The 72,089-nt window shown below is 45.8% G+C and overlaps 1 protein-coding gene across 1 annotated transcript; it reads right to left on the bottom strand.

Annotated features, from left to right (window-relative positions):
• Nucleotides 1-32,354: 32,354 nt before the first annotated feature.
• LOC142574048 (acyl-CoA desaturase-like) lies at nt 32,355-54,603 on the bottom strand. Its single transcript, XM_075683228.1, has 4 exons — nt 54,504-54,603; nt 52,684-52,814; nt 37,814-38,019; nt 32,355-32,868 (listed from the first exon to the last, which is right to left on the bottom strand). Exons 1-4 carry the CDS (start codon nt 54,601-54,603, stop codon nt 32,355-32,357), a joined length of 951 nt encoding a protein of 316 aa, XP_075539343.1.
• Between the last annotated feature and the right edge of the window lie 17,486 nt (nt 54,604-72,089).

Genomic DNA, 72,089 nt, shown 5'->3' with positions numbered 1-72,089 from the left:
AGTCATTCAACCTACATTATCGGAGGACGCGCCCATTTTTTGTTTTTATGTTCTAAGGGTGTTCCACCGGTACTACATAGAACAAATTTTCTATATTCTGCTGAAACTAGAAAGGCATGCGCTGGTTTTGGTGTCTACCGTACGTGTACGCCTGTTTCAATTTTATGGTGCCGATAATGCTAACTTTATCAACGTTTCTCGTATTTCTGCATCTTGTATTAACCCATACACCTCTGTATGCGTTTAGACAGGAATTGAATTGAATTCTGGGGTTTCGTGTGCCAGAACAACGATTTGATTATGAGGCACGCCGTTGTGGGGGACTCTGAGGACTGATTAACTTTGACCACCGGGGATCTTTAACGTGCCCCCTTTACACGGGACATGTGCCTGCTCATGTGCATTGTTATTTGTTTCTAGACTCATAAACTGCAGTGACAACATGTCATGAGCGTTATACAATGTACAAATCGTATGCGAGAATTGTATACTAGATGTTATTGCGAAGGCTATAGAAAATTCATAAATATAGGGCACTCAAGATAAATGTGAATTTTTTTTTAAAGAAACAAGATTATCGGCAACTGGGGATATCAGGAAACAGGTCAAGTGGTCTAATTTTCTCGCTAAATAAATAACTTAAATAACTACACGAAAATCTATTTAACGAGCGCCGTTATGCGCCTGCTGACAATGTAAACTTTGTAGCCACTTACGAGGGGGTCTCGTATCAGGTAGCGCGAAAATTCCTCCTTGGCTTGGATGTACGAGAGAGTTTCTCATTTTTCTCGGTGGGAAACTGGGCGCTCGAGGAGTGCAGGAAAAACACGCGCACCAGAAATGGCAGCTGGTTACGTCGTCTTGCGTCTCTCGGTCGGCGCCATGGAAGCAGAACCATCTTTTTTTATTTCGGCGTGGTGGTTACGGCTTGTGGCATGCCCTTGACTTCATTCGAATGCACCGCAGAACTTTGGTCATCCCCTGTAATTGTCACGCTATACAAGTTAACTTAACCCGTCACGAAGGGCGCAATCATCGCTTTATCAGAAGCGGCAGGCACACGGCGAAAAAAGAAAGTAGAAACAAGAAGTTAATTTTTTCAAAAAGAAATTATGAAGAATCAACCGCGGCTGCTATCCAAGAATGCGTTTAGCATGTTTTGTGAGGTGGTTATTTGTGGAACTATATATGCGGAACACCATGTGCGATGGGTGGTGCTCGCCTCACCGCCGTGCCGCATGCAGTAACCAACCGGTACTTCGTCGAGGACCGTTTGGGAGCGTGGTGCAGCGTCGGCGACTGCCTCTGGCCGCAGAGGCACAGTGTCTCGAACGACATCGCCTTCGGCCAGTGGCGCGGCTTCTCAACGACTCGAAATGCTAGCTGCATGCCACGAGGGAAGAATGCGAGAAAGCCCCCCCTTACCACCGCGCAACCATGTGGTTTTACCACTGTAATTAACTGCACAATATTCGGGAACGGCCCACAAAAAGCGGTTATAGACAGTTACAAGAACTCACGCTTAGGTCCCAGTGAATAAATGCATAAAAATAAAAGAAAATACAAATTCCCGATACGGTACGCCGCCAAGCGAAGCTCTAGAGAAGCGTGGTGAAGAAGCTATAGATATATAGTGTGCTTAGCTTTCTTTTGGCGCATAAATGACGGGGTGAAGAAAAGCGTCCGCATCGAGCCGTAATCACCACGTCGAAATAAGGAAAATGGCTCCGCTTGCATGACGCAGATCCCGAGATGTCAGAAAACGTCAACAGCTAACGTTTCTTGCACAAGGGGTTCCTGGGCTACTTAAGCGCTCATGCAGTTGCAGTTAATTTCCAAATGAAAATGTGAGAAACGCCCTCGTTCTGCAGGGCCTAGGAGAAAGACTTTTTGGGTGATTCGGAACCTGGCATATCACCTGCCTAGCAGCTACAAACTTTGTATGGTTAGTAGCCGCATAACTGTGCTAATTAAATAGAATGATTAATCTAGTTACCTAGTTAGCGACAAAATTAGCACACATAATTTGATTCCTCCGCCGTTCACGATAATCAATATCATTGTTCAGGGGCGCTATAACGTAAAACTATTCCAAGCTTTTCTATTCCAATTCTGATATCAGCCCTTCACGATTGGTCAAAAACTTTTTTCGACCACCCCCACTTCACCTGTCGGTCACGCGACGTCACGAAAACCGCGATACCTCCCCATCTCATATGATGTGTACACACTGATTAAACATTATTTGACAGAAAAAAGAAACATAGTTATTTCTGATTCGACCCATTTTCGCCATTAGCCCTCGGCTATTGGTAATATGTTTTCGGGCTGCACCCACTTCACCTGCCAGTCACGCGACGTCACAAAACCGCAAGAACTCACCGCGTCAAAGTGACGTGTACGCGATAAAGATGCATTAATATGCCGAACAAAACTGAATTTTCAACGGAATAGCCGCAGGCTGCCCCGTTCCGAAAGGAATAAAAGATGGCTGCCGCCGATCGCTCAGACGCTGGCTACTCGCACCTGCCGGAGAGCATGGGTGTATTTGCGTATAATAAAACTTCTTGCGTGGCCGTGTAACGTTTTCTAGCACTTTCGGCACGTTTACCCCCTCATTCTGCCAACTCTTCTTTGCGGAAGGTCCGTTTGAGCGTCATTCCTGAGCTTCCGTTGCATGCCGCCGCGATTTTCCACCAGCCACCGCAAGCTAAATAAGGCAAAGCCGACCAATTGTAGACGCCGGCACCACCCTCTTCATCCGGTTATCGACTTTCAGTGCAGTGACTCGGCCCCATCGAATCCCCCTCCACATGAGCGTTCTCCTCGCTTCTTGTCAGCCAATTAGATACGACAAGCCGCACAGTGCAGGCAATGTTATTCGTTTTTCAAGCAAACAAAAGTGACCTCCTATGAACGAGGAGAGCGTTTGATTGGTCTGTTCAGACAACCCTGCGGGTGACCGCCCGGTGCTTGCTTTGTTGGTTACACAAATTTGACGTCAGGAGATTGGAATAGAAACATATTGGAATAGTTTTACGTTATAGGGCCTAAGGTGACCTCTGCTATTTAGGAATTTGAAGCAGTCTTCTCAAAAACACCCGGTATAGTGGAACCAAAGGAAACATGCTCAACCGAGTCCCAATAGCCCGAAGCTGCAAAAGACCCACACCGTTCCCCAGTGTAGGGTAGCTAACAGGATTTTCCGTTGTGGTATACCTCCCTGCCTTCTTCTTTCTTTTGTATCTCTTTCTCTCTCTTAATAATGTCTGCTGAGATACAGTGCTTGAAGGTCGAAACGATAAGCCTCTTCGGGCTTCCTTTATTAGCCAAAAGCGTTCTGCAGATGACCCACATTCTTCATTTCTAATCATCACCATCACTCTGTCACTAATTATAAACGCAGTGCAAGTTAGTAATATTCTCACGTTGTGTCCATTTCCTCTTCGTCATTGATACCTTTATTTCTGACATGCATTCTGTGGTTTTCAAGGAGTGGTATTTCGTATCAAGTGAATGGAAGGCAGAGTTTCAGGGTCATAATTTTACCAACTTTTCAAACCCTCGCTCGACATTTTATACTTCTCATTTCCAATCAGGTTCCCTCGAGAAAAGCGTTTTTGAAGCAGAACCATGCCATCATTTGATTAGTACCCTTAGTGCCTTATCGTGGTCTATACGCCATAGTTTCGACACTGTCTAATTCACGAAGATACCTTAATTTCTCGATTGGAGCTTGTAGTTTTTATTACTATAAGGGGGGGGGGGCGATATGCGACTATATTCTGTCATGGGAGAACCAGGACGAATGTATTTAAAATCTACGTGTGCCCCAGAAGCACACATTGCAAGCAGAGGGCAACAACTCTCTTGGTGGGGATTTTTGAATTTCTTGAAGAGGTAGCAAGGGGTGGCTGGTTTTTTCCTCGGCAATCAGTTCAGCCCAAACTCAGTTCTTCGTTTCTTTACGGGCAGCAATTGCCGCCACCAGAAAGCAGTTTATAAAAGTCTTAAAGTTATCTATGAAATGGATGATGATGACATGTTGATTTTTAGGGCGCAAGGGCCAGGTATGGCCAATGAGAGCCAACTATGAAATGGACACAAATATCTCGACAAAAACGTTACTGTATATATCTTCAGGGGTGCCGTCATCTGCTTCCTCGAAACCATTAAGTCGATTAAGAGACTGCTTCGTATTCACCAGACAACTCCCGTCTATTAAGTCACTGTTTCCTGCTATGGTAATGTTTGTAACTAAGAATGACAAAAACTATGTCACGTTACACAGTGTTTTCCTGTTGCTGTCCCCACTGCGTATGTTGCTGCAAGCCATTTCACACGCTGGCAGAGATTGCGAACATCAAGCGGAAAAGTGCCAGACAGAAAGCGCTACGCACGATCATATTTCAATTAGCTTAGTGTAGTCCCTTGGCAGGTGTAACAGGAATGGGGTGCATCTTTGATCTTATTTTTTTAGTCCTGTTTAAATTCTACGGTCTCTTCGATGAACAGTTTTTTGAAAATAATAAATTGCTCCTGCTTTCTTGGCACCGCGTCCGCGACCCATAATAGACCTTCTGGTAATGAAGTCGGCGTTATCTAAAAATGTCGTAGAACATCTTGATTTTGCGTGCACGTATTCACAAATGTCTTTTAATTTTTCATCGCCCTGATAAATATCCTATTATTACGAGAATCATTTTCTTTCTATAGCGGGCGCATGACTGTTGGCCAGCGAGGAAACACATTTGCGTAAGTGAAATTTTAAGACTGCGCCAATCGCCTTGCTTCAGTGCACAAAGAAAAACCACCCTGCACAACGCTGGAAAAGTTTGGCAATAACCAACCCCCTAACGTAAGAAATAATTCTTAGACTCTGGTTCCCGCCGATGTCAGCCTTGGTTGCTCTAAAAGCGCTAGTGAGACTTTTTAAAGCTTAGGGACTGTATGAAAAACTGTAGTCGTCAGTTCCATTCCTCGTGCTTCTTCGGACGCATATTCTTCCTATCTTTTTTTTTTTCATGTTTTCTACGCTTTCTCTTCCTCCCAGTGTGGGGTAGCCAATCATTTAGTTACTCTGGTTAACCTCTTAGCCTTTAATACATTATCTCTTCCTCTCCCTGTAAGAGCATGGACCCTGACTGGGCCCGTAATGGCAGGTACGATCGGCTCTCAAACCAATGAGAGTGTTTTTTTCCAACAGAGATGCTGTCGTAATATGAAAGCTTTCGTGAAGTACCGAAGTTGTCTGTCTTCATGAACTGTCTGTTCGCTGTTTAGCCGAGGAAAACCGGGTGCAAGAGGTACAGTTGAACGGGCTACCGCGATTCTCGCTTGTTGTGCGCGTGTCTGAGACGGTTTTGCTTTCCACTCAGGCCGTTGTATCGGGACGCCCTGCGGGGCCACAGGGGGTCCTTGAGCATGGCCGGTGGAAGACGCGATAGTTGATTGGGATCAGACGTGACCCGCCTGGAGGTTTAGCAGCGGCACGCGCCGAGCTCTTCTATGCATCCTTTTACAGCGACGTAGCCTGAATACAATATGCAGGGTGTTTTTTTTAGCTGCACCAAATTTTTGAAATTAGAAATATATACATCGCGGTAACGTTATGTTTACCATTCAAGTGTACGGGTAGGCAGCCTCTAGATACCGAGCAATTCCCGCAATTACGTGCGTAATTAGCGAAGTTACGCTAATTAACTGTCGAGTTATCGACAATAAGTGGCTACAGCAAACGAGTACTTTGTGGCTCGCCCTCGACACTACCTATCCCAACAATTAAATTTTGACTAGCGGATTTCATGTGTGAGCTACGAGAATAATTAGTTCCCCTTGGCGGGCTCATTGAAACCAAAACTGGCTGGAAAAAGAGCGTCTGTGTCGTCGAAGTCGTCGTCCCCCCCCCCTCCCCCCCCCCCCCGCCTTTCGTCGTCTCCGAGGTCACCGCCAGTCCGGCCCCACGAGCAGTTTGCGTTATCTCCTTGCTGTCTGCGGCATTGGCCTAGCGCTTCAATGCCGGCGGGCCGCCCCATTTATTTCGTCATTCCGTTATTATTTTAGTTTATTAGTGATGAAAAGTTAATTAGCGCAAATATGTTAATTATTTATGTAAGTATTTTGATTTCTCGTAGCAGTAATGGCCGCCTGATCGAGTAATATACATCAGGGATTAGAATTATGCTGTCTGCCACAGGCAATTTTGGTGCGGCTAAAAGAAAGATTACCCTGTATATATCGACGCCGAAATCGCCGAACATTCCCAGAAAGTGGCCGCGCTCTGCACTAATAACGAACATTTGAGGTGAGTTTAGAGGAAGCGCAAGCTCATAACAATAGTTACTGGCGATAAAAGAGGGCGAGAGCGTAGCCATCACGAGAATTCATGCCGAAGCGGGAGCCATGGGTCCTGCCATGTTGCACAACGCTATTTTTTAGCGTGCGCAAACATTACGAACGTTAAACTCGCCAAAATAACGAACGTTATCATAGCGCACGTAAGCAACAGAAACCCAATAACGTTCGGAGCAGGATGACAACTCTATTTCTTTACATATACGTAACGCGTTTACGTTTGGTTGCAAAGGCTATTCTAAAGCTGTCTAGTAGCTCACAGGTTTCACCGCTGCCAAGTGCCCTATATAGCAGCAGCACGTTATCGCCTCAGAGTTGATTAAGCTCCAAATGACACCTTCAAAACGACTCACGAAGCCTGAAAAGCAAGATTTTAACGTAGCAACTGCTTCATCACTGGCTGATTGAAGAATCATTTACACAAACAATGCATTTCAAAACTGGTGTAAAGACACTTTATATTTAAAGGTGTTATCTCAAACGCCACGCTGACCACACAGTGGACAGGTAGGTTTGGACGTTGTCCCTATTGAATGATGGAAACAGAAAATAAGACGTTGGCGCATGTTTTCAAAACTTGTTACACTGACAGTGAGGCAACCTCACCATAATAACAAACTAAAGAAACTGAAATAAACATGACGTACCAAGATCGTCTGGATAAAATGCATTCAGATAGCAAAATGTTGAACCACCTCGAATTTTTTTTACCATATATAGCCTTTGGCTAAACAGCGGGGAACAGAAGGTTCCATAGAGCTATACATTTGAGCTAAACAAATATAGCCGACTTAGACATAAGGACTCTGAGAGTGCAAAAGTCTGTCCATGTACAGTGCAGTCTATTGTTAAAAGGAACACATGAGTGTAGAGCACGTGCGAATTTTCCCACCTGACAAGTATATAATTCCCCGCCTTTGCAGCAGCGGACCTGTGGTTGGTGACGCTGGCACCTTCCTGCATACCAGTGCACTCGATTGATATAGCTTCAGCCGACACTTGTAGCTACAGCGCCAGAAGAGTGAGATCCACTCATTAGAGTGCTCCAGCTAGTAGTGGACTGCGTTGTACGTATCTCAAATTTCACAAAATGCATTATTACGCAATTCAAAAAAAGAGAAGAAAGAAAGAAAGTGTTCCGGACATGACAAGGAAGATAGACACAATTTATTTATTGAGACAACATTTTTTCTTTCTGAAATACAAAAGAACTTATGATAATCACTTAAATACTAAATTAAATATGACACTTCTTTATTTCTTACTTTAATAGATTACTTTATGACATCACTTACCCCAACCAACCGCCCTACAACCACTACCTTCTTGTCCATTCCCCCGAGGTGGGTGAGCGTCATTGTTCGAGGAAAAAGCGGGCAAACGAAAACAACATGGTGGTCTTCACTGTGGGCAAATGACTGCTTTCGCAGTAAATGAGCCGAGAACTGAAGGAATCGCTGAAATCTGTTACTTTTTTCTTTGTCCTGCGGTAACCTCGCGCAAACGTCCCGAAACAGGTTGTCACTTAATTAAGCGTCGCAAGTTTCTTGCAGATTGTCGTGATGTAGCTGCACATCGTCAAATTTCGTTCATTCTGCTTTACTAATGACACGCCACAGTCCGCACGGCCGGCCATCGAACGCGCGACATCGCGGCAGGCGCGCGCACCACGCACGCTCGGCCACTGCGTCAAAGGACTACGCGCGCAGTCGAGGAGCATCGAGGAACGATGGGCGCTACCACATCTCTAATGTGCGCTCAGTGGCGTCCGCAGTGGCTCACGTGTTGTTTGCGTTCCTTACTACCTGTCGCGATCGTAGTCGACCGTCGAGGCCATACCCTGCAGGTGATCAGTGACGGCGGCCTAATGGCTTACAAAGATGGAACGCTCCCAACAGGTGGAATGAGGCACTAAACTGTCGTAATGTGCACGCACGCCGAAGGACGTGCCTGCTTGATGGCCAATGGTTAGGGCGCGCGGATTTTGTGGGCCCTCGCTCCTAGCGCGAGAATAGCACGTGCAGAGGAAACGATGCGTCTTCTCTCAATATCTCTCTTCCTGCTGCTTCTGCTTCAGCGCCCTACTGGTTTCGAAGCAAGCAACATCAAAAGGAGGAAAATAGAAATACGGAGGACATGACGCGAGTTCGCTTGAAAACAAAGCCTCCTCTCGGTTAAGCCGATCTGTGCAAAGAGGAAAGAAGAGCGTTGTGCCTTGCCTTCCGTTTCGCACTTGTGGGCTAAGGTGGCAGTTAGCTACCGAATACGGGCATGCGCCTCTGTTCATTTTTTTTAAAATGAGAATATCATTCTTTATGGTATTCGCATTATGCTTTACTTCCGCCGTTTTGAGCCCGCCCGCCCACCCGTCTGCATATCCGTCCGTCCGTCTGTCCGTCCGTCCGTTCATCCATCCATTCATCCTCTTACGCCGACCTAGGAGCCTAAGTTGTCTTATAGTTTTTGCCACTGAGTATGCGCTTGCGGTCGTGATGCCGTCGTGGTCAATGCATGGCTGTCATTCCAACTTTGTCATTGAACACTCATCATGGCGTAGTCGTCACGCCATAGTCGTCATGCATTCGTTGTCACACCGCCATAGTGATGCCGTCGTGGTCCAATCATCGTTATTCCAGCATCGTGACCGGAATCTCGTCATTCTGTCTACGTCACGCTTTGTACTTCGACGCAGTGGTCCACGTTGTGTAACAGCGTGGAGGAGGAGTATATTTTAATGAAGAGAAAGGAAGAGAGGTAGGCCTGGAGAACGTGTCTCTAGCCTGCTACTCCTCACTGGGGTTACTAGGTATATGTGATTGGGATCACGATTCCGCCGTGGTCCTTGCATCATCGTCATTCCAGCTTCGTCATCAGACCCTAGCCATGTCATCATGCCATCGTCGTCACATACTCAGCATCATGCCGTCGTCGTGATGCTTTCGTTTCATCATGGCCATCACTTCAGAAATGTCATCCCACTGTCGCCACGCTGTCGTCGTTATACCATCATCATAATTTAAGAATCGATATTTCATTGTCGCCATTGTCATCGTCGCTATACGCCCTTGTTGTTCGATCGACATGATTCCTTCTTCCTCATTCCATCGTCACTGCGTCGGCCTCATACAATAGTCGTCATGCCTCTATGCTCATAGGCGACCTTGGCAAGCTAGTGCCACAGCAAAGTGGCACGATGTCGGAGTATGCAGCATATATCTGAAGCAACGAAAGTCTCAGAATTACCAATACACGAGTTCAATAAACGTGACTTGCTCGATTATTATTCGCATTGCTGTCTACAGTCATTGTGAGATACTTTCTGCCACAATTTTAATGTATTTAATCCTTTCCCATCTCAATTTTGAATTAATAAGCCGGGCTAGGAACAAAAGGCCCCCACTGTCTCGCCAATTTCTGTTCATTTATTTTTTGTTAGCTATCTCTAAGATCTTCGGCACCTGCGAGGTGGCGCCGGCTGTATTCGTCTTCTCTTACGTGCGAACCCCCCCAAAAAACGCTGCATATCTCGCGCAGAGAGAGGAACATTAGTGCTCGAGTTTGAAAAATGCAAGTGTTCCCGGGAAGGGTTGCAAACGAGGCCCTACGGGAGTGACACATTTCAAATGCTCACGACACTCGCGAACACAGGAAAATATCATGCACTCGATCGCCTCTGCGTGCGTATTATAATACGCACGCATGCAACATGTGAAGTGCTTTCTCATGCTATAGCATGAGAAAGCACTTTACATGTTGCATAAACTTAATCTCTGAAGCTATGTAGTCATAGATACACTCGTTCAGACCCAGGTAGGATACGTACGGATCCAGAAAAGAAAGAAGTATGTCCAAAAATGCTGTGTTTTACCGAAATGAGACGTACAATAGCGGGATCTTGTAGCATAAATCGCGCTTATGCGTGTTCAGCATATTGTTGCAGTTTTTTCTGATGGTCATGCACCCATGATTACGCCAAAATGTCGTCCTGCTATGGGCGAGGCACGAAGTTGTGCTGACGCTATCTCATGGTATAAGTTGTTAGTCTAAAATAAGGTACTCTATAGTGTTCTTCGATCTCTTCACATGAGCAGACAGCGCTCTCAACTTCTCATATTCTTAACAAGAAGTATTTATTTTAGGCCGTGACACGTCCAAATTTAGGAAGTGTTCCAACAGAGTGGCTGGTGTTAATTAATAAATTGAACTACATGTTTTGTTTTTCTTTGAATGCACTTCTTCTAAACAATGTTCATCACTCGTTACCAAAGGCGTAGCAGCAATAGTACAGCATATAATGCACCACGCGCGCCATGGCATCACCTTCAATGTTCCCTGTTACGTCACAATGACCTCATCACCAAGGCTATCGGCAGGGCACTTGCTCGACATTTCACGACACTGTGTCGGAGTTGACGCTTTTGAAAGGGCCGGCGGTTGCCGTAAAGGAGGTGTGTTCGGGCCGTCGCAGACGACATGCCTTTCGCTCTAGGAGGCTGCCAGCAGTCATAAGGCAGCCGCGAGGCGGCATCCGGTCTGCAAGTTGTGCGTTTAAATGCCGAGCCAGCACGACCAGCTCAAGAGCGATATATGGCTGGTGTAGCCGCGCTCACCTCATCCTAGACAATATAGGGCGCCTTCGAAGGGCGGAGAAAACACCGAGAGAATCGCGCTCAATTTGTTTCCTTCCTCGTAGGCGTTACGCGGGCACAGCAGCACACGTATGCGTCACAGTCCTTTCAGAGCACACAAATTTCAGCAGGCGACCGGGCGTGTCACTTTAGAGGCGAGCACAAAGGCCCGACGGGTGTAGAAGAAAGTTTGAGGAAGGGCGAGAGTGAGCCAAAGGCACGTCTGCGTCGGACAAGTCGCGACGTTGCTGTCTTTGCTTGTTGTCTTCACGGAAGCGAAAAAGTAATGACGCTTGGCGTCGGCCTTTCAACGGTCACAGACGACATTTAGCGGGTGTGTACACGCCTCGGGCCTAAAATAGTTTCACACGCCGTCGTGCTCGAGGTGCGAGTCGACCTTCACCGGCTACACCACTCTGGTGGGCCGGCCTGTTGCGCCACTGCGATCGGTTGCGGTACGCGAAGGACTTGTTCGATGGATGGATGGATGGATGGAATAACTTTAATGAAAGGACCTGGGTGCTACGGGGCGCAAAGCCTCATAGAGCGGGCTACTCCCCACGTTGGGACCGGGATCGAAAACAGTGCCGAACACGCACCGCTGATTACCCAACACATTGAAACATGCGCGGAAGCGACAGTGATGTCCTACTTTGTCTGCTTTATGCCAGAATGGTACTGAGACACTCCTCGGGATTATCGCATCGAAAAAGACAGACGAAAAAAAGAAAGAAAAAAATAGAGAAAGGAAAGAAACAAGCCGAATTTTGTGGAAGCTGGCTAGACGACGCATGGTCTCCTGTAAGATATGTCGAGCGTTTAGCATCGAGTTCACAGTTTACCCAAGTGGCACTGAAAGGGAAACTGAAAAACAACATTAAGTTAAGCAAGATCGAGCACCAACACATCTGAAATTGCAAATACGTCAGTCTTGCTGTGAGCAGTTGCCAGAGAGGTGCTGGAAATCGCCTGGGGCGCTCAAAACACGGGAAGGGAAGTGACGCCATATCTTGCAATTATATACAGCATATTCCTGTGGAATCACACATTTTTTATGCATGGTTCGTTTTGCTTATGAAAAATATGCGAAAACTCGGCCAAGTAACTTCTGTACGCACCTTTACCATGGAAAGAATAAAATAAAGTGAAATAATCCTAAAGAATCGAAACCAACATGAAATACATCACATAAGAACATTTTATAGACGCCGTACTTAGGGGGCAGAATTTCGAGAGGTAAGTGATCTAAGCAAACCATTTCTGAAGAAAAGCGGGCGGTTCTCGAAAAAAATAAACTAAAAATCTGCTCGTCTAGAGTGCATTTATTTTAGTGCCCCTAAAAGGGGGTCTGACTTCCTTAACCTGCTAAAATCTGTGACGAACGCGTTTATCGGGGCTAATGGCGCCTAGAACCCGAGCGAACGGTGGATTCTTTTCTGACCCTTGCCGGCTGTCGTGAAATTCAAGAGCTCATTTGCAGAACAAAAAGAGAAACGATAAAAATAATGCAGGTAAGTGACTGCTGACACCCTCAAGTGTACGCAATGGCCGCGAATGTCCCAACTGTAAGAATGTTTTTTTTTTTTAATAGAAAACAGCTGATCTGAAGTGAGCGTGCACTATATACCCTGGGTACATAAGAACACATGTCGAGTTTGGCTTTTCGCCACGTGCAGCGGCACTGGCACTAGTTCTTCGGTACGCTAAGCCGCTTGCGTCCGCTTCTCTTAAAATCTCCGGATGTCTCTCTCTTTCTCTACTTCCCTCCTTTGAGGAAAGATTTCCATTGTAGAGAGAGAAGGGAAGAAGGAAAGGCAGGGAGGTTAACCAGACTGAGTCCAGTTTGCTACCCTACACGTGGGAAGGGGAATGGGAAGTGAAAGAGAGAGAGAGAGAGAGAGAGAGAGAGAGAGAGAGAGAGAGAGAGAGAGAGAGAGAGAGAGAGAGAGAGAGAGAGAGAGAGAGAGAGAGAGATAAAACATGAGTCTATACCGCACTTGCACATGCACTAAGTTAGGTGCCGGATGTCTATAGTCGGGCACTCAAGTCTGTTGCCTTCAGGTAGTGCAGAAGCGCACGAACTGCTTTCTGGGCTAATGAACTGTGAGGCCAGGCTCCCAAGATCTTTGCTTCTGTAAATGGCCTGTCATCCAGTGTATTCAAGGCACACTGAAGAGTCTGACGTTGCTTATCAAAGCGAGAACAGTGGCACAGAAGATGACTGATGGTCTCTTCACACTCGCACTTAGCGCACATTGGTGAGTCCGCCATTTCGATACGATAGCTGCAGGAGTTGGTGAATGCTACTCCTACCCACAGCCGACACAGCAGTGCTGCATCCCGTCGTGAAATGTTGGCTGGTAATTTAAGTTTCAGTGATGGGTCGAGGCTGTACAAACGACACTTAGAGCTGTGTGGTGTATGCCAGAAACTTAACGTGATGGTACGAGCGATACTGCGAAGCTGTCTTGCAGCATCGACTCGCGATAAAGGTATAAGGAGTGTCGGTGCGCCATCCTGGGTACGTAGGGCCGCGTCATCGGCGAGGTGATTACCAACGATGCCACAATGTCCCGGCATCCATTGAAAGATGATATCATGTGCTCGTTCAGAAGCGCAATGGCCAGTTTCGTTGATTTTAGACACCAGCTGTTCATAATTGCAAAGTCGTAAACCTCGCAAGTTCTGGAGTGCTGCTTTGTAGTCCATTTATATTGTAGTCAGACACAGTAAAATAAGGGCAAACGATGCGATGAAAACATTGAAACAAATATGGATGTTTTTTTTTTCGTGAAGCTGTAAGAAGACACTGAGGTATACCTTCACTGGTGTTTAATGTACTAACAGATGTGCTCAAAATTTTTAATTTATGCATTAATGGTCCCTTAATGTGGCTTGGAAGAATTGACGCGCATTGTGTCTCCTTCTGAATCAAATATTTTCGGTTTTGTTAAGTAATGTTATAGAACAAAGTTAATTAGCAGGCAATATTTTTCCTTGACAAACGGTCGGCCAAGCGAGGTTGGAGGGCCAAGGAAAATCGGAAAAGAGTGGAGTGGCCAACACGGAGCTCTTCTTAGGTCTGCCGACAGTTCAATTAAAATTTGATGAAAGTTGGATGAATCAGAGTAGTGGGAAGATTTAGTTCCAGGTGAAAACGTAAGCAAGAGTGGAAGACAGTAAACTGTACAATGACATATACAACAGATCCAATCAACTGAATTTAATTGACGTCCAGCACACATAGATTCAACAGGTTTCTACTTGGTCTCGGTTATAGACGAACGTCCAAGTGCAAAAAGTAGAGGTGTGCAAATATTCGAAATTTCGAATACGAATCTGATAGTCTTTGCTATTCGGTTCGTATGCGATTCGAAAAGTCACTATTCGAAGTTGTCGAACGTTCGTTTTTGTTCGAATATTATAAGGGGCCATAGCAGTTCTTGCAATCTACAGGAAGGAAAAGCGATACAAGCAGAGACTCCTATGAATACTTCTGGTGCAGGAAAACCACAGTTGTCACGCGTATGATGAACAAAAGAAGGAGGTCACTTATGCGCAATAGTGACCAGCCACTGAGCAAGCATGCTTCGTCTTTAGCAGCATACGAATTGGCTGCCAAGATTTCGACAAAAATTGACTCGCCATCCCGTATTGCCGTTGATTTTTCCCTTTGCCGCTCCTCGTATTCACGCTGCTCCTCGGGAGTCCTAACTATGCATTGCCTACCCATAGCGGCGCTGCAACAACAATGAGATCAGTTGCTATGCTGGTTATTTTATATACGAAAGGCTAGTGACGTCACTCCCCACGTCGCAAGCTGCCGTCGCTGCGGCAGCTTGCGCAAGAGTAATTTTAACCGGAAAACGTATGTGGGGATCGCTACGCGCCTCGCATTGTTATCCGGAGCACCTTATCATCAATTAGGTGGTTCGGATGCTTGTTCTGTGCTGGTTGTTTATTAAAACGAAGGCTGTTCTGCATGTTGCATGCGTGATTCCAAAGAAGGTATGCACTTTTCGGCTTCAATTTGCTGGCTGCTGGAAGCTTGCTTCACCTACGCCGCGGGTCGGCCTGTTAATGTACTACCTCCAGGATCAGCCCACAATTTTATCCACGGACATGGACGCGAAAGACGCCGACCAATGATAGGCTGGAAGCTTCGCTGTAAAGAAATGCCCTATTTGTCATATGTCATGTTGTTTGGATCTCTTCAAAACGATGTGCGGCGCTGTAACATAGCTGGCGCTCTAATATAGCTCCTTCAGCGAGCACTACACTTTACCATAAGCCTCTGGGGGCATGTTGTTCGTGTTGTTTCATTAACTTCATTGTCATCGTGCACCACATATGATCGCACTTTCCTTTGCTTCTCATTTACAAGCTTGTCAGTCGGCCTGACATTCAATGGTCAACGTCATTATCAATCAATCAATCTTTTACTTTTTCATTCTGTCAAAGATACAGAAAGAAGGACTGTGACAAAAAGCTGTTTTTCAGAACAGCTTGACTAGGCCAGAGCCCCATGGAAAAATTTCGGAGCGGTAACAGCACTACCGTAAAATAAATCAAAGATTGAAACTTAACAGACAGCGTAGTACTATAGGGCACACACTAAGTAAAGGAAATGCTAAGGTAATACAGAAGGCAGTTTTTACAGTCGTCAAAAAATAAATACAAAACAGTTTCTTAGAAAAATAAATATCTGAAATGCTATCAAATTACAAATGTCTAGAATTAATACACTGAATGTACAGGAAAAAACAATATAGAAATCAATTTGTTACAAATAGTTACATACAACCAGATGAAACAATTCGATATGGTTATGGATTTGATAAACAAGACACAGTTTGTAGTATAACCAGTGTTAAGTAGTAGAAATATCAGAGCTATACATCACTGTGTATAACTTGCGGATATCCTCATATGAACAATCAAATAAGTCAAAATTGTTAAGGTCATAGTTATTGAGGAGGGACGGAAGAGTGTAAGACAAGCGCTCTTTTCCGGAGTTTAATCGTACTGTGTCTACTTCCCAATTTTCTCCATGACGCGTGGGATAATTTAAATGCCTAATTCTTAAATTGGCCAGAACACGCAAATTTGCTATGTTCTTACAAGTTTCTAATTTGAATTTTCTGCTTAACGTATAATTGTATGTCTGGTGTATTTTAACTATTCCTGAAGTGCAGAATAAAACATTAGTAGATGCCGCAAAAGGTGCATTGAAAATATGCCTAATACATTTTTTCTGAACCAAGTATATTTGATTTAGATTTGTGACCGTCGTTGTACCCCATACTAGTTGGCAATAATTTAAACGGGAGCTAAAGAGCGAATGATAGAGTAGAAGCTTGATTCCTTTTGGAAGTAAGTATCGAAGCCGACCAATTTTGTCACTCGTGTCAAATAACGGAAGCAAGCCTTCTATTGCCAACAGACTTTCATATAACTTTGCATTTCTATTTTTTAATAGAAATTCCGAATATTTCATATTCTATTCGCTTTTCGAACGTCGTGTTTCTTGAATGTTTCGAAAATTCATCAATTTAGCACCCATTGCAAGAGGGTAAGTAGGAGGACGTGTGCTGCGTGCTGCGCAGTCGTCTGCCCCAGGCGGAAGCCATCCACCAGTTCGAAGTGGGCGACGCAATGCACACGTGTTTGCTAAACGTCGGGTGGCCAAAGTTTTCTTTCTCGCAAAAAAGAAAAAAAAAAGAGTGGCAGAACTGCATGTGAATGAGCTTTTGTGATAACAAACGTCAATAAAAGAAATCGTTTAGTCTATTCGCTATCGTGCGACAGAAACATTCTCAGGTTGTTCCGCAAAGCAAAACAGCACAGCAGGCGCTCAGAATTTAATGCCTCTCTTCTCTCACTGCACGCCTTTTAACTTTGAGAGAACGGCACACCATACAACGCAGAAGCTTGCAAAAGAGGTTGTATCGCATAAGCGAAGCTGCATCTGAATGGACGAAGCCGGGCGCATTTTTCCCCTTCTTAAACAATTTTTATGTTATTGTTATTATTGCCACACAAATGATGCACATATTATACAGGCTTCGCTCCCTTAAGCACTCCATTTCAATTGAGTAGCTCACAATAGGCATGTCGCGAATTCGCGACAAACGGCAAGACGAGAACAAAAGAAACATTGCGGGTCTCAAACGAACTCCGTCTGTAGGCAAAACTAAAGAATTGAGTAGACCTCCCGAAGCTTGTGGAATTTATGCCTGAAAAATGGGGTTGTGCGATGAACAATTCGTACTGTATGTCGCATCCCTTTGTAGGAACCTTCGCGTTCTATTTACAACAAAGTATTCTCTGTCTAACAGCTCTGGGCCGTCCAGCAGGTCCAACAGGGGGCCGTTATAGGGGGTGGCTCGCTCGCTGAAATAAAATGCAATATCTGCGGCCTAACCGTTGTCTCGCAATACAATAAAATAAGTAAAATCAACGCAGACACGAGGGTCGCTGAGCTGCTGGTGAATGCAGGCCAGGCAATGCGGACAATAATCATGCTGTCGTGCTTCTCATTTCGGCGAGCACTTCATTGAAAAGGGCTCGTTATGGGAACGGGACTGTCGCATCCTTTCAGTTGTTTTTCCGGGTACCGGTCGGTTGACTATACTCCTTGGCTGATCAACGCCGAGGCACATAGCGCGCGTCTTCAGGCCGGCGCAAGTGGCTTACCTGAAGAGGCGGATATTGCCCGACAAATCACGCCACCCAAGTGTCTAAACAAAGAAGTTTAAACAATTAACGACAGAATTATGCCCTTTTTTCGCAGATGTTGCAATTAAAGCCGAGCAGCAATCAAGTCATGCCAGCTTAGCAATAAATGACAGGACTAGCATTACTTTCGAGACAGCCGTCCTGAACATGTGACGCAAAATACTTTTGCGTTCTAGTTAACAGTTTCCCGAAACACTCTCTCTAGAAGTTCGGCACTACATTGAACTGGGACGCCAATGGGCATTTATTTGTGATATTTAGGAGACGCGGATTCCTCGATAGGGGAGCTAGCCTGAAGATTTTTTTGGTAAGTATAAATGACTTCCCTCAGCTTCAATTTCGCAATTGCAACATGGGCCCAAAACTGAATAAATAAAAGAATGATTTAGTAAATATTTCAATTAGCTGCCTATTAATCACACAGGTAATTTCCGACTCTTTCAGAAATACCCATGTGATAAGGCGGAACGGCGTATCCAGATTGTACCAGACATATAAAAAATTAATCTGTTCGAGCCTTAAAAAAACGTGCGTGACATTTCTTTTTTCCTTCGAGTTAGGCGACTGCATTGCACGCTTGTTTGCACTCGCAACATTGCGCGCGCTTTCGAGCGTGCCGCGTGACAAGGTCAGAGGCGTTGCAGGCATGAAGGTAATGAATTACGTTCGCGACAGCGTACGCTGCGACAAGATTTCATGTCTGCGGCAGGGGGATAACACGTTCAGGCTATCTCGAAATGTGGCGAACAGACGGAAAATATTTTCTTTTCTCAATCCTTTCGCTTTTCACTCAAGGTCGGTTAAGCTGAAAACGGAAAACGAGAGTATCTCTTAATGCCGTATCACAATCCCTGGCCTCGCCCGGGAAGGCCGCGGCAATATTTTTTGTTTTCGGCGGAAGTAGACTGCAAAGAGTGAGGAAATGACGGAGGAAAAAAAAAAGAAAGAGAAACGCATTACGCACAATCAGCGCAACAACTGCTTAATGTGTGAACGTCACCTCCTCAGTTGCTTCCTGTATGTCGCTGAATTGTCGTACGTTTTGAAGCTGACGTATTGAACGTATACGGTCCTGCGGCCAGACCGTAGCTCTTAAATATTGTGGAATTTGTCACCACAGAACTACACAGTTGGTTAAGAGAGAGAACGCCGTAGTGGAGGACTCCGGAACAATTTCAACCACTTGGGTTCTTGAACGTGCATTCAAAGCACGACAAATGAGCGTGTTTTGTATTCCGCTTTCATCGGAATGTGGCTGACGAGGGCGGGAATCCAACGCGCGAGCTCGTGCTCGGCGGCAGGACGCCATAGCCACTGAGCTACGGGGGCGGCTATGCGGTGCTCTTAATGGTGGTCGTCAATGCGATTGAGATCCCTTCAAGCAAGATTATTATTGAATTCACCAAATGAACGATGACAAAGATGAACGAAGAACGATGAACGATGACTAACTACTACAACTATCAACACGGCCACTACTACGATCACTACAACTACAACAACAACAACAACAACAACAACTACTACTACTACTACTACTACTACTACTACTACTACTACTACTACTACTACTACTACTACTACTACTACTGCTACTACTACTGCTGCTGCTGCTGCTGCTGCTGCTGCTGCTAACTACCACCACCACTATAAAGAATGAAGGCAACAAAGTTATTCAGTCAGTTCTGAACATGTGACGCGCCAGCCATTATGCCCACTCACACGCACCAATCCATGTAGTTTATGTTGACAATAGCTTGCTTTTGTTTTTGAAATAGCTTGCTTACACATGGATCTGACGATATGCTTTTGCATCAACAAATGAAACACTGTTTACTTTGGAAGCGGCAAGTCATCCCACTGTGAAGCCATAAAGAGTCTGAGCAAACTCTAACTTTCGAATTCCCCAGTTCATGCTAGCAAACTGAAGATTTATCTTCCGGTTAACCTCTCTCTCTCTCTCTCTCTCTCTCTCTCTCTCTCTCTCTCTCTCTCTCTCTCTCTCTCTCTCTCTCTCTCTCTCTCTCTCTCTCATTTTATAAAGGGAAATCTGGCTGCACTTCCAAATAACTAGTGCCTTACATCCTATGCTGCTGCAGCAGCAAACGCAACGAGAAGGGCGACGGGGCGGAAGGGGGAGGGAGACAGTGGTATCCAAGCATTTGTCAACCCAACGCGGATTACGAGCAGGAGGCAGCGCAAGGTAATGCGAGACGCCGGCGCTGTATTTCCTCGCACATCACACAGCACCTTTGCGGCGGCCGGACGCGTACCGCGAACATATTCAGCTATGGCGGGGAACTTGGCGTACCATTTATGCGGAAACGTTTCGCGGCGTTTGATTTGTCTAGCCGCAGCATTCCGCCGCTGCATGAATGGAGCCATCAGATAAAATAGTCACGAACCGCGTGGCGGCAGCAGCACGGGCATATGGCGCATAATTTCTTGAGTACTTTGCCAAACTATCGAAGCACCTCCTTAGGCAAAGTATGCTGTCATTGCATTGGAAAGCTTGAAATACTTCTGCCGGTGCTTTCGATCACTGACCAATTATCGTTAAAATAAAGTACTTGTTTCGTTGCCGTCGCTATCTTTTCTGCCCATGAACCATTCTGAACCACATATATAATATAAAGGGGTTCCCCCGGTGTAGGGTAGCCAACCGGACGTTATTCTGGTTAACCTCCCTGCCTTCTACTTATCTCTTTCCTCCTCCTCCTATAGTTGCGGAACCGAACCAGAAGTCAGTCCTTTTCTTTGAAGCGTAAAGAAAAGCGTAACGAAAAACATCACCCTCTAGTTACAAGAGCAGGAACGTGGGCTTGTTGGTATGAAATCTTGATCAGAGTTTTTTTAGCGGGAATAGAGGTGTGCGTGTCCTGTGTGTCCTTTGTCCAGTCTTATATTCGCGCTAAAAAAAAGAGCTCAGATCAAAATGAAGTTACGAGCAACATTAATTTATACAGTGCGATGCTGATGCAGCTAAGTACAAAACTACGCAGCCATATTAACTAAATAGGGGGCTACCAAGTTAACTCACCGAGAAGCTAAGCAAACACATTTGATTTCTTTTCCAGAAAACAGTAGCCTGAAGCGTGCGTTACGTACAAAGCGTTACCTTATTTAAAGCCTCGACAATAAGCTTCCTCATGCATTAACTTCACATTTAATATATCTATACGACCAATTACGAATTAGAGCCTGTCATGACGATTGGGCGTACAGCGTCTCAAGCAAGTTTGCTCGCGGACTCAAGACAACACAGAGTGCGCCTTCCCGTACGTGGCTGCAAGAATAAATTTCAACTTTTCGGGAATCACCTACATGTTGAAGAAAACAAACAAAACGAAAAATTAAACGAGCCAGAAGGTAATGGGATATCGTGAAAGAACTGCAATGTCTTAAAGCCGTTGACAAGTAGATAAAAAGCCTGATATCATTCAAGTTTCAGAGAGGTACGCCGTCAGCTGAAGGATGATTGCCAGAACCTTTCACATAAATTTGGAGGCCCATTCATAGAAACGGAGTTGTAGGACATGGCATTAGGAATATTGATAGCGCACGGCTCCCTCACATGACGCATTTATACTGTTCATACGTATTGCAAGGCTACGAGGCCCTCGCTTTGTCTTCATTGCACAGATAAGGAAGTGTGCGTTAGATGTTTCGATTCTAATATCAGAATAACAGATCACAAATTCAATCTACTATAAGCTCGTTCATGTAATGAAACCCAGACAGTAGGTGGTTATAGAAAGAAGGTTTGGAACCTGTTCCACATCGCTGTCCAAGGTGACGCAGTTAAAAAGCGAGCAACGTGACCTTCCGGAACATTCTAGGAGGCCTACCATTTTCTTACTATTGTTCTCTCGAAATCCTTGTCCTATTTTGTGACGCTGTGGAGTACGCTATTTAGGTGCCAGACGCGTCATGTCATAAAGTTCAAGGAGCTGGCAGGAGCATGTCAAGGAGCTGGCAGCAGTTCTAATGCGATAAAAGAAAAATGAAGGACGCGTAGCGTGTTCCCGATAACAATAAGTGCAGTAGTGGTTACATGGGCACCGTCAGACCTGGAATGATTAAAAGAAAATAATGTAAGGCATGGAATACCCGCAATTTTAAGCGTATATTCGACGGAGCGCCAAGCGCACGTTCGTTTTACGCCCGGCAATGCTCTCTCTTGGATACGGCTGTCCAGTCCTACGCATTTTTCCTGGCAACGAACCAAGCTGACTGAAGAACGTATCCAGCAGACGCGCAACAGCACGGTTCCTCTCCCGCTCTATACCCTGGGACATTTTTCTTCGCGCCTAGCGATCCCAGCAGGAGTGCGGCTGCGCAGAGTCCCCCCGTATTCGGCAAGGCATGATTTTCATATCTGTCGAGCGTTAAATTTGGCCGGCGTCTTTACTCTGAAAGTAGCCCGAATGCACGCGCGGAGCTGTAGCTATGGGATCACCGTGCAAAATAAGTGATTGCTATCTTTATTTCTCTATGGCGTCAGTACCGGTGGCGCCTCCTGACGATACCAGTAAGCATGTCGCAAACCTGTGGGCGTAGGCCGGCTGCTTCTTTTTGTGACCGTACGCGTGGTTTGTTCGTTCTCAGCGGCCCAATGAAGCGATTCGAGACGTGGAACGCCTGGTAAGATCATTCTCACTTTTTCCTGGTTTCCGCATCGTCAAGTCTGGAACGCCATCTGTTACACCTTTCTTACGCACTGCAGCTGTAATGAAGTGTCCTTGTTACACTTGCACGCGCGAAGGGATACGTTGGCTTCGACGAAAAAATTTTACCTCAGCTTAGCAGAAGCACTCCCATGCTGCTCCAGGTGCAAGGCCAAAAGCGGGAGGACGTGCAACTCGGATATACAAATAACTGACAATAATATGGACCCGCACGTAAAACTACCACCCGAGTCGTATGCGCATGCTCTCTGCTGATTTTCCTGCCTGCACTACGCAATGAAACAACGCAGGAGCAACGTCCGCACACAACGCCCTGTCCGAAAGACAGTCAGCGATAAGACGAAGTCACTTCTATTGGCTGCTTTCGAAAGGAAGACGTGGCAAATAGTCTATGTACTGACCTGCCCCATGGAGTTCGAATCACTCTCTTTGGTGTAGGTCGCCTTCAGTGAATCGGTTTCATAAAATCGACTAGTCTGGTAAGTTTGGCAAAATACACGTCCTCATTGGGTAAGAGGCCAAGGATGCCATCTCAGCATCGCACTCAATGTGGCCTACACGTGCGGTGCGATAATTTTTAATTTTTATAGAATTAAAAAAAATTTATTATTGCAAATAACATAATTCTAGTCCTAGAGGTGGATTTTTCAGAGAAGCGAACATTATTGCTACGTGAAATCGAAACAAATATTGAAACAATTAACGAAAATGCACTAATTAACTTCCTAATTACTTTACGGCACCTAAAGCAATTTACGAATTGTAGCCGATATGTTTTTCAGGGGTATTCGCTGGGAAGGAATTTCCAGAATGACACCAGTTTGGAGAAATGCGCCATAAAACTCACCGTAAGAATGCAATGTTGGTCCACTTACTTTTTTCACAAAAGGCTCTTTTATCCATTGAAGCATAAAAGTAACTGAAACGCCCATATATTTCATTCCACATTTTTCAAAAGGTTTTCTCGAAACTGGTGTCCCCTTGGAAATTCAATTCAAGTGGATGCGTTGTGCTAACTCTCCGGATACAATTCGTAAAGTGCAGTATGTGCCGTATAAAGTACTTAAGAAGACAATTAGTAAATTTTGTTAATCAGCGGGATATGGGTTTCGATTTCTAACGCTAGTAATGTCCGCCTCTTCGAATAATCCAACTCACGGACAATAATTATGCTATCTGCCCCAGGCGATTTTTAAAAATTCCGTAAAATTTAAAGGTGATTGCCCTGTATATGCCGGATATATCCTGCTCAAATTCCTGCTGAGAAACTCGTTGTGCTCTACACTTGTCCGACGTACAGCATATTGTGTACATCTGCAGCCGCTACTTATCTCCGAGGTGCTCCACTCTCTGAAGGTTGTGCTGCATTTGCATCAGGGCTCGTTTGTCTTGCTGCGGTACGATCTTGGCCCGTGGATATGCACCATCTGCGCATTGCGTGCAACGAGCGCATGTGTATTCTTTTTTGAGAACTACTGAATTTAACGAAGTCAGCAACAAATATCATCACTGTGTCCGTGCGTTTATACGCCCTAGTGGTAGTTGCGTCATATCAGCTTTCATCATACAGCTTTGGTGCCATGCCATGGTCTAAACTGGGCCAGCATTTGCAGTTGCTCATTAAAGCCATCATTTCCTTCTAAAATCACACTAAAGAAGCCTAACCCGCCGTGGTTGCTCAGTGGCTATGGTTTTAGGCTGCTGAGCACGAGGTCGCGGGATCGAATCCCGGCCACGGCGGCCCCATTTCGATGGGGGCGAAATGCGAAATTACTTAGATTTAGGTGCAGTTAAATGGGAATGTGCTTAGATTTAGGTGCACGTTAAAGAACCCCAGGTGGTCAAAATTTCCGGAGTCCTCCACTACGGCGTGCCTGATAATCAGAAAGTGGTTTTGGCACGTAAAACCCCATAATTAAAAAAAAGAAGCGTACCGCGCGCCAAAGAATAATAATAAAACATAGCGGGTTTGTTCGATAAAAGCTTTTCCGTGTTTCGAGTATAGTAGCGTAGACTCAAGGCTCCGTTCCATTCATTAGGGCTACGACTTCGTCTGATCACATTGAGATATTACAAAACGGGCTCTGTCTGCCGCGATTCAATGTCTTCTTACGCGTGCATATACTGATCACCTTCGACGTTAAAAGAACCACGGTAGCTTGGCCATTAGCATTTTCATAGCGCCGCAATCGAAGAAGGTCTGTGCATTTCTTTTTCTCCTTCTTTCGAGAAAATCCGTGAAAAAAAAAAGCAGGAAACAGAGCTTCCCGTTTCTGTTTTCTTCTCATCGGCCACAAACAAAATAGAGGAGGAGGATGTGGATACGGATGCGAACAGGAGCTCGCATCTCACTCGGATCGGTAGCGAAATAAAAACATTCCTCCCCCCACCCGAGCAGGCCACCAGGCATCAAGCCACCCCCACTGACCTCTAAACTTTCACGCTCGGCGTCTGCTACCGCGCCGGGGCAAGTGGCAGCGTAGGCGACGTTCCCTTCGCCAATGGGGGGGTGCACTGCAGATCAGCCGGCAGATAAAGGCCACTGCACAAGCGTGCGTGGATCGCACGTGTGACTGTGCAGGGTCGGCGAGATAAAAAGGAGTTGACGCGACAGCAAAAACAAGACTGTTGCACCACCGTGACGCTGGCAGCTCTGAAATCGCCGACACCGCGCGCTTTGCCCGACGCATTTCCCGTTTCAGAGGAAATCCACCGTATATGCACGTGCTTTCCGTCGCGAGATGCACGCAAATATAACAGTACTAGGCGCCGACATTCTGCATGCCCGCGCAAGGTTGGACTGATTGCTCTCTCGCGAGGTCCGAGACAAGAGACGTCTTTCTTTACGTGACGCACAAGACGCAATCTAGAACGCTGCGCGCAGTAGGATAATCACCGGTCTCGTGTAAGATTTCGCCGATGCGGTGCTTTCTGAAGAGTACTGCACGAGGCGCGGAGCTGTCATGCGCACTATTTCGGCAGTATACCGGCGCGGCATGTGAGGAGCATTCTGCGCGATGCAGGGCGCCGCCAACGTTAAATTAGGATGCTCAGTGCTAATTATATCTATAAGCTAAGGCACTCAAACACATTGTGTAGGAGGCGTTAGTACGAAATGAGTGTGATGAGAATGTAAATAGCAACACTACCCCCCCCCCCCCCCCAAAGAAAACAAAAAAAGATGCTGGGGCGATTGCAGTGCAATTTATTAGCCGGTCAGTTATGACGAGGAGTGCCTTGATGCTCAATGTTTCAAGATGAAGACGCTTCTTGTATTGCACTCGCAATAGCCTAGGCGGGAGAAACAGCGTAGCGAATTGTTTTTATTTGGGTGCACATTTGTAAAACAACAGAGCGTAGAATAGCGCTTGTCGCCTTAAACACGTTAAACGCGAGCACATTTGCGGGACGTTACGGTGCGCGTCCCTTCAGGACCTTTAGTTTAACGTGTAGGAACGCAAACGTAAGAAGGACGTTAGAAGACAGCGCAGTCTGGTGCCTCGTGTCAAACGTATCCAAGCCAAGACAATGCATTCCCAACCATCCTGTCGTTTCTATGCTGACGCGTCTCGTGAGGATTGCGGACTCCAGAATCGCAGAAATATCTCAGAAATTGGACGCGCTATGTGCGTTTCAGGCGAGTTTAGAAGAAGTGAAAGCTAATTTTTATAGTTACTGGCGATCAAGGAGAGCGAGAGCGTAGCCATCACGAGAATTCATGCCGAAGCGGGAGCCATGGGTGCCGTCATGTTCGACAAGGCTATTTCTTAGTGTGCATAAATATTACGAACGTTAAACTAGCCAAATAACGTGCATTATCATAGCGCACGTAAAACAGAGAAATTCAGTAACGTACTGAACATGCTCAGTGAGGACAACGCTACTTCTTTACGAACGTAATCTGCTTGCGTTTGTTTGTAAACGCTATTCTAACACTCTCTAACAGTACGCCTTACGGTGAGATACACGTATCACCCACAGGACCAAACAACTGAGTGCGAGTCAGGAAAAAAATTTAGCCACTGCTATTATATTGATGCGAAAGCACCAAATGGCCCATTGGACGAAAAAGCCGGCGTCTGTAGCAGCGATACGGCACCAGAATTCCAGTTGGCTGCCATGCCACGTTACGTGCGCGCCTCGACAGAGAAGAGCGAGTGAAAAGGCACACCTGCTGCCTCGCTGACGCACCAGGTGTTGCGTGAGGGGAGAGAGCGTCGCAGCGACGCCTCGTCACGCTCGCTCTCGGAGACCTGTGTTGTCCGCGCGTTCCTCGTCCTCGCAAGCTTCCGTCTACGTTATAACTTCGCCTCTGTAATTGATATAAAAATTAATGTGTATATTAAAGAAATAGACCATATTCGAAACGAACAACGCTGGCGGCAGCGATTTTCGACCGAGCGACCCCTCGCTCAGAAGCCGAGCGTCTTACCCGCTGGGCAAAACCAGCGCTTTCTAGATAGCAGGACTGCGCACTCTGCTTCATGACGTCATGCTACTTGGACCGAAATTTCCGTTGCCAAGCACTGCGTGACGAAAGCGGGGACGTCAAAATCACCGCGGCTTACTTGGGAGCGTGCCCATTAGAATCTATGGCAGTCGGGCAAGGTAGCATGACGTGACGGATCGAAGTGCGTCGATCTTGTGCTATCTAGGAGGCGTTATCCAAGGGTATCAATGCACTCGCTTGCTTACGAGGAGTTCATAACTCAAAGGACCGCTCAGCGTCGTTAAATTGGACATTAATAATTTCGCATTCACAACTCATAAAAAGTGCTTAGGGGTCTTCGGATTTTTTTTTCTATTATAACCTTATATCAAAGTTGTTCTGTCTGCGTAAGTCAATGGCTGGACCGGCGCCCTGTATGAGCCACATGTCGATGCAGGTAACAGAGAAATAGCATCGACTGAGTGAGATCGATATGTTATACCTGTTCAACGGGGTTACCGGCGCTGTGGTGATTATTTTTTCTTATCCCATTCTCCGACCGGGACGCAAGAACTGCATATACGTATACTCTAAGCTTAAACGACTTCAATGACGTTCACATAATGCTACCTCGTGGCATCTCGCAGGACACCGAGATGGCCATCAAAAACATCTTCGTAGCTTGTATTATTTGACTTCACTCTGCAGGGGTTTGTATATTATTATTTAATTTACAAAATAACTTGTAGATATGTGTGCGCAAACTTGTAGCCGACTTTCGCAGGTCTATGACACTCGGCAGACTCGCTGTCCACGAGTGGCGAGCCGACATTTTTGCTAAACCGGTTTTGTTGTCTGGTGACAAATGCAATGTCACAATAACTTATACCGCATAATTATTTCTTACTGAGAAAGCTTATGCGTCTTATACGAAGGAGGTAACACTTCTTGAGTATGCAGTATTCGCTAGCATTGAGAATTTCGCAGCAGTACTTTTGTTTCGTTGACATGGCTATGGCTGTTCGATGGCAATATGTGGCAAAAGCTTACCACATCTATCAATAATTTATTTTGTTTCCGTTACCGAATTCTCTATCATAACACATCGTCACATGCTTTATTTTAGGAAAAATTGACAATATATAACACAAGAGGCAATAGTCCTACAAAGTTACGGCTGCAAATAAAGTTCTACACGCTTTCTTTTAACCGGAAAATGACCACGCCGACGAAGCCGCCCGATCTGCACATGAATGTGGTCAACGTGTCTTGATTCCGCTTTCGCAAACAGACGCTGCAGCTGGGCTGCGATTGATGTCCCGTGAATGTACTTTGCTTCTGTGGGACTCGAACGCTTTCACCATGTGTGGTTTGCGTTCGTTGTCTCCGGACATACGGATGCACCTACCGCCAGGGTTACCACGATGTGAGGAGACCACGCTGTACCGTCTGTGGCTAGGCGCTGCATTTACGAACTCATATGCCTTCCTTATTGGAATGGCCAAAAGCCCCACGTGCGCCACGTGCAACATCAATGAGACACTCGCACGTATTATCTGTGTCCCACCGCGACATAGTGCCCAGAGACAAGTTCTGTGCAGAGTGCCGGACCAGTTGGACAATCGTCCACTATCAGAACTCAAAGCTTTAGGTCAGTGCTCCCACAGAACATCCACACTGAAGGCCTTACTCGCGTTATTAAGGTTCCTGTGGTCTGCGGGGCTTCACGATAGACTTTAAGAACGCCGCCCCCTACCGCTCTGTAGTGTACGCCGTTTGTTCGTGTTCGTCTATATTTCTCTCTATCTCGCCCTTCCGCTCTCCTTCTCTTTTTATCCCCCTTCACCCTTCCCCCCGTGCAGGGTAGCCAACCTGAACTGCCTCTGGTTAACCTCCCTGCCTATCTATGCATCCTTTTCTCTCTCTCTCTCTTCCCTTCTTTAACTTGCAACATACTGGCTTCTAGACATAAGAAAACTGCAATGCGATAACAAGTGCTTTATCAGCAGAAAAGCCGAGCGCGACGCTGGTTCTGAGGTGACGACTAATATATCGCTAATTCTAGGGGCACTGCGCGACTGTTCAAAGCTGACTCCACACAATACAACGAGGCTTAATTTGTACATCCAGCGGTGACAGACAGACGGACAGACAACGAACTTTATTTAATCCTGAGGAGCTACCAGGACCTCCTAACGGGAGGCCATTGTAGCCACTGGCCGCGCCCACGTAAAGGACAGAACGCCGTGACGCTCCGCTCTTTCCTGGGCCCTCTGGATAGCCTGGGCTTGCTTTCGGAGTACCGTGCTTCTGATGGCCTCCTCCCATTCGGCTTCGCTGGAGAGGAAGTCGTTAGGCAACGCGGGACATCGCCAGAGCTCCAGCGGTGAAAAGCTCCATTTTCCACTGCTACAAGCAACCATGCATCGTCGTTCTCGCTTTATCATGTCGTTCCTCAGTGTTCGTTCCTTCTGAATTAAAATGGCGGACAGTGACGAATGCGATGCCTGTTACAGCGAATTAACCGTAAGCAGTACTTACCGCGCCTGTGATTCGTTTGAGGATCAAAAACCTGCTTTTTGCCAAGTCCTAAGGCAAAATGAAGGAAGGTGCCTCTCTTAGATCAAGCCCTTGGGACCTTGGCCTGGCTTGCCGGTGACATATGCACGACATATTCGACTGGTAGCTTCAGAGCATTCCAGAAGCGCTTCCGTGGTTGTGTAACGCAGCAACTAAACTTTACTGCAACTATACTGGGGCTTAAATAGCGACGATGTAAGCCAGATTAACGCTATGAGATCCGCTTACTCTTCTTGTAATGCCGCTTTAATTGTACCTTTCGCGACCTTAGTATAGCTCTAACAGAGCGCTTTGAAATGACAGGTTGCAGATGCAGACAGAAAGTAAGAAAAGTGCTGCTAGGATGGTTTAAATTATGGACATTCGACTGCACCTGTTATGACTGCGTAGGTTGCATCAGTCTGTTCCCTCTGTCATTCTTTCCCATCATCCGGTATAGTGTATTGTAACCAACCAGGTTGAACATCGTTCATGTCGATGCCTTTTCTCTTTTCCCATCTCTTCACGCAGTGGTGGCTGCTGAGGGCAACTATTTTTCCTTTTCATTGCACCGCAGATTTAACGGAACGATATCGCAAGACCCACGATTCTGCTTCAACAGCCCTCGGATAACTTGAAGACTTTCCCTAAGAGCGAATTCAGCGCTTCCACCATAAGTTCCGGGTGCTGTACCATTTACATGGACGTCTCAGTGGATTGTAATTCTTGCTGATTCACTAATTCCATTCGTTTCTATTTTTGCATTACTTGGGTCGGACATGAACTATAAATGAGTAAGTTATAAATAAAGAAGCAGTTTGCCATCTACTCCTCCAATGCCCCATATAAGAGATGCAAAGACGGCAGCTAGAGCAACAGCTACACTCCATTGATCCTCACTGGCCTTTCTCACTCCAAAATTGCTTGGCCCATGGCCATGGAAAATAGCACAGCGAAAAGCATTGAACGCACTTGAACATTTTTATGAAGAAACAGGCATCCTTAACAAATACTAGGTATTGCACTGAATAATCACACGATGTTACTATATCGTTCTTCTATTATTTGTAATTATTAGTGCTTGTGCTTGTGCGCTAAGTGTTATGCATTCTTTTTTTGTGCGTGAATTATTTTAACACTGTGTAATTTCTCATCTGTTTATGTGCTCATCGAAGTCTACATCACGGCCGTTTGTGTGGCTTTGTGACTTTGTTTACGAGCTCATTGTGGTGCAACTTGCATTTGACTTTTATACTGTTATGTTCATGGGCGTATAGGAGTGTGATGTGCATTTGTGACCGTATGAAGTTATTTCTTGTCATTTTTCTACATATTTTTTATATTGTTCTTTCCGCTATGAGAAAAGGAGTAGCCGTCACCATTATAAGGTGGCTACGTCTCTTTCTTTTATTTTCATTTCAATAAAAGAACGAAGCAGTTTCCAGAGAACAATATTTTTGTTTCTTTTATTTTTTATAAAGAAACATGACTATATACAAAGGTTTAAGAGGAAGCTTTAGCTCGGGCCCAACTCCGACGCGGCCTATTCAAATACATGTAAAACGCAAAAACATTTTTATGAGATAACCCCTGGACCGATTTTGTTGAAATTTGTTGCATTTTAAAGAGAAAGTTAAATTCTAGTGACTGTTGGAAGCGGAATTTCGATTTAGGGCTTGAATTTTCTTTAAACGATTTTCAAATATTTGACCGTTTGAAAAAAATAGAAGCGCAAAGTTTACAAATTCATAGCTCTGCATCAAGAGATGATATCATGGTTCTGTAAACGGCATCCATTAGATCATTCAAAGCGGACAAATTCAATATGTCATTTTACACCTTACGTGAATTCGTTATGTTGGTTACAAGGGTTTTGCAAAAGTTATATTTCCCTATTATTAAATTTTTTTATATTTCAAGTGTAACATATTAATTTTGTCCGCTTTAGATGTACTATTAGATACAATTCACAGAAGTGTATTATCATTTTTCTTTCTTGAATTACAGAGTTGTAAACTTGATAGTTTCGTTTTCTGAAAATTTTCGATTTTCGCCAATTTTTAATAAAAGATTGACGACGTAACTCGAAAATTCGAAACCAACAGTCACTAGATTTTAAGTTTTTCTTTTAAATGCAACAAACCTCGTCAAATTTGGTGCAGTGGTTGCCGAGAAAAACGAATTCTCCTTTTACATGTATTTAGATAGGAGCACCCGAGCTAAAGCTTCCTCTTAATGAGCGAGCGAAAACCACGACGACAACTTAGTAGCGATGAAGTGAAAGCGCGCGGAAAAATGCACACGGTTGAGTCCATTACAGTACACGTGCAAGATTTGTTGCTTCCATACAACAAAGCTACCTCAGTCGAACAACAAAAAGCGGAGCACGTGATGACTACTCTCTTCTTCGAGAACTTGTTGCAAGTTGAATCCTTACGAATACACTAACTTGTCGAGTTCTTGTACGAGCACTTGTCGCATCCTTTCCTTGTATGCGTAAACTATGCGCGCAAAGATACGCCTCTGCTAACGCGAAGTTCTTTCTCACTTTAATGCAGATGAGTTATTGTGTTTGTGAGTCAGATCGCACATTTTTTTTATTGTACTCAAGCCAACGCATGTTGTCACACGACGTCTTTTCTGCGCACAAAGACCGCCAACATGCGATGTACGTCGTTGCCAGAAAGACCTTAGAAATGGTAGGCTATACCATCTCAGAAAGTGAGATGGTATATCCTATAAGACAGCCCCATAGAGCAGCCATCAAGGCAAGTCGTAATAACCCCCATTTCAACACGCCACACTCGTCTGAAGGATGCAGTAGTCCATGCATGATCGTTATATCAGCTGCCCACTGGTGCAGGTGTGTTTCACCTGCAGCAGTCCTCGTGCCGATCGTTGGCGTCGCTTCTGTTCGTACCTCTTGCAAATTTCTTTCTTCAAGCCTATCTAGCGGCCTCAGCCCTGGCTTGTTCCCGTCACCGCCGCTGTAGCCGCTGCGACAGCGCTTTCTCTTTCTGCCGCGGCCATCTCGCGGAACCTCCTGGGCAGCCGGGTTCCGTCTCCAGTCCTCAACTTTCTGGCTAAGACGGCCTCCCTGGAGACGACCTTGAGGTCATACGCCTGCCCCAGCTTGGCCATGATGTCGATGAACATGGTGCTCATGTTGAGCTTCCATCCCAGCTCACTTGTCGAGTAGTCCCAGGGGAACGTGTGGTGGAAGTTGTGGAAGCCCTCGCCGACGGCGACGAAAGACACCCAGGGAGCCTCGGTGGGAGAGATGCTCTTGTCGAACGGTTTGTTGCCCCAGAGATGGGCGAAGCTGTTCACCGACCAAGTGAAGTTGAGCGACAGGATGAGGCGCAGCATGGTGGCTGTGCAGAAGGCGTTCCAGTATGACTCGCCCCAGAGCAAAGCAGGGAGAACGGTGGGCAGTATGAAGGAGAACAGAAGCACCAGCCGCATGTAGTACCTGCGCAGTGAGAACGGACGCGATAAAGGCACCCCCGGAAACAGGAGCCCAGACGCCATTTTCATTATCACAGGGCAATAATATAGAAATTCTGTGTAGGATATGAATACTGGGTACGCGCTAGCCGCACATCGCGCATGCGGAAGTCTTGTATCTTGCTTTATAATTTCGTTTCCATACGCTGGGAAGCTAGACCTGTAGGAACGCGTGGAAACTGTAGGCTTTTGTGCAGAAAAGAAGCTATCTGTACCCCGCAGAGTGAAATTGCCGGCAGTACAAATGCTAGTTTTGACCTTCTGCGTTATTTATTTTCTAACAACGTGTCTCTCAAAATGCATGATGGCAGTTCCTGGATGCCCAATTTTTGCAAGAAGTCACACATCATCTAGTGAAAGTATAGACATAAGCACATAAGCACTACCAACCACCCGCTTGAATCGTGGTCGAGTGGTTTGGACTGCCGCCACTATGCATGCCTGTTTTTGCTGGCTCCATTTTCACCTGTCTCGTGCCTTGATGTTGTTTTTATTTCTGGTTGGCATGATACAAGATGCTATGCTGGCTTACGAATACGGCTCCAGCTTCTCCTTTTTTGTTCACTCACTGATAAACTCACCAATTCGTCGGATATGTTAATTCTCGTCAATGCCTGCGTCGTCGTGAAAATTCCTATCTTTGGAGTCTGAGGAGCGATAGTGAAGGTCGAGGTATGTCGCGTTGGTTCAACCAGAAAGTCTAGAATTTCAACGCATGCAAATAGACACAGTGAGACGTATATTAAATTTAAGAACAAAGAAGTAAACAAGACAGGTTTGCATCCACAGAAGCAGACGCCGGCTAATCAATTCATAATTACACACTAATTGAATTACACGGCAATCAGAATTGATCGGACATCTCGTTTTACAAGGTGCCCTAGCATACGAATTGCCTCATGAATGTGGATTTGGTTGATGAGTAAGGAAGAAATGTATAAACGAGAATCTCTATTTCAATACATTCTAAGAAATGCCGGCGCTGTTGAGCTTGCGGTTAGTGATGTACCTAAATGAAAGAAAAAATTATGGAGTTCTACGTGCTAAAACCACGATCTGTTTATGAGGCACGATGTAGGGGGGGGGGGGGTGGACTCCGGATTAATTTTGACCACCTGGGGTTCTTCAACACGCACCCAATGCAAGGTGAACGGGCGCTTAATTTTGCATTTCGCCCCCATCGAAATGCGGCCGCCGTGGCCGGAATTCGATCCTGCGACTTCGTGCTTAGCAGCGCAACGCCAAACCCACTAAGCAACCACGGTGGGTGATCATGTACCTATAAACGGTTCGTCTTCGATAAGTTCGCGTTGTTAATCCCTTTAGCTTCATCATGTTAGCAAAATCCTGCAAGGCGCTTTCATGTGTCTTCTCTTGACATCGTCTTAGTCACTGTATGCAGTAGTGCTTATTATTTTATAATATTTACGCAAAGAAGTATTATTGCAGCAGATACATCCTCGCTGTACATGACATTGTGCTCTCACACAAATAAGTGGTATTCACTTCTTGAGCACTAACCCACATGTCAGTTCCTCAAAAAAAAAAAAAGTACCCTTCACTGTTGATACCCGGTTGTTTTGATATCCGGAATTTGTCTTTCCCTTCGTTCTGTTCTACCCTTCAAACGGTTGGGTGAGACGTCCCGTTCAGAATACAGTAACTAGTTTGCTTCTCTTTCTTTTTGTTGGCGTTTATACGATTCTATGAAGTAATAACAGCTCGACTAAGTTTCTCTACTTACTGCTCCAAAAAATACCTTTGGTCTGCAACATACAGCTTTATGGTGTAGACATAACCATGTCCCAGCAGCCAGTTTTTTTTGGGGGGGGGCAGTTGATGCTTGTTCTTATTTTTTTGACGTGAAACGAATCGTCGATCATTCTATGAAGCGCTCATGTTTACACCGATAGCGCAACCCGACAGGGCAGACGTGAGCAAATTCTTCTCTGAAGCATCGCTTTCGAGTGACAGCTGACATCGCAAAGCCGAAAAAAAGAATACCGAAAGAAACTAGAGGGAAGCAGAAGAATCGCAAGTGAACACTAAACGGTGGCTTCCTTGTGTGCAGAAAACAACGGTGCTCCGCAGCACGACCGTCTGCCTCGGTGGCACACTTTTTCGCCATAGCGGCCCGAGCAACCTTGGCCCAGAGGAAGACGCCCTATCACCTGCTTGCTTACGCGATTTATACGCTCCGCTCTTTTCCTCTTCTTTTCATCGCCGGCATTTATCGCCTCATCCGGGGAAGCCATATTGTAATAGTTGTAAATTACTCGCCGCCGCCGCGTCTTTGGAGTCTGCACCTTTCTGAAACTCTCCAGGCATATACGAGCGTTTCACGTAGGTCGCTTTGAAGCGGGCGAGAAATGACGCGGCCCGAGGGCGGCACGTCGGCTTTCATGCCTTGGCGGAAATTCAGTTCAAATGACAGCTACAGTTGCGGAATTACGCTCGGGGAGCGGCTGCTCATCCCGGCTGAGTCCATAGAGGGCCCGGCAGAGTTACCGTAAGTTTAAAGCGTGACCAACTTGTGCTGTCAGCCGAAATTCAAACACGAATGAGTCCAAAGGAAATATAATGCGTTCCTGCTTTTCCAGGTTCGCCTCCACTTGTAACTGATGCCTAATTCAGGATTTTTAAAAAGTAAGTTTATTTGGGACTACACCAGGCTTAGAAAACTGACACAAAACAATGGCCAGCCTCACTTCCACGTTACGACGCGTGCCAAGCATTCGATTGCTTCCTCCTGTTCACAGTGCAGGTTATGCCGATGGTACACTCAATAATCACTCCCCAAGTGTAAATCCAAAAACCCATTAAGTACTCTGCGCGAGTGGGGTTAATTTAGACCTAAAATTTCTCTCCTAAGAAAATTCAATTACAATTTATGTTGCATTTCTTCATACAAATGGTTGCGTTACCTCTTTAACATATGCTCCTCATTAAGGATCACTCCATAGATATCAAGGGCAAGTGTGCTTTCTGGTGCTTGTTCCGAAACTTCCGCAACGCTCGCGTTGCTCTGTAGCACAATTATAGCAATAATATAGCACCGATCACCGAGGCTGTGACTTTTGTCTTCTTTCTATCAACTTTCTTCGTGTTGGGCGTCCTGAAATTTCCTCAGCAGCAAACAGCCAACGCTACAGTTGCTCATAAGAGACATCAATAAGCAATACTCTCGCAAGCTTTGAGTACCTTTCACAATTATTTCATCACAGTGATCAATTACCGATCCACAAAAGTGAAACATCACAATACAAATTACTCCAAAGCAAAAGTAATCGCAGTAATTTATAGCCGTGATATTAACGTTACTGCCGTGTTAAGAAGTGAAGGGAATGTTTATTATTCTTTTTTTCGTCCCTGAAGTGAACATCCGGATCTAAGAATGACATAACTATCGTTCGCGATAATCAACGTACGCTCAAGGAGAGGAGAAACGGATGCTTCCGGGCAACAATGTTAGTGATCTGCATTGCCCCATACTTCGAACTGGTATGTCGGCGCCGTCGGAACGCTAACGCGTGCGATTGTGCCAGGAGGTTATTAGTGCGATACACATCGAAAGAGTTCGACCAGATTCTGCAGATTGCAGCGGCGTCAGCAGGAGTAGAAAACGCAGAAAAGACTGGCGTAGTTTTTGCGCGTCCTGCTTTCACTACCGGTTTCTGAGGAGCTAAGAAAATGATTATTATCGAATGTTGAGAAAAAGCAACGCATAAAGCCAGCCTTATTGCGAGATCAAGTTCCCGCACTTAATTTTTGAAGAATATCGTCGACCCGCTATATAATGGGGTTTATGTCGTTGCAATCACTTTATGCAAAGTCATTGGAAGCTATACAATCGAAGCTATACAAATAACCAATTTATTTTGATAGCTCTGCAGTGAAGCCCGATTGTAAGGCAATAGAATATCTAATAAGCCCCGCTCTTTCAGCGCTATCATTGTAAAATATTTCCCCCACATAACACTGCTATCGGTTACTGTCATCCCAATAACTTTTCTGATGTGTTTTCTTCCCTTGGTTTATGGTTTCCGTGAAATTTCTCCGCACCAGAAACAAAGATGCTGAAGCCTGATTGCACATCAGGCGTCATTTCTTTGCACAAGCTCAGCTTGTGCAAGGAAATGGTAGGGCTTACTCCACCCGGACCTGCGATTACACCAGTGAAACCACCAGTGATGTCCCCTCTTAACGGTCGAAACCTGAATCAGTAAGCCGACGGACATTGACCCCAGTATTCTGGAATGTTCCTAACCCTCCACCTCGACTTAAGAAAGTATAAATGGTGGCACCGCACCTCGACAGAAGTGGGCACTGCACTTGATTGACACTTCGCAGCAATTCTTCCCAAGTGCATCTCTTTTTTTGGTCGAGGGGCGGCGCTGTGCTCAACTCGGTCAAATAGAAGAGGAGCCTCGAGTCGAGGACCGTTTCAGAATATCGGGGTGAGTAATTATGTCAAGTGATATGCATATGTATAATTTTTTAGTACACACTCTCACAACACAAAATTGTGAAATTGTGCAGGATTATTATTTCTGACCATGCGATGTCATACAGCATTTCGTCTTCACAACCTGCGGTGTATACGTATCGTTTCATAAGGTTACCACAGCTCGTGAGTATCCTATTGCAATAACAAGCAACCATGATTCGCATTACGTAATGCTCGACCGGAGTTATGGCCGGCAAACTTATCTTTGCTCGTTTGTTTCGTTTCAGTTTGGCCGGACTACTGATTGTATGAAATATTCGAGTTGGACTGCGTTGAAGTAGCACTTGCTGAGAAGCAGCATCTGCACGTCATGCGGTTCATTATAAGCTATATGATACGTATGCTGGGAGATCAATATCAACAACAAAAACAACCTAAATGCGGCTGCGCAATTGGCTCTCACTGTTTCTGGAATCTTGCCACGGGGTCCCGCATGATGTCGCTGCAGTCGATGTGCTTGCCCTTCTCGGTCACATCGGGGTGTTTTCTGCACAAGAGCCAGCCAACGTGCGCGAAGAAAAATCCGCGGTTCACGTTGTGTGGGTCGGCATCGGTCTCCGAGTACTTGTGGTGGACGCGGTGGTCGCGCACCCACTCGTACAGGTCGTTCTGCGAAATGACAACTTGATGATGATATAGAATAAACACGGTGGGGGCAAAAATTTGCTTAGGCATTTTTTTTTAGCGAGAGGTGCTGTACGGCACGATACAGCAAGCAAAAACAGCAAGTCAGTCAACGATTTCACACCAACCTAATACAAGGAGTACTGCACTACCTGCACATTATTGCAGTTGCGAAGTTGCACGAAGAGGATACTTGTCAGTCAGATATAAACTACCAGCAAAAGGGTGTTCATTACGTTGCACTAGTTCCCTGTTGACACTGCGTGAGTAATCGTTGTCCAACAGGAACACGAATACGAGGACGGGCTTGTAGAAACGGGTGACCAAAGACCATGGCCGAACCTACTATATATACGTACTAGAAACTACAAACCCAACTCAACTTCCTCCTCTAGTTACTAAGAAACGGCAGCAAACGCAGCAGCTTCTGTGTGTACAGAGGCGCCATGTGAAAGAACAGAAACTAAGCAAACAAGTGCTTGTATATGCTCGAAAGGAAGTGAATGGGACGAGAGCCGGAGAGTAGCGTTATCAATGCAGAATCGACCCAGCGCGGTTGCTCAGAGGATGTGTCGGTGCGTTTCGGGTCATGAGGTAGTGGCTTCGATTTCCAACTATAGAATGCCGCATTAAATGGTGGCACTCAAACGCAGAACTCAAAAAGGCAGAAAGTCTCAGACGTTAAACTGCATCTATCAATAACTGAAGTAAGGTATTCAAAAAAGCAGTACATGCACGACACCCCTTGACAACCGCAAAGCACTACGAGACAAAGCTGCTTTTCAGAGAGGCAACAATGGTGCACTCGCGGATCATTCGTTGCCAATTTTTTTTTCCTATGCTTCAAGAACCTCACGCACGCGTTGTGTTTTTTGCAATCTCCTAGAACATCAACATCCTTGAAGGATATAGTGTGACCGCAAGCTTTACAATGTAAGAGTGAATTCCTTTCGGCGCATGATGGTCCCTCGTTCAAGTTTAGATGTTGACACCACATGTAGTGAATTCGGGGTCCCCATCCATTCTACATAAAAATTTTCGCAAGTATTAGTGTACCGTCGTGACTTTTAGCAGAGAGTATAACTAGTGCAATAAAGACAGTTGGCCATTCCTCTGAATGCCCGCTTTTTGTCCGACTTCTTCCTCCCCATTTTTACTTTCTTATTCCCTGCGATGCGCTAATTGATATTTTTACGTCGCTTTGGATGAAGAAGCGATTGAAATTGTAAACAAGCTCGAAGTGTGGCCTGCCGGCTGCGTGCTCCGCCCGTTTTATGGCGCTGCGTCACCTTCCAGCCAATTTGATAATACCGGCACGCCCAAGCAGGTCCTAATGACACCAAAGAAAGGCACCAATGCGAGGAAGCTCAGAGCAAAAAGTGAGGCGTTCTTTGTAAACATATTATTACTCGCCTGACAGAAACCTGGCATAACTGAACTTCCACAAACCGGTCCTATTTTCATAATGAATGTTCTTTCTTTGCAGCAAACTGTGGCTTCACGGGGAACGTTAAAAAAGGGGGCACTGTCTTTTTGGATAGCAAATGCAATTCTTGCGCGTCTAGTGGGAAGGATCTTGAGACATATGAAAAATGTGTGTGGTCCGAAACACTAGCTTCCGATTGCGTAAACTTTCTTTCTGGCTTCTACACTGCCGAACGCGGAAAGCTCGATTTTCATAGAGCCCTTTGTGGATTTGGAGCGCAAGCTTGATTTTTCAAAGCACAAAGTCCATATCTGTGGTCACTTCAACTTGCCTAGCATCCACTGGGCTGCCGACCTAATTCAGCGCAACAGCTCAGGGGCACGCGAAAAAAAAAATCTATTGTCTATTTGAGTACATCAATTTTAGCGGATATCACCACTCTAAACACAATTCAAAATTGCGCAGGCAATGTTTCAGATTTCATAACAAAAGTCCCAATATTTCCCATGAACAATTGGCGCGAGGGGTTTGTTCCAATAGACTGGTTTCATTCGTCACCCCGTTACCCCGTTATCGATTTCGTTTGTCCGATAACTTAAACTCCACTATGATAATGCAGTACGAAAATTCATATATGGGCATGGCGACGTTACGGGGTCTAGACTTATTTGTTCGATTATAATAGTTTTCTGCCTTTTTTTAGAACGATGGACGTTGATTCTTGTGCCAAAATGCTCACCTTGACTGATAAGCTCTTTCTGCGGCGCGTAGAGGTGTAATACATTGCGAGCAAGATCGTTAGCGCGCATTGTGTGCACTGCGCCTGTCATTTCGAAATGGCCAGACCTCGTGAGGAGCCCTTTAAGGATGGAAAGGAACCCTACTCTTCGTTTGGGTGAAAAATGGGTTTCGACAACCTGTACTGCCAAGCCGGCCCCAATCGGCTGTTTGACAGGCACGGAAATAAACTATAGAATTATCCAACTATCTTTGCACTATCTTCACAAGTGGATGTGAGGTTTTTCTGCGCAAAATTAAGTGGCGCATGCGCCATGCGTTCTTTGCTTTTTTTTTCTTTTTCCTGCGTAGGAGCATGCTTCGCCAATATAGCTACTGGAAGCGCAGCGCGCCTGCGGGCCACTTTTTTTTTTATCTAAGCATCCGTTCGCTAACTTTTCGTTCATAACCACAGGTACGTGCTAACTCCATCAGCAAGAAACTGCCGAAAAACGCGCCGCTTATAATTAACAATTTCAGTGCCCAAATGTTGCATCTCTGAAACTGAAAGACATCTTCCGCTGGTAATACAGAAAGCAAAGCGCAGAAAGGACAAAGCACAAGTCGAGATACGACGAGCGCTGACTTTCAACTCTTGCAGACACACATTCAAGCACCTGCAAGAGTGTCTGCAAGAACACAACAATAAAGTCGGCAAATTGCTGCAGGCGGCCAACTGGCTGCCGATTGTCAAAAAAAAAAAAAAATGTGACGCGCAGCCACCATGCCGTCCTCTTTCCGATCAAACTGTTGTCGTGTATCGGCACCGCAGCAGCTTGAACAGGGAAATAGCGGAGGACACTGAACTAGCACGGGCAGGAGGTGAGTGTTTCAGGTGGTCGCATCATGACTTTACGAAAGAAAGACCTTTCCGTTAAGAAACAAAAACCCGCAATAATGAAGCACCGGGACGGTGAAACTCGACAGGTTCACTGCCTATAGCGCCCACTTTCCTTTTTTCAGCCGCTAACATTGCTTTTGTTCGCATAGATAGCTTTCAGAACGACTGGCATGGATTTCAAGCTTGTCGCTCTACTACGATTAGGCACAGTCCTATTCTATATAGAGAGGTGCGGTGAGTCATTTGGGACAATTAATGCGAAGAATTCTTAAGGCAAAGTGAGCCTTTAGGCGGAAAGTTTTCATTTTACCGGGTGAGGGCCACGACCGGCTTTTCCGAAACACCCCACGCCCCACCCTATATATATATATATATATATATATATATATATATAAGCATATAACCTTTGATAACAGTTATACTTGAAAGTTTGTGTCACCTCGAATAATGCTTGACTGAAGTGACCACCTTATATGAGTATTTACGAGACCTCATGATAGGAAAAAGTTCAATTTCATAGCCTCAGTCCCTCGCACTACCAAGAATCTGGCGTCTCTCGGTGGTGCAATCTCCCTTCGTGAAATTGTCGTATACTTCGCTGTCACTAATGCTGCTTCGCCTTTCCGGAGAAACTGCAGCCTCTCTCATTTAACTGTGAGCCCGGGTGCAAGCGCTGCTGCGCATCACTGCTGCTGATTCTGATTTCGAGTGAATCCGGCTTGGCCTCATCTCGCTTACTGAGTGAATTGTGCAGGGGGTCCCGACTATCATGCAACAAGGCTTAAAAGAAGAGCAATTGCGTTACTCGAGGAAAACCTAGTGGGTATTGTTTCAGTAGAGTGGAGTAGCCGCCAGTGTGTTTTCGTTATTGAGATTAATTTAGGTAATCGCACTTAATCACGCAGTTAACCGACTTCACACATGACATTGCTTATCAATTGGATCTTGGTAAACAGATTGACGCTACATTCATTGCCTTTTTCTAAAGCTTTCGATTCATTACTTCATTCTCACCTCTTGCAAAAATTAAATGCGACACTAAAACAAAAGTTCCCGTCGCGGCGATTGGATTGCTAGTTTCCTTTTTAACCGCTCCCAATACGTCGACTTTAGTTCTGCTAGGTCATGAATTCTTGAAGTATACATATATATAGGCTCTGGCGTTCCTCAAGAATCCATCCTGGGTTCTTTATTGTTTTTACTTTATGTCAATGACCTCCCAAAAATGTTTCTTCCAGCATTCGTCTTTATGCTGACGATTGCGTCTTATACCGCGTGATTGACTCTACGGCAAGTTATAAGCGACTAAACGATTCCTTTGTCTATTTCGGTGCTTGCTGTGAAAAATGGAAAATGAACATTAATTAAAAAAAGAACAGTTGTTTTGTCCTTAACGAAAAGAGCAGTATCTGTAATTACGACAAATTCCTTGAATGGATCATCTTTAACCAGAGTTCAACAATACAAATACTTCGGCGTAACATTTACTCACAATCTCATGGATTACACACATTGACCAAACACGTTCAAAGGCCCTAGAATAACTTGGGTACCTACGTCGTACTATGCAAAAGGCTCCGAATGCAACTAAACTCTTAATGTATAAAACTCTCGTTCGCCCCGTTATCGATTATGCCGCCACAGTGTGGCCCCCCCCATAAACAAAATAACATAATAAAACTCGAAGCAGTTCAGAAAAAAGCCGCCCTCTTCATTCTTCACCTGTATGACCGCCATTTTTTTCACCCTCCTCTGCCCTCCCTACGCTGAAACATTACTTTCAGTACGTCGTGTTGTAGAATCATTAAAATGTTTGCGCAACATAATTAACAAGTCCTATCATACTTCAAACACAGCTTGCATATCTTTTCCCAAGCCTTTTTGCACACGTAACTTCCACGAGCTTAATCTTAACCGCTTTTATGCCCGTACAAATACTCTCAAGTACAGCTTCTTTCCCCGCACAAGAGAAGTATGGAATTCCTTAGCTGGCTGCCTTCGTTCACTACCGATAAGCGAATACGAAAGTGCTCTCTATGAAAACCAGTATGTGTAACTACTTAAATTAGGTTTAGTTTATACCGTATGTGTATGCATTTCGTTGTTTCACTGCTTTTAAGAATCGATGAAAACAATTTTTCTGTTATTTGACTGCCGGACAAATGTTGTAAGGGTCATTGGTGATTTCACTTTATTTTTTTTCACCACTGTTTTTACCCACTCCTGCAATAGCCCTCACATGAGGCTGCAGTAAGTACAAATAAATAAAAAAATAAATAAATAAATAAATAAATAAATAAATAAATAAATAAATAAATAAATAAATAAATAATATAACTCGAGAAGTACTGTCCCAGTTGTCAAAGTGTCAATGCGGCATTTGTAGGCACCCCCAAATGACATCTAACTGTGGTGTTTTCAGTGACGTACTAATTGCGTGAAATTTTTCCGACCGGCAAGCAAACCCTCATGGAATATGAAAGGTGTCGCACCTTCGCAACTATTCCTTCCTCTCATTTCGGCGTCACACGTATTATCTGTCTCTATAGGCCGACTGATCACAATGATAACAAAAGCCCCTTGATAACACGGCTGAAGCGCCGCTCTGACCATCGCATCGAAAGAGTGCGCGCGCAGCTGTATTTCGCGCCAGAAACTTGCTTCGGACCAAAGCCAAATTAAAGTGACGGTTTATTTTTTCATCAGAGCGTATATGGTGCTGCAAAAACAGCTTCATATGGCAAAAAATAAAAGCGAAATAAACAGACCGAGAAGTGACCCACACGTAAAGAAAAGGCAGAATCGATGCGTTTAAAAAAGTAAATTTACCAATTCTATATGAGCCGAATTGGCAACCTGCGCAAAAAAAAAAGAGCCGAATTGGCAACCTGCGCAAAAAAAAAAAAAAAGAAATTGCGTATTAGTGTGCCCTTATTATTTGTGAATTCGTAAGCGCCGTTGAACACCACTTGCCGCCTAGAGGACGTGTTCGAATAGGTCTCCTTCTGCAGCTACGCAGTACTGAGTCCGCTTTATCACATCTTCAGTGGCTTTCTTGATGACCAACGCTGGAATTCTACGGCAGATATCCGTTATCCTTGTCTTGAGCTCATCGCACGTCGCTGTCTGGATCATGCAAACACGGTCTTTCACATAACCCCAAAGAAAGAAATCGAGTGGAGAGAGGTCAGGTGACTTAGCCGGCCAATATATAGGCCTGTGCCTTCCAATCGATTGCGCATGAAAAGTCGTATCCAGGCAGTTTCATGCTCGGCTGCTGCTGTGTGGTGTTGCCACATCTTGCTGATACCACAGAAGTGGAAGATTTGACAGCGGGACTTGGCTGAGAAACTCATCCACCACTCCTTCAAGGCTTTCGCACACGTAACGCTGTCCAGTCAATGTCTGATCGAAGAAGGTGGGACCGATTATAGCACCGGCGTAAATTCCGCGCCACACATCGAACGACCACTGGTGCTGGTGTGGGTGCGCTTTACCCAGTGTAGATCGGAGTCACTCCAATAGTGTGCATTATGCAAATTTACGTGGGCATTTCTGCAAAAATTGCCTTCATCTGTCCACACGATGTTGCTAAAAAAATCCGGTGAGTTCTCGGCTTTTGTGAGGTCATGGCGTCGCATGAACGCCGTGGCCCACTTGCAAAACTGGATTAAGGTGGATTAAAGTGTATTTAGGTCTATTACATTGATTTAAGCGGATTAAGGTGGATTAGACTGGATGCAGCAGGATTAAGATGGATTAAGGTTAGTACAAGTTAGAGCAAAGCGGATTAGGGTGGATTGAAGAGAGTTAAGGTTGGTGCAACTTACAGGAAGGTGGATTAAAGTGGATTAAGGTGGACAAAGTTTGGTACAATTAGAGGAAGTTGGATAAAAGTGGAATTTTAATTTAATGTGATAGCTCAGACAAGTCTTCACGCTTTCGCATTCAAATCACGTAAGGATACCTAAGTGACTGCCAATTTTTGTAGGAAACTCTATGCGAGAATGTGTTTCCCACAACCCAAAATTAGGACATTACACTGAAGCGTTCGCTCGTTCTGATGAAATCAGTCACGACGCGTGTCCAGTGATCCGGTAGCTCGAGTAGCTTGACACACGCAGGGAAGAGTACAGAAGGTGGCTGCTGATTCTACACCACTCCTCCTTCCACTCATTGTGACGGAGCACTTGTTGACAGCCGGGCCGTGTCGCTGAGGCCCCGAAGCGTGGTTCGTGGCGTGACCTGTCGCAATATCAGTCTGTCTTGTCTAATGTTGGTTTTGTGTGCAAGCCACAGTCACGAGGACCACTGCCCGTGACGCGCGAGTGACTGGCGCAGGCAATCTGAAAGTCAAACCTGTCAGCCGTCCTTGGACGTCGCGGGAAGGGGACTAAGCGGACTAGAACGAGGGGGAACCACCGGAGAGTGTTGCCCGTTTGAAGGAAGAATGCACCGGGCGGGGTTTGCGGCTACAAGAAAACTGGAGAAGCCAAAAATGAGACAGAAAAGTCGCCTGTGACGTCACTCTCTGATGTGAAATGAAATAACGATAACTACGGATGACGTACGCGCAGAAACTTCAGCACATGCCGGAAACCGCGATCGTGCAAGCTGTTTGGATGCAAGGGGGAAGGGGGAGGTCTAAATTTGATGATGAGTTCGATGTCGTCAACATGCACGCACACCCACGTTAGGTCGCGCGCTATCAACAACAACAAAAAAACTGGAATGTACGTCTCATGCGTGTACAGGAATGCAAAGGAGTTACTTGTGTGTGTGTTTGTTTGTGTGCATGCGTGCGGTGTGCAGATGTGGTGCATGCGTTTGTGCTTGGAGAGCATTATTCCCTATAGTTGCTTACTCCTTCGTGTAAGAGACTTTTTACCATATGACAATGGCGGCAGCAATTTTCACAATAGCAACAGCGCGCGTGTAGTTTACCATTGTGGGAGATTTACATGAAATTAAAGTAGGCGACCAGAAGAAAGCGTTTCTTGCTAATTACTCGCATTCTGTTGCCGTGTTGGCACCGGAATGCACTTCTGTAACATAAATGCAAGTAATTGCAATAAAATGGGCGACATAGAAAGTTTCATCGGGTCCTACAGGATATTTTGTCCTGAAAAGAGGACTCTTCTGGACAACATGTGAAGAAGGGGATTCCCTCACGAACGGGTCTTCCCAGAGTGACCGCGGATGGTACGCAAGGAAGTGTCACGCATTATTCTCACATTTCTCTGAGAGACAGGAATGATGGACATTTGGCGACATATTTGACGCTGATGCAGACGCTCAGGCAGAGAAATTGCCGGCCAGGTCTACCAGGCTAACTACGTCTGTAGCAACTTTAGCACCACCACCAGAGCCTGCACAAGCAACAGCACAAGCACCAGCACCAGTAGCACCATCACCACCATTGAGTATTTGCTAGCCTTGTACAGCAACAAAACATGGCGGCGGCTGAATGCACACAGAACACAGTCAGAGGGGTGCAACTCAGCGCGCAATGGCCCTCGTACGCAGTGACCCTTGGTAGCTCAGGTCGCGAGATTGTCGTCGGTCTTCACTTTCCGAGGAATCCCCATCAAGGTAAATATTACAAAATATAGAAATTATTTTGGAACATAGAATTTTTAATTTATTGATCTTGTTTGGCGGCTGCATAGGACGAAGAATTGAAAAAAATGAGAACGGAAGAAAGCAAGATCCAAATTGAGGAGGAAGAGGAGAAGGAGGAGGATGGTGTTAGCTGCAGAAGAATCTAGCTTTGCGAAGGCACGTCTTCAAACTGGGAATGAGCCACATGTACTTGTCTAAAATAAGTGGTGAGCCAGCCGTTCTCGGGAGTAACCGCATGAATATTCTTATCACAGGGCACATGCTCTGAGCTATCTGTACGTATTAAAAGGAGCGTCGTAGCATTTAACTAACAAGCGATTTCAATGTTTGCAGTAACCGACTGAGGCGACGGGAAACACGGTATGTACGTGAGATCTATATTTTTACATTCCCACCAGTCAGTTTCGAATAAGACAGTGCATTCGCATATAACAGCCAGGTCGACGATTCTTCGCACCTAATTTACCACGCTGAGCATGCAACATGCGTAGCGCCATAAATAACGGTGTGTATATACTTTGAGAGTGATCGTTTTCCTGCTTCTTCCCATCTGCCTGCGCAGAGTAGCAGGAGGCGAGAAGACGTCGACCGATACGCACCTGTGCACCTTCCCTGGCAACAAATTTCCCTCTTCTTTTCTGGTGAATTCGCAACCGAAAGAAAACGAGTCAGCAAGACGCTTGCGAGCAAATAGAAACGCTTCTCCACCTACATACATACGAAAGGAGCAGTAAAATGTGTGTGTAGAGGATAAGTTCGAGGAGACGACACGTTCAACCTCCAAGAGAGCTTGCTGTTACACAAGTTGGCACGCGGTTGAAGCACTGTCTCCGCCACCTTCGTTTCGTCAGCCCACGTTTCTTTATTTTTTTTTTATTTACGCGATCCTATGCGAAATCATGGAGTTCTTCTCCTCGAGTGTTGCGCGTGGGAAACGCCGAACGACTGAGGACGCCAGAAGAGACAATCGTTTCGAAAAGTTTGAGGGCGTGTCTAATCTGTCACACCTGTCCGTGCCGCGAACGCGCCCCCCTTCATTTGTAACAGCGTGTCCGCAGAAGTGTCGCGATGTAGCGCGCCACATGCGTCACACAGTGTAGGGGTGGCAGCAAGCACATGCAGAATGAACACGTGCGCTGTAGGTTGCACATCTATCATAGCATAACTAGTGCGTATATCACTCGTGCTGCTGGGGAGCGTAATGATTGAGATTCCGTTGGCAAGCGGTGTCACCGCTTTCAAAAGACTCGAAGGCTCCCTCGCTCGAAGCGTAGGCGGAAAGTTTTCATTTTCCGGAGGAGAGGGTAGGCGTCCAGTTTTGTGAACACACACACACACACACGCATATTATATATATATATATATATATATATATATATATATGTTCGTGTGCCCTCGAAGAATTGTTCACCCAAGGGATGGCCTTATATCCGAATTTACAAAACCTCATAGTAGCAGGCAGTTCAATATCCCAGCCTGAGTCCTCTCGCGCCACCAAGAATCTGGCGTCTCTCGGTGGTGTAATCTTCCTTCGTGTAACTGTCGTATACTTCGCTATCACTAATACCGCTTCGCCTTTCCGGAAAAACTGCAGCCTCTGTATCTCGATCTTTATTTTTATTTTTCTGTGAGTCCGTGTATAAGAGCTGCTGTGCATGACTACCGTTGATTCTGATTTCGAGTGAATCCGGCTTAGCCTCATTTCGGTTACTGGGTGAATTATACCATGCACCAAGACTTAAAGAAAGAGAAGTTGCATTACTGGACGAAAACCTAGTGCATATTGTTTCCAGTACAGTGAAGTAGATGCCAGTAATTTTTTCGTTAGTGAGATTTAATTCGACAATTGCAATTAATTATCTAATTCGAGAATTACTGTACTCATTATAAAAGTGTCAATGAGGCATATGTAAGCACTCCCAGGCACCCCCAAACGACACCTAACTCCGGTATTTTCAGTGACGTACTCATTGCGTGCAATTTTTTCCGACCGGCAAGCAAACTTCATGGAATATGAAAAATGACTGCGCTCCCTCCCGAATCATAATGCAGCGCCCTCAAATAAGCTGATTGGAAGAAACTGCACTGCCTGTCATAAAATACGAAGAGACAGCGCATCACCTTGATAATGGTACGGAAGCAGCAGCAACAGCAGGTTTCGCGGCTTCGCAGCTATTCATTCCTCTCATTTCTGCGCCACACTTATTATCCGTCTTTCAAGGCCGACTGATCACATTGATAACGAAAGCCCCTTGATAACACGGCCGAAGCGCCGCTCTGACCACGCATGAAATGCGAAAAGCAATGTAGTAGGCATAGACTGTTCCAAAATCCCGGAACTGCTCGCACCACATCGACAGGGTGCGCGCGCAGCTATATTTCCCTCCAGAAACTTGCGTCGGACCAAAGGCAAATTAAAGTGATGGCTTTATTTTTCATGGGGATGTATACGTGCTGCATAAACAGGTTCATGGCAAAAAATAAACTCGAAATAAACAGACTGGGGAGCGACCAACATGTACAGAAAAGACAAAGCTGATGCGTTCAAGAAAGTAAATATACCGCTTCTAAATGAGGCCATAAATGCTAGAACATCCACGCGCAGGCTAGGACTCGAAAGATGGAGTCCTCCTCCACTGTTTCTGTAAGCTGCCAGTTTGTCTCAGGTTTTCATAATTTCTGATGACAGTCGATGCGTTTGGTCTACCGCCACACTTCCTTGATTGACATATCTGTGAGGCTTTCCTCTTGTTGCCATTTGCACCTCCCAAAAGGCAAGGATCATTTTTACCTTCTGCTCTTTAGAGAAAGACATGGCGACTGGGACGAAACAAAACGCACCTCTAAAGATTTGCACTGACATTGTCTATTCATTATTGTGGTGATAGGCTTTGAGGCAAAAAATAAATAAGAATGAACCATCCGCGAACTTTGCCTACGCTAAGACAACAGCTATCACAGCTTGTTTCCAACTAACACCAAGCGTGACCGGTTACTTCAGTTGAGGCGCGGCAGATAAGGCACTAGCTCGATAACGATGTTTTTCTTTATTTCCTTTGCTTCGTTCAAGCTAACTCAGAAGTAGCCTGTTCGAGGGCGCTGCTTTATGATGAGGGTGACAGCGCAGTCACGTGGTATTCTCCATATTTCCCAGACTTTATCTATCAGTCGAAAAAATTAGTACGCAATTAGTACGTCACTTTGATCATTCGGATAGTACGTGTAGAGTTAGATAATTAATTACAATTACCTAATTGTAATTGCATATTGTTTCCACTGTACTGGAAACAATATGCACTAGGTTGTCTTCGTAACACATTGCTTTTTTTTCTAAGTCTTGGTGCATGATAGGTAATTGGGACACCCTGTATATATTTATGACCTCTGCATGCAAGTGACGATGTTTCCATCCCTAATAAATATTGTAAATTATTAGAAGTTTTTTTTCATGAGTCATTAGCATTGCTTACTGGAAAGAGAAGCGATACTGAGACACATATCATTCACGTGCATTTCACACGTCGTTGGTAAAATACTCGGTCGAAGGGGTCACTGAAATCTACAGGTCTTTTCAGGGTCAAAAAAAGTACTCAAAGCAATTTGAAGCGAAGTGAACATACAGCAACATATTCATTCTCTAGGCATAAGCTATCGATACCTTTAGAAATCATTATTAATTGGCTACTTCCTTCTCTTTAAATAATATAATAAACTTTATAATAGTAAGCTTTTGGGCTAGTTGGTTTGACATGATTTTTGCAAAGGGGAGCGCTCTCCTTTGGAATAATAAACTTTGTTTTGTGTATATATTCAAATATATTTTGTAGGGCATGTTGTTTACAGCGGAAATTTAAAACAATGTTAAAGTGATAAAATACGGATCACGAAGCCGCCGCTGCCACTTCTAATGCGCTTGTCCTCCTATTTTCAAGATTGGCAGAAATAAAGCGAGAGTATGAATTAAAAGCCGTGCACATCCACGCCAACAATGATGCAGTAAGCTTTTAGACACAATAAAGTTTTAAGTGAAAAGGGCGAGGCAAGTCAAAAGAAACCTCAAATGATGTGGGTGACAAAACTCTGGTAAATACACGTTAGGTGGGAGGGGAGAGGGCCCTTTGCCCCCCCCCCCCCCCCCCCCCCCCCCCAGCGTCTTATTTGGTGCCTTTGGCTCGAAGTATTAGTTGCCGTGAAGCTGGCCTTCTGTGGAAAGTCAGTGCGGTCCTTGGTTTGCCTTGCTGCATTTAGCCTCCCCCCCCCCCTTCACATTTTGGATGAACATAATTGCTGATCCGAGGCTCTCTTTTTGTGTTTGAGGAATTTACCAACGTATGAGCGCTGAGAACGTGCTTCGCAATGTGTCCACGACTGTCAAAGAGTGCTTGTCCCTGCTAAGCAAAAATCAAAATAAGTGAGTCAGTAATAAGTCAGTTGCTGTGGCTTCATGTACGCATTGCGGGGCAAGATATGTAACACAATAGTAAAAGAGACAGAAAGCATCGGTTTTTATATAACGCAGCATATTTGATCAAAAAAATGTACAGTCAACACGTGTACGGCAGTAATAGCTGTCGCATCTCAACAAGAACAGCCACGGCAGGGCAAGACATTTGTTGCGTCACTGTAGCTAACCTCCCCCCCCCCCCCGCCCCGCCCTTTCTTCATTCATAAATGCGACGTTGTGCGCCCGCTACCCTGTATTCAACGAGCGAGCGGCCCGACAATACTTATTTGGTATGTACTACGTCTTTGCTCCATTGTGAGCGGTTTCAGAGAGTGGGCGAATGCGTAATCCTTCCAGTGCTGTTTGGAATTAAATAAAACTCATCGCAAATACAAAAGTTACTTGGAATCCAAGAGAGATTTCGCTTATCAAACATACAAAAAAGCATGCTAAGGTTTTGTGTTTTGGCAGCAGTTAGATTAAAATTTAAGCCGCAGTAAACAGGTGGAGCATAGAGTCGGAGACGCTAAGTTTATTTATTTATTTATTTATTTATTTATTTATTTATTTATTTATTTATTATACCTCAAAGGTCACTGAGCAGTACATTACATGAGGGGTGGGCACACAGTGAAAAAACAGCGTGTCAGGTTAGGTAATGTGACTTGAAAGATGGTCTTCGATGGCAGAAATTTCGCCGCGTGTTGGAAATTTTAGCATCGTGAGGGTTGTGGGAAGACGTGCATGGTGGAGGCGTCGCTCACCTGTATCGTGTACGCAGGCATCTTCGAGGCAAAGAAATAAGCGCACGACAGGCAAATAGCAGATGCACGAAATCGTAGATTGCAGGTGAGCAAACTGCGTGCTGTGACAATCGGTTTAAGCGAAGCTTTCTTTGGTGTCTGCGAGGAACGCTCTTCTTGATTAGCAACAGTTTACAAGTCTATAAGCCACACGTTGGAGGTGATCACGTTTTCACCGGCAAGCGCTTAACTCCGCATAAACCTGTGGTGATCTACCACCCCTGGCGCATCCGGCAGAAACCAGAGTATGCCCGCACACGTTGCACACCCAACCGAACTCGTTCTGCATGAAGTGCTTTTCGAAGTACCCGCTTGTATTCGTAAAGGCTAATTCGTCCGACGGTTTCGCGATGCCAACTTCACGATGTCAACTTCGTAAGTTGACGAAACGCGCACCAATTATGGAAGCTCTGAAACACCGATGTTCCACTTTGCGATGCAGCAGAACTCTTTTCAAAGAAAAGCGCCCGACTTTTCTCCCGACGATACGTTATCAGCCACTTAATCAGCGTTATCCTCGCGATTGTGTATAATGCGCGAAATAAAATAGAAGCGGCGGTATGTAGGCGGCATCATGCCTCAGCTGCATGAAAGAAGAAAGCGTCTCAGCGGCAGCATTGTGAACTGAGAGTTCTCTTGCGAATGGAGAGGGCTCCAGCTTTTCTGTTGTGCGAGCACTCACCTTGAATTGCACGCTATAAAATGAAGGCATCGCGAGAGTAAACTGGTGCCCTACCTGAGCCGCCACGCAGTTGAAGATCATGAGGAAAATTCTTAGCGGCATCTTCGCCTTGTACGCTCGGTGACACCAGAGCCTGTGGGCTCCGGCAGTGACACTGATGCCAGAGAAGATGAGGATGATGTTGCCTACGAGCAAAGTAAAGAGAAGAGAAAAGGCGGCAAAGAAGTGTGAAAAAAAAATGCAGTCATTGTTTAATTCTCTTTCGTCGCGTACGCGATACCAGTGGCTGCTGACCAATAATATGAATGATGCTGTCTTTGTGTGTACACTAATGCGCTCTGTGAGCACTATGCATCGAGCTGTGTCTGCGCCTTGCACGTGATCGGAATACCGACAGAGGTCTTGCAACGCGCCAACCAGGAGCGGTGAAGTGCGTGCTTTGCGTTAAGGTGGATAAACGTATACGCTATACCTATGATATCTTGTGCTGATGATCCCATTTGATAAGCCATAGTAATTCAAAAGCAGTGAGTGACGCAGTAAGACACCCTGGTTGTCACTGCACTTCAGCTTCTCTGTAGAGGAGCAGGAAGGGAAGCTTTGTGGATTTTACGCAGCAGTTTTTCACAACTCCTGAGGAGAGTTACTCCACTTGCGCACACCCCCCGTCTTCTTCCGAGCCTGTGTGTGGGCACATGAGCCCTAAAAGGTTGCGTAAGCACAATATGTGTATTCAAGGAAGTGCAAGAGGGATATGCTATAACAGCGGTGTAAGGCATTTTATTCCTAATTTACTCCATGAAGTTCAAAAATCAAGCGAACATGAAGAAAGGTGACACATGCTTTTCATTAAGGCTTCTTTCAATCATTATCCGAGCCGTTATGCCTTTTCGCGAACAATTACCGCTTTTCATGCGAGCACCTTTCTCTTGCTTTTCGAAAGTTTTAGATTTCAGAACGCAAGCGGCTTGCGTACGTGCCAAACAACACAAAGCCTGCTTGCTTGGATTTTGCTGGAACAGAACAGCAGGACACGAGCACCTCGCGTTCCCTAATCTGAAACTCTGTATTAACGCTCTCCACAGTTACGTGGGTACAGATGAATGATACCCTAGAAATAAGCAGATATCAAAATATTGTGTATAGGTGGGGATTGCCGAACAATGCGAACCTTGCTTGCTGCTTAAGGGGAGCACAAGGGAACTTGGCACGTAAATCTAACCATGATTGGGCTGAGTGATCCACATGACGATGAGCCAATGATGCTTTCTGAACGTGCACTTACCTCACAGTATGTCCACTTGTTCATGTCGCAGAAAACTGTAAGGTTTACTGAACGATATATGGATTTCACATCGAGTATGGCGCAAGCACATATGAGTCCCGTTGCATTCTATTACATGGCTGCAGTTTTATGATTTTTTAATGTATTATAAGACGCATACAGGAAGAAATTGCATCATCAAGTTTTATTTAGGACGCTGGTCATTACCACAATTATATGAGCTCTAGTCCTGTATTTACTCATCAGGGTGATGAATCTTTTGCTTTGCATTTTCTTGCTAGACGATCCGGTATGTCTAATGCAATGTTAAAATGTGCAGGTTTTCACGAATGCTAGAAAGAGTTCTTTTTCCTGGTGACAATCCAACGCTTGAGGAAATGGTGAAGAGTTACTTTCGATAATAACCTACCAGGGCAAGAGCAAATTTTCCGCGAGCTTACAACAGTGAGACGAGAAAAAAAAAAGATGGAGGAGCAGGAGCAAAGAGGCGACTACCCTTTATTTTTTTCTTACTGCAGCAGAAACACTGTCAAATTTTCATGGAAATTAGTTTTCTTCCAAAGTGCTTTCGGAAAGGATGGATGCTTACCAAAGACATGCGTCTGCCACTTGCTGTAGTACATCTCGTAGATGCCATAAATACCAATGACGTGGATGAGTGATATCTTAAACACGTTCCACCAAACCATCTCAATTTTGTAGTTTTTTGGAGCCGCTTCTGGGTTCGGTTTGGCTACCACTGATGTTGTTTCGCTTGTAGCACTCGGACGCCTCTCCGTGATCGTTTCCGTTAAAGGAGCCATGGTGTGGTCTCGTTGAACTGAAAAAGAGAGAAGCACTTTGAAGCAATGTTGCACTCAAGCGCAATTTTTACAGCTGTGTACATTAGCTCTCAGAATGCAAGTGCACACCGGCAGCCAACATTTTGAATGTGCTCCTATACATTTAGAAAAAAGCCGTGTGGCTCGGCTGAGATAACCGAACAAGAAAAAAAAAAGAAATCCGATATGATGAAGTAAATAAATAAGCTAAGAATTACTAAAAGATTTGAAATTTTCATTTCGTTTTTTTTAAGAGCACACGTCGGGGTAAGGTCACTACCGAAATCCCGAATAATGAGCGTAATTACTGCGTTTCCATGACCAAATCAGTGCCATTCCAATATGGGGATCAGCATGCAAGTGTAGCGCTGCTATGTCAGCAGGCGTAATTTCTGAGATTAGAAAAATTTAAATTGGCTGCACTAAGCTGCTTTATTTCATTAATATGACTCAATCAATTTGCATGTTTTCTTGTTTTTGCTTTATATTTCCAACAATGTCGCTGCCTGGACCAAGTGCACAACTGAGAAGATCATGTAGGAGCGGCTACTAATAATAAAAGCTATGCGATAATGAACGGAATTGGAGTGGCACGTATTCGTATTGCCATTCGAAGTCGCAAAGCTTTCACCGAAACAGTTGTAAAAGAACGAGTTCTAATGTAAGCGGCGGAATTGCTTGCGAACTGAAGTTTTGAGCCTTTTGTTGTTTTAAACAAAAGGCCAGCGGCGTCAAGGTTCTTGAAAAGACCTAAATTATTGACTAAGCATCGCCACTTTTCCAAGATTTCGTTTCCTACTCTATTTCATGTACAAAGGCAGAATGTTCACAATCTAAAAAACCCTCCCCCTTCTCCGCTTATTGCATGGGAGGTTGCACGATTAGCATAAGCCTTCGGGAAGATGAAAACCCGACCGAAAGACGTGGCAGACACAAGAAAGACTCGCACAAATCAATAAAATAATTTCTACCACTTTCGTTTGGTAACAAGGCAGGAAATGCAAATGAGTTCATCGTATGAACATAACTGAAGAGAAGGGGCAGTCAAGGGATCGGTAAGAGGACAGAAGCAGCAAATTAAATTCGGAGGTTTTATACGCCAAGACGACTGTCTGATTATGAGGCACGTCCGTAGTGGGGGACTACAAATTAATGTTAGTCACCTGAAGCTCTTTGAGGTGCAGCTGAAGCTAATTGCACGTGCGCTCTTGCTTTTCGCCCCCATCGAAATGAGGCCGCCGCGGGAGGGATCGCACACGTGACCTCCAGCACTGAGACACAACGCTATGGCCATTAAGCTACGGTGGTGGGCCGCAACAGCAAATGTGTATTGATTTTCGTTACCGTGCAACAGCAAACGTTGAAAACTGGATACATCATAGGGCACAATGTGTTTGAAGAAACGCATCCAAATAGCGGTAATAATTTAAAGCACAGTACGGAAAAGCTTCACAGTAACAAACAGAATTATCTAGGCTGATGATCACAGCGGCACAGGGAACTATGCCCCGAGCTTTATTGGGTGGCTTGCTTTAATGAACGGGAAGAGAGCTTTTCTACCCCGCAATCTACTAAAGCCAGAGGCACGTGAAGCGACATACAATACTATACAATACAATACAATCTTTATTGTACATGAAGGAAAACAAAGTACATATAGTGGGCCTACCAAAGCCTCAGAGGGCTTGACTGGCACTGCCTGACAGTCAGGTCACAGAAAATTGCACAGGGTTAATAGCGGAGTTAGCAATTAGCAGGTCGCAGCAAAATATTGAATAGTTATAGAAAATGTTACTTTAAACTTCGAAAATTCTAAGTAGTTTCTTAATCGCACGTCTTGTGTTTGGTGCTAACACAGGCATTGGCAATTTATTAAATATGCCTGGAGCATAATATTGCCGCGTTCTCCTTCCGTACTTTGGTGCAGTCTTGGGGATGACGTAGGGTTCCTTCGGTCTCAAGGAGCGGACAGGCGTATATCGTATTTTAAAATCATTATTCCAGAAGTGTTTAATTACAACACTTTCGACAATCAGGGAAGTGAAGTTTGGCAAGTTCGACAACCTAAAAACGTCTGCATCTTGCTTTGGACACAAATCGTAGCAGCATTGTGGACGTGCGGATGTTTGGCTGTAAAACTTAAGCACCCAGGGTACCTTGAGGCACGGTCAAATGCCGTTCGAACGACCTTGACCAGCTGTGAGCTTTTCCGAAGCAACATGTCGCCGAGTTCGCTTCACCGCCACTCAACCTTGGAACCCAGCGGATCATCACGGTTTTGGTGTCGCGCCCGTTTGGCTGTATGTGAGAGCCGTGCGCAAAACAATAGTTGGCGGGTCTCCACAGCGTTACGCATTACATGCGCACAATTGAGAAAAAGCTTGCTGTGTCCTAATGGCTGATGTTTTCCATTTCTCGTTATTTCTGTTTCTCTCCAATCGACACTCGAAGCTGTGCCACTGTCTCGCTCCTTCACTCGCACAGACAAACTTTCGTACTTCAAACGCATATTTTAACGCGAATGTCGGGCTCATAGATGGCGTTGCGCAAAGATATATATTCGCAATGAGCAGACAACCATTGCGTACAACTACGTGCGCAAGCGAGGTATCATGGCCATCGATGCATGAAAACTTCCTCGAGCTGCGAGCACCCAAGCAGATATAGCGAGCATTCGGGATTCTACTACCGAGGACAGTAAGATTTCACTGCCCACATGCGTACAATGACAGGGAAAATGAGCTGAACAAACGATGCTCAATACTTCGCTTGGCTGAACGCTCTTCTCACCGCTTACAGAAACAGCGTCCCGTAACGCCGCCATGATTGCAAAAGTACTGCATTAATTAAGCGCCGACCTATAGGTGGGACCATTGGCCGCAAGAAGAGAAATAACTTATTAAATATGACCTCCTCCTCCCCCGCTAACTTTCGAGCAAAAAAAAAAAAAAATCAACAGCGCATATCCATGAAAACTGAGCAGATATTTCAAAGGCCAACAAAGGGATAAAATATTTCAGCTTCTCTAGTAAATTACCCTTATACAAGAAAGCCCCATCTCGCCCTGGTGGAAAACTTGCTGAGCCAGAAAGAAGGAAGGAAGGAAAAAGAAAGACAAAAAGTAGAGAGGCTAACCAGATTAAGTGTCTGGTTGGCTACTCTGCACAGGGGGTCGGAGTATAAGGGCAGAATAGATAAGAAAACACGAGAAGAAAAAAAAGGAAAGAATCAGTTCGCGCATTCTATTGTTTTTCAGTGAGTCCCGCTTCCTTTTAAAATCACACTAGCGCTTTTAAAGCAGTTCGTACCGACGTCGGCTTTGACCAGGGTCCAAGAATTCGGCGTTCCGTAAGGAGACGGTTATCAATCCTGTCGAGCGTGGTGCTGAGGACTTCGTCTATTGACACGACAACAAACACACAAAAGGTGCGCCATCGTCTGTTTGCACCACGAATTTCACAATCTTATGTTATGGCCATTCCGATGAGGTAAGAGTACGCATTGGTAAAAGCTACTCCAAGCCATAGGCGACAGATGACAGTTACATCCCGTCGTGGTAATCCATGCGGAAGGCGGAGCTTCACATCGGGATCCCGGGAACAAAGACGCTGGTTTTTAACGATTGCCGAATTCTATTGGGCCAACGTCAGCTCGCGAGCAAGCGCACGGAGCTTGCGCGCTGCGTCTGTTCTTGACAGCGGGATAGCGACGCAATCGGCCCTGGTATGTGAAGATCGAGCGTCTTTGTCTACTATCTCGTTTCCAAGGATACCACAATGACTAGGAAACCATTGAAATACGATGTCATGTCCTATCTCAACTGCCCCATCGTAAATTTCCCGTGTGTCCGCGACAAGTCGTTCGTGGGGCCCACGGCGTAATGCAGAGAGCAAACTCTGGAGGGCGGCCTGGGAATCGCAGATGATGAGCCATTTCTGGGGCGTTTACTGATCGATCAACTTAATTGCTGCACACAGAGTTGCAAATTCGACAGGCATCGTTGATATCAAAAGCGATGTCTTGAATTTTATCACTGTAGATTTTGCTGGGACAAATACTTCAGCGGCCCATCAGCGTAAACATGCAAGTGGTCACTGCGGACCTCATCTAACAGCAATGCTGCTGACGGAATTTGTGCTTTCTTCTTGATGCCTGGAATGGTAAGGTACACTCTAGGTGAATGCAGAGACCGCAGTGACAATGAAGGCCATGCTGCTGCGACGTAATTCGATGGCAGCGATGCTCCATGAGTATATAGTTACGATAATGCTGAAACTCGCATGCAGCCTAGTTGTTGGCAGGCAAGCAAGACGGTGAAAGGGTGCCCTGGCGACATGTCGAATGTGCACTCTTCGGGCGTCGACTGCAATGTATGTTGCTACAGGGTGGTCAGGCGCTATGGCGATTGCGGCTGCTGTGGGTGCGCACTTAGGGCGGCCGAGGCACGTCCGTAGAACCGTGGGCTTGTATACTCTGGAGTGTGCGAAGGTTTATTTTACTGGTGCTTCCAAGCACTGGCAGGCTGTATCTTATAGGAAGCCCATATATAATGCACGCTACCATGCATATAATGCATGGTAGCATCGATTTCACGGATGCACCCCAAGACTATCCGCAGACAAATTTGAATACATGGGGTATTGCAGGCAACCTCTTTTCCATATATGAAATATGTGGCGTCCAAGAAAAATCACGATCGATGATGACTCCAAGGAAACGGTGCTTTGTTTCGTAAGCAATTATTTGTCCATTTATGCACATAACGTACGGAGTCGCATTTACACGCAAAGCGTGTAAATGCGACTAATTGGCACTTTTCTGAGGAGAGTTCTAGGCCTTTCGTATGCAGGTAAGGAGACGTTTATGTGACCGCCGTTTGGGCGGACGTGTCACGCGGGGCTCCCAGATGCAGATATTATCTGCATAAATGGATATCTGGACCGTCCTTGGCAATAATCCAACAAGGCCCAACAATGCTACGATGAAGAGCGCAGGGTTTAACACTCCGCCTTCCGGCCCACCTTTGCTGATTAGATGGTGGGATGTCATTCCATCCTCGGTGATCACGTAGAAGGATCCCTCCTCCAAACAGCTTTGAATCCAGCGCAGTGCACGGCCATCAATGCCCACATCAGTCAAAACATCGAGAATTGCTTGGTGTGTGCCATTATTATATGCGCCTTTGACACCAAGAAACATCGCCACTGTTAATCGTTTCATGCTCTTTTGTTCTTGAATAGATGTTGCCAAATCAAGCACGTTATCGATGGATGACCGACCGCGCCGGAAGCCCGCCATTGCATTGGGATATACCTCATTATGCTCTAAGTACCATTGAAGGAGCATTAACACCATCCTTTCCATTAGTTTCCTAACGCAAGTGCCAAGAGCGATGAGACGGTACCATGCCAAGTCTAATACAGATTTAGAACTCTTTTATACCCCCATCCCGCTCCCATGTGTAGGGTAGCAAACCGGTTAAGCTCAACTGGTTAACCTCCCTGCCTTTCCTTCTCCACTTTTTCCTTCCTTCCTTAAGTAAAGATACAAGGCGATGGACCTTCCACTCACAAGGAATCAATCCTTCAAGGCAGGATTCGTTGTATCTCTTCTAGCGTACACTGCGGACTTTTTCGCCAAGGCTTCTAAGTTCCTTGTATGTGGCTCCGTCGGGTCCAGGCGGTGATGACTTCCTGCAAGTCACCAGCGCAGCTTCTAGCTCCTTCATAGAGAACATGAGATCCATGCGGGAGCCTTGGGATGCCGCAACCTCACGTGATGTTGATACAGGCAGTGAGAGCAAGCCAGGAATTTTTGCGCAGAAGCCCTCAGCAACGTCAATCTCACGTCGTCCTTGATGCAGGGAAATATACTTAAAAGGGTGGCACTGTTTTGGAGACGATTGTGGGGTTCTCCATAAATGGGATCGAGGCTTACGGGGATCCAAAGACTCGCAAAAGGATTTACACTTTTAAGACTGTAACCTATCGATGCGGCGCTGGATTTTCTTTGGATCTGCCTCGCCTCCCTCAGATTGTGAATGCGTTTGGTACGCCTTAACTTCTTTCTGCTCGTCAGCGAATCACTCGAAACCTTTTGAATTCACCTTCGTATCCTGTATACCTTGGAAAAGGTCTAAAAGTAAACACAGCCTCTTGCAGTGCTTTTGGAATTTGATTCTCCACTAATGACGGGTGGCCTTCTTGACATTCGTCTTCCATAAGCTACCTGAGCTTCGTTCAGTCTGTTCTACGGAGGGCGGTAGATGGAGACTTGGCGACTCCCTTGATCTTCAACTAGGTTGGAGCGTGATCACATCCACGGGTTTCTATGTTTAAGAACAACTTTAGAGTGCTTCGAAGACACTGAGAGACCAAAGTATAGTCCAGACAACTGCTGTAGGTGAGTCCCTGCAAATATGTAGGGCTGCCGTCATTGGGACAAAAACCTCTTGGTCCGAGGCAAATGCTACTAGTTTTCTTCCCTTGGAGTCCATCTTGAAACTCCCACAGAGCGGGTTGTGTGCGTTAAAATCTCCGTTACCAATCCAAGAGCCAGGTGTTGCGGACAACAAAGCACCGAGTCCTTGATTGTCAAAACAACTGGTTGGAGAAATATACGGAGCGAAAAGAGCGAATGTGAGTTTCTTTGTTTTCACAGTTAAATACACGTATTGGTCGTCGTTGTGAAGCAAAACTGAATGTAGCACGTAAATGAGTTCCCACCGAACATAAGCGACGACCTTGCTGAGGACACTACACGTCGTGGATGAGAAATCTCCAGAGTCCGACAGCCGGATTGAAGTTTGAAAGTTTGGTTCGCAGACCACGATGATGGGAAATTTGTTCGATAAAATGAAAGGTCGAAAATCCGAAATTCTGGACCTGAGGCCTGGAGCATTCCAATGAAAAAGTAATGCTTCGTTGACATCTTTACGGAATGACAGCGGTGAATGAGCCATGATGCTATTCAAGACTTGCAAGTACTGGATTCATCGCGTCCAGCACCTGCAGTCCACTGCGAGCAATCAGGGTGTTCAAGTTCGTCAGTGATGTACGCATAACATTCATATGTGATCGCAGCATGGCGGGCGCACTTGCAAGTCCTGGCCTTCTGCGCGGACTGCTACAGGGCCTGCTGCAGGGCTATTCGTAGTTGGTGGACGAGTCGTGTCTCGTGGTTCTGCTAGATGGCATGTCTTCGGTAGAGCGGGCCATGCTTCACGTGAATCAGCGATGGTGGGCGTCCCTCTCTCATCTGTGGTGGTAATGCAAGAGGTCAGCGGTTGACGACCAGTCTTCGCGAGCTTCTGCACTTCTTTAGAACTCTCAGTGTGTTCCTTGACTTGCGGTGCCGGGAATGTCAGCCTCTCACTTTAGTTATGGCTTCTTGATGTGTCGAATGGTGTCTAACCATCTGCCTCAAGATCCTCTGTTTATTTTTCTTAAACGAGTAATCTTTCGAAGTCGCATCGTGTGAACCCTTGCAGCTGGAGCACTTGAAGTCCGTTGCACTAGAAGTGTCAGAGCTATGTGATTCGGAACAGCGTGGGTATATTCCTCGCTTCTGAGAGACAGCACTCGCGTGTCCATTTCTCGGACTATTACGACGCTGTAGGGGCTTGGGCATGATGGGTCGCACGATATGATGAAAATGGCTGACCTTCACGTGCGATGGTAGGCAATCACCTTTGAAGAGGAACTTCAGCCAAGCTGATGTGCCAATACGACGAGCTTGTATTATGGCAATGCTGTCTGTGGTTGTTTTGATCAAAATAGGCAGATCACTGTTACATATGGAGGCATCGATGTTGCAAACCACTACTGCGGTGGTTTCCAAGCTCTGTGGAATGAGGCAGCGCACTTTGATGCCATCTAGCTGCGTAATTTTCATCAACGGATACAAGCCGTTTCGGTTAAAAACATCGATAGCGACGACGTTCTTGCGGTTAATAATTCTAACGTCTCTTATCTTGCCTGGAGTGAAAGCCTCCAGAAAAACAGAGATGGCCTGTCAATTCAGTCTGTTGAGATTGTCCGTAGCCGTCTCAGGAACAAAACGAATTGTATGGTCCGGCGCTCCCGGCGCAGGAGTCACAGTCGACTTACCTGACGCGGTGCACCCACTGACATTTCATCTTTTCGCTTTCTGGCGTGTGTAGACTTCGAAGCCTTCATCGTTATAAGTGACGTCACTCAAGGGAGAGTACAGCTCGGCGTCGTTGCTGTCAGCTTTGCTCCGAGGGCAGTTACCGTTCCATGGGGCAGCTCCCGCAGACGCTGGGAGGTATGGACGGTGCTCGACCGATTCCGCTTCCATCACCGAAAAAGGGAGCGGTGTCTCCCAGCAGAAACCGGTGAAAATATATATTTTTCCAGAGAGACCAAAACAGTGACGTGTACAACCACTTCGTCGCCTTTCCGATGAAACAGAAACGACGCAAGTACGATAAATGGGTGGCGACGCCGCCTTCAAATTCCCGCACTATATAGCTACATATCCTTGACATCGTTGCTTTTTCGGGTGTCTGCTAGGTCCTAGTTAAACTATTATCAGTAAAAAGTGGACTACATCATATTCTAAAAGAGTCACAGACTAAATTAGGCAAGTTTTGAAAACGTTTACTCAGCCCGCAACAATCCTGAGTATGAAAATATATTTCGAAATCCACGACGGCATACTGATACAGCCGTGGTGGGCGTTAGGCGACAAATTAAAAAAAAATGGAACTTTGACCTTCATTTTCTCTTCCTATGGTCCATGTTCAATTGAACTGAAAAAAATCATTGTATAAAGAAATGGTTGTGGGAGCAGATAGGTGGGGCCCTTAGTCCAAACTCCACTGGCTTCAGCAGCCCGCCGCGCTTGGTCGAGGAGTGCCTCTTGGGCACCCATTTCCTCGCTGGTGAGCCAGGCTTCTCAATGCTCCGTTCTGAGTTTTTTCGCCGGAATGTGAGGTGTATGTGAGCTTAGGCTGCCCAAAATCAATAATCAATATATTACCGCGAAATTAGAGGAAATAGTTCTGAAAGGTTTCGTCATCAGTTTATATTGGTCTAACGTTTATATTTAATGTCCTTTTAATATCCGAGAGACAGCATGCCTAAGTTAGAACTTCCACCTGACGAAGCTGCTAGAAAAGCACACGAAGGAGCAACCCTTGTTTCAATACCTTTACCGCGGACCGACGCAGCCCAACACTTAGGCAAGCTAGCGCACTCTTTAACATTGGAGAAGTGGCACACACCTGAATTCACTCAACATCGCTTGCATTCCCTCGATCCCTCTATGCAACTGCGGCTGTTACCAGGTCTTCCGCGAAATGAGGAAACAGTGCAGTGCCGCTTACGTTTGGGCGTCGCATTCACCAATGCTTATGCATTTCTGATTGGAATGGCTGATAGCGCCGAGTGCAATGCCTGCGGTGTCGAGGAAACCATAGAACACCTACTGTGCTACTGCCCATCTTTTGAAAATGAAAGGCAGGACCTCTGCACAGCTCTCAATGAGCTAGATGGAAAGCCGTTCACCTTGAACAAGATCTTGGGACCATGGCCTCGCATATCGCAGCTACAAATGGCCGCAAAAGCGCTGCTGCGATATTTGAAAGCTACCGGATTGAGTCACCGTCTGTGATCTGGAGTGAGTGACCGATGATATCCCCAGTGGACTTTCTCTTCTTTTAATCTTCCCGTCCCATTTTCCATTTCCCCAGTATAGGGTAGCCAACCGGGCTCAGTCCTGGTTAACCTCCCTACCTTTCATTTATCATTTTTTCTCTCTCTCCATGCGCCCCACGCAGTCCGCAGGCAGGAACTCGACCACTACAGACAAGTATAATTGGCGTACTACATCGCAATAGAAAACAAATAGTACGCGTGGTTGAAAGGTGGCACGTGGCAATCATTTCAGTCATAGCAGCAAGAAATAAGGTATTGCGCCTATAAAGACGGCTAGATGATTATGTTCATCTCATCTGGACAGGTGCAGCACGCTACACGAGATGAAGATGACGTCCTCCTAAGTGACAGACACATGCAACTTGCACAATCACATGCTGCGAATCATGCCCTCAACGGAGGAAAAAAAGAAAATCATTTAAACGCAGACCATTGCTCCCTTACGTGATTCGATCTTGAATTGTAGCGCGAAGTGAAACAGAGACTAGGAGCAGACAGGACTGTCTCCTTTAGTCTCTGTCTGTGTCACTTCGCGCTACAATTCAAGATTATGTTACCGTACCAACTCGCCCAACTTTCTATCCCTTTGCATTATATTACGTGATTTGTCTTGGATGCCACATATTTCATATATAGAAAAGAGGTTGCCTGCAATACCCCATGTATTCAAATTTGTCGGCGGATAGTCTTGGGGTGCATCCGTGAAATCGATGCTACCATGCATTATATGCATGGTAGCATGCATCATATATGGGCTTCCTATAAGATACAGCCTGCCAGTGCTTGGAAGCACCAGTAAAATAAACCTTCGCACACTCCAGAGTATACAAGCCCACGGTTCTACGGAGGTGCCTCGGCCGCCCTAAGGGCGCACCCACAGCAGCCGCAATCACCATAGCGCCTGACCACCCTGTAGCTACATACATTGCAGTCGACGCCCGAAGAGGGCACATTCGACATGTCGCCAGGGCACCCTTTCACCGTCTTGCTTGCCTGCCAACAACTAGGCTGCATGCGAGTTTCAGCCATATCGTAACTATATACTCATGGAGCATCGCTGCCATCGAATTACGTCCCAGCAGCATGGCCTTCGTTGCCACTGTGGTCTCTGCATTCACCTAGAGTGTACCTTACCATTCCAGGCATCAAGAAGAAAGCACAAATTCCGTCAGCAGCATTGAAGCAGGCAGCATTATTGCTGTTAGACAAGGTCCGCAGTGACCACTTGCGTGTTTACGCTGATGGGCCGCTGAAGTATTTGTCCCAGCAAAATCTACAGTGATAAAATTCAAGACATCGCATTTGATATCAACGATGCCTGTCGAATTTGAAACTCTGTGTGCAGCAATTAAGTTGATCGATCAGTAAACGCCCCTGAAATGGCTCATCATCTGCGATTCCGAGGCCGCCCTCCAGAGTTTGCTCTCTGCATTACGCCGTGGGCCCCACGAACGACTTGTCGCGGACACACCGGAAATTTACGATGGGGCGGTTGAGATAGGACGTGACATCGCATTTCAATGGTTGCCTAGTCATTGTGGTATCCTTGGAAACGAGATAGTAGACAAAGACGCTCGATCTTCCTATCTATTCCTAAATTGAGTATTCCTACTCATATGTAGGACTAGTTGTAATAATTAAGATAATTTCCTGTAATTACTCGAAAGCCCCTTACGTGTTTCGCAGAGATTAACTGTAACGATGTGATTATCGCGTGTACTTTTGTGTACCCTGCGAAAAACCCCATTGGGATTGGCAGTATGCATGAAAAAAATAAAATGAATAAATAACACGAATGTGGCCAATACGCAGTCGCGGGCAATTTTACATGTAATCAAGGCCAATCGGTGAGTGGTTCACCGCCTATTTGTTCTTTGTTTTTTTTTTGTCGCAGGCAGCCACGCAGAATCTAACGTACTCTGCGAAGCTTCTGACTTCTCAGCCGTGACGCAGTCTGTCTCGGTTGCCAGCGGGTGGTAACGCGTAGGATCACGCCATTTTCCCGCTCAATCGATTCATGCTAACCGTCATTGAACACGTCATTCTTTTTTATGTGCTCTGCTTTTTCTCTCTCTTTCTTTTTCGGGAAAGATTGAGAACTGAACAGATGACGGTTCAAACGAAAGCATTCATTAGGGATCGTCTTGGAGACCATCCAGAGAATACCGATTAGCAAAAGATTACTTGATTTCCTTTTTTCCTGTGCTGGAAATTGCCATGTAAGTACATGCGAAGCCGGGCTGAGTCTCGAGGAAATGTTCGTGAGCCAACAGGAAGGCGGCACACTAGCGCAGGACCAATGAGTCCGGCAGCATTTCACGCTAACCTTGTTAACGTGCGCAACTCATGCACAATGTTGGGGCAAGAGTTGCAACGCCAGGGTGATAAATATGTGCCCCGCAACTGAGCAGCAGAGCCCCGGAAGCTTGCACGCTCTCTAACAAACGCATAGAGAAATAGCAGCCCCCGTCAGTTTATTCTGGCTTCGTGGTGGGGGCAGACAGGGGCAAGTCCAAAGCGATGCGCGAGTTTGCGTCCTCATTTCGGCGAAGTAAAGCTGGGGGGTGGCTGTGACTATGGGGTCACAACTCCGTAAGGCTCAAGATCAAGCTGTGCAGACCGTGGCGACTACACCTGGGTGTGTGACGATGAACCTTCATGCGAATATCTTCGTAAAGGGGAACAATTGCACGTGCGTGAAGAAGGAATGCTAACAAAAGCATTATTTCTCCATGTGCGTTTTTCCTATGATTGAAGTCATGCCTAGCCGGATATCCATGTCTGAGAAATGTTTTCCAAAGGCCCTATGGGCCCTCTTTTCAATACCCTTTATTTATTAAGAAGAAAAAAAAAACTAGGTGGCGGCATACGCGCTCTGACTGGCTGCTGATTCCTTCATATTAATTTCTGCAATAAAGTTACATGTGGGAAGTTGGCTCAAATTGAAGCTTAGTAACCAAATGTTGCAGTCAGTTGCGTTATGGCGTGATTACTGCACGACTCTACGCGAAATATCACGTAAGCAGTGAACTCGTTTGCCCCGGCAACATCAATTCGTAATGAAACGTTAACCCCGCACGCCATGTCACTTTGTCGACGATCGAGAAATCGCGCAGGAGAGGATAGGATCAGAAGAAGGAGCCATTATTTTAGACGTTTTGTCTATCTGCGTACTAGGGAAGTCTTGCAGCTCTATACTATACTCTAAAGGGCTAACGCTTCAGCCTCTCTATGCTTATATTTCGTTTTACCGAAGCACGTCCTTCTTAGTGCTTCTCCAATGAACTATTCAGAAGCATTTTTTTTCACGTAATGGTTCTGCTGAAACCCACAAGCAGGATAAAAGTAAATAACAAAGGCAAAATGAGACACACAGCGCAATCGTAGCAATTGCTACAAAGGAAACCCGTACGGGTTTCTCGATAGAAATACCTCGCAGTTGACGAAAAATTCGTCCTGGTCCGGGACTCGAACCAGGGTTACCTCAGACGGCCTGGTTAGCTCAGATCGTAGAGCGGCTGCCCCAGAAAGGCGGTGGTGCTGGGTTCGAGCCTCGGACCAGGACGAACTTTTATTAAACTGAGAGGCTTTTCTTTCGAGGAACCCGTATGTGCGTCCTTTGTAGCTGTGGCTACTATTGCGGCGGATGCCTCATTTCCCCTTAATTAAGTATTTTTTTTTGTTCACGCTGTTTTGTATCTCTGGTGCTAGCTATATTGACAAGTTGCAAGCATCCGTATTCTCCCACCGCCTTGCTATTATTTTTGTGTCGCCCACGAAACCCGTGTTACTCTTACGTAAAAGCAGCTTTTTTTCTTCAAAAATTGTTCATTTTACTATGCGTATTCAAATTAAGAGGTTGCCGTCCTTAGCTATCCTTGAAGTCCAGAGTGCCTTTGGCTCACACCCGCCGTGGTTGCTCAGTGGCTATGGTGCTGGGCTGCTAAGCACGAGGTCGCAGGATCGAATCCCGACCACGGCGGCCGCATTTCGGTGGGGGCGAAATACGAAAACACCCGTGTACTCAGATTTAGGTGCACGTTAAGAAACCGCAGGCGGTCGAAATTTCCAGAGTCCACCACTACGTCGTACCTCATAATCAGAAAGTGGTTTTGGCACGTAAAACCCCATAGTTTTTTTTTTGACATGCTGCAGTCTTTTTTTTGTTTTTAGTAATATGATCAGCGTGGGGGGGGGGGGGGGGGGGGCTGTTCATTGCAATGTGTCTACTTGCCCGGATCAAAATTACGCATCAGTCAAGTATTCCATTCTAGTATCGTTCACACACTAGCAATTCTTACGAGCTACGAACACAAATGACTGATGTTGGGGGTTGAACAAAAGCCAAGCGACGAAAGTAGTTCAGAACAGTGGTTCCTGGTTAAAAACGCGCCACACATAATTGAAAAAGAAACAGTGTTACTAGTCGAACATCAGCGGTACGTACCCTCAAGCGAAAACGTTCTCGGAGCCCGGAGTCCGGGAACAGAGCAAAATTTCATCATAGTCTGCTGCTATTCACTCACCTTCCAGTTTAAAAGCGCTATGTATAATTCCTACAGTGATTGCGCTGCTCATATAAATTCCTGACTTTGTAATGAGGTCGTTTACTAATGTAACATTTTTGTTGTTGCGATTTCTTGCTTTGAGGAAGGGGGGCGGATAACGGGGAGGGAGGCTGCCTCATTGCGCCTTATTGAATCCGCCCATGATGTCATTGCTTGGTAACAAAGACTCACTGAAATTGGGCTTCCACATGGCTACGTACCGCTCCCGCATAGAAAACTCTTTAGAAATAAGGATATTGTAGCTCTATCTATTGTACTTTGTGAGCACATTCTAGACGTTGTTTTTTTCAGGTACAATTGAACCGGCTTAGAACGAACAGGCTTATTCGCTGTTTGATATATCATGTAATTCGGTTTACGTAAACTCGCCTATAACGAACTCAGACGAACTTTCGTGATTCCTTTGTCAAGCAAGGTTTCAGTATTTACAGCGTAAAAAAGACGCAAGCAAGGAAGACAAAAGTGCGCCAAGAAGGAAGCAGTTTTCGCCCTTGCCTTTAACTGTTTCTTAGCGTCATTAAGACGGCATTTGGGATGCACAAGATTGCGTAGGCCTGCTCCCAGTCCACTTCCTGAAATGTCCCCACAGTATAGGCGCAGCACATCGAAGGCAGAAAAAATTCACGGACGATTATGATACTCCCTAAAGCGATCTATTTTCGCGATATATTGGCTGGCGCGGACAATCTGTCTCGTGCGACACGTTGCAAACGAAGCGAAGTGTAGCGCGAGTGCCTCGCTGATCTGGAGATCGCGAGAGGCTGTGCGCCGGTGACGCGTGGACGCGATTCGCAGCAGCAGCCGCAGACAGTCCTCCCAGACTACGCGCTCTACTATGGCGCCATCTCGTAGCCATCGTCGCCGCACTACGATTTTATTCTCACGCTTTCACCATACCCTCCTCATCCGATTTCCGCCTCGTGGTTCCGCTGCACCCTTCTCCTCCACTTTCCTCCTCGCATCTTTCATCCCTCACTGGCTCCGCGTTCGCTCGTCCATAATTCGCTGTGCTCGTTCGCTCGGTTACGCCGACGCTCGCCGCAGAAGCGGGAATGTGGGAATGTTCAGCGTTTTTACTGGTGTTTTCTGGCGTTGCGTCTCTCAGCGTCGTCGCAAGAACGCCGCCGGAGAGAGCGTCCAGCCAGACGAGCGGCACACGGACCAGCACTGATTGATTTGCGCCATCGAACCACTTTTGGTGACAGCGGCGAGATCTGGTATCTCTTTACGCCGACGGACGCCGGGTGACGAAACGCCAGAAAAGGCCGGGAAAACGCTGAATGTGGGGCGTCAAGGAGCTGCACTCTATAATACCTTCGCTCAACGTTTAAAAAAATATTACGTGGTTTTACGTGCCAAAAACACTTTCTGATTATGAGGCACGCCGTAGTGGAGGACTCCGGAAATTTCGACTACGTGGGGTTCTTTAACGTGCACCTAAATCTAAGTACACGGGTGTTTTCGCATATCGCCCCCATCGAAATGCGGCCGCCATGGCCGGGATTCGATCCCGCGACCTAGTGCTCTGCAGCCCAACACTATAGCCACTGAGCAACCGCGGCGGGTTTCCCTCAACGTTGCGTTTGTGCCACGCAATCTGCTTGCGATTGCTGGAAGCGGTCGCGATGAACTCGATATATCCGATCTTTAGTTGTTGTGAAGAAGTTATTTTAATGAGTATAGGTCATTAAATTATGCGTGTTTTATATACTGAATTATTCGCCTTATCTTGGATCGGTATACTCGAGTCCTACTGCATCCTTTCTTTTTTTTTACCGTAGCTCGAAGGAAGTTCGTAGGTGGGGGGGTGTCTTACTTCGTTGTGTATGCTTATAAAAATGTCGAGCAAAACATTTCCACAAGCGTCTCTATGTTTTTCTTGCCTTGAAGAAATGACTATATTGAAAACAAATCAATCCACCTCTTAAACTGCAAATATGCTTCCATTTATTAACAAACCTCCACTCGCCGTGGTTGCTTAGTGGCTATGGGGTTGGGCTGCTGAGCAAGAGGTCGCAGGATCGAATCCTGGCCACGGCGGCCGCATTTCGATGGTGGCGAAAACACCCGTGTACTTAGATTTAGGTGCACGTTAAGGCACTCCAGGTGGTCGAAATTTCCAGAATCCTCCGCTACGGCGTGCCTCATAGTCATAAAGTGGTTTTGGCACGTAAAACCCCATAATTTATTTTTTTAATCGCTGTCCACGAATAAGTTGCTGGCTTCCGCCAGCAGGAGCTAAGAGGTTTGCCGTAGCGATTACATATGTAAAGCCTTCAGCGGTACAACGGACACCAGGCAACATAGCCGCACCACAGTGAAGAATCATCGGGAGAAGTCGCAGCACAGCCATTCCAGTGTATCGACGCGCACCACTCCGAATAAATTTATGTTTATGTTCCTCGCATGACTGCCACTGCTCGCCGACGGCTGTCACGGGCCGTTCATGAGCTCCGTATTTGTACGTCATGGTGGCGCATTGGACGCATACACTACCGTGCATGCTAATGTGGAGAAGCGTGTCCAAAGCCACTACTGCTTCTCCCTCGGCTCTGAGAGATCACGCGATAAAGGAAAGGGGCGCCGCTGGCGAGACATGTACGCTCGTTTAATTATCACAAGGACACGACGTTCCGCTGCGCCGATCATCGGACGCAACAAGCCACGATTGGAACGCAAGTCCCAAATGCTCGCGGCTCACGCAGCACGTACATGCACGGTTTACGTCAATCCTTCGCCACCGCTTTCATCACCAATTCACTCCCGCCTGTGTCTACGTCTCGGGGCTTGCTTATCTCCTGTTTCGGGATGGCTCTGTCATCTTCTAATAGATGGAAGGAGGACACCGTGTGGCTGAACATGCCCACGTAGGGGATCGCTTTGGCTGTCGTCAGGGCCGAGTTCTACAGCGGGCTCCGCGATCGTCCTTCGCCTAACGACCGCACAATCGAGGGGACACGTTCCGCGGTGGTGGTTTTGTCCGCCGGCGCGTGGCTCGGAAGTCCGTAACACTGTGTTCGTTTACTGCACCGTCCAACAAGTATTGCCTTGAGATTACGCCGCCAGCTGGTTCTCGCCGGTGGGCGCATGGTCCGTTCGGACAAAT

Source organism: Dermacentor variabilis, chromosome 1, assembly GCF_050947875.1.
Source record: "Dermacentor variabilis isolate Ectoservices chromosome 1, ASM5094787v1, whole genome shotgun sequence".
Lineage (NCBI taxonomy): Eukaryota > Metazoa > Arthropoda > Arachnida > Ixodida > Ixodidae > Dermacentor > Dermacentor variabilis.
The sequence above is the reverse complement of the archived record's forward strand: the minus strand, read 5'-3'. Positions and strand labels throughout refer to the sequence as shown.

Coding starts and splice junctions, on each gene's coding strand:
- LOC142574048 (XM_075683228.1), bottom strand. CDS start 54,603: ATGGTTTGGTGGAACGTGTTTAAGATATCACTCATCCACGTCATTGGT. Junction 38,020..52,683: donor TCAACTGCGTGGCGGCTCAG/GTAGGGCACCAG, acceptor GTCATTTCGCAG/AACGACCTGTACGAGTGGGT. Junction 32,869..37,813: donor GTGGCAAGATTCCAGAAACA/GTGAGAGCCAAT, acceptor CTCACTGCGCAG/GTACTACATGCGGCTGGTGC.